At 52.1% G+C, this 72089-nt stretch overlaps 2 non-coding genes across 2 annotated transcripts; both read right to left on the reverse strand.

Annotated features, from left to right (window-relative positions):
* Positions 1 to 26909: 26909 nt before the first annotated feature.
* On the reverse strand, positions 26910 to 26983 carry TRNAN-GUU (transfer RNA asparagine (anticodon GUU)). Its single transcript has one exon. It is a non-coding gene; the product is annotated as a tRNA-Asn (tRNA).
* A 7870-nt stretch (positions 26984 to 34853) lies between these two features.
* On the reverse strand, positions 34854 to 34927 carry TRNAN-GUU (transfer RNA asparagine (anticodon GUU)). The gene has a single exon. It is a non-coding gene; the product is annotated as a tRNA-Asn (tRNA).
* Between the last annotated feature and the right edge of the window lie 37162 nt (positions 34928 to 72089).

Genomic DNA, 72089 nt, shown 5'->3' on the forward strand with positions numbered 1-72089 from the left:
CCGGGTGGGCTCGAACCTCCAACCTTTCGGTTAACAGCCGATCGCGCAAGCCAATTGCGCCACGGAGACAGTCCTGCTCCACTCTCACCACCGTCAAAACATTTATTTAGAGCTATCACCCCAAAGAAAAAAAAGCGCCACACCACCACCGGGAGGGCTCGAAACTTCAACCTTTCGGTTAACAGCCGATCGCGCTAGCCCATTGCGCCAGGGAGACAGTCTTGCTTCACTCTCACCACCATCAGAACATATCTTCAAAGCTATCAGCACAAAGAAAAAAAAAGCGCCGCACCACCACCGGGTGGGCTCGAACCTCCAAACTTTCGGTTAACAGCCGATCGCGCTAGCCAATTGCGCCACGGAGACAGTCCTGCTCCACTCTCACCACCATCAGAACATATCTTCAAAGCTATCAGCGCAAAGAAAAAAGCAACACACCACTCCCGGGAGGGCTCGAAACTCGAACCTCTCGGTTAACAGCCGATCGCGCTAGCCCTTTGCGCCACGGAGACAGTCTTGCTCCGCTCTCACCACCATCAGAACATATATTCAAAGCTATCAGCGCAAAGAAAAAAGCAACACACCACTCCCGGGCGGGCTCGAAACTCCAACCTTTCGGTTAACAGCCGATCGGGCTAGCCCATTGCGCCACGGAGACAAACTTGCTCCCTTCTCACCTCCATCAGAACATATCTTCAAAGCTATCAGCCCAAAGAAAAAAAAGCGCCGCACCACCACCGGGTGGGCTCGAACCTCCAACCTTTCGGTTAACAGCCGATCCCACTAGCCGATTGCGCCACGGAGACAGTCGCGCTCCACTCTCACCACCATCAGAACATATCTTCAGAGCTATCAGCACAAAAAAAAAGCAACAAACCACTCCCGGGAGGGCTCGAACCTCCAACCTTTCGGTTAACAGCCGATCGCGCTAGCCAATTGCGCCACGGAGACAGTCCTGCTCCACTCTCACCACCATCAGAACATATCTTCAAAGCTATCAGCACAAAGAAAAAAAAGCGCCACATCATCACCGGGTGGGCTCGAACCTCCAACCTTTCGGTTAACAGCCGATCGCGCTAGCCAACTGCGCCACGGAGACAGTCGTGCTCCACACTCACCACCATCAGAACATATCTTCAAAGCTATCAGCGCAAAGAAAAAAGGAACACACCACTCCCGGGAGGGCTCGAAACTCCAATCTTTCGGTTAACAGCCGATTGCGCTAGCCAATTGCGCCACGGAGACAGTCCAGCTCTACTCTCACCACCATCAGAACATATCTTCAAATCTATCAGCCCAAAGAAAAAAAAGCGCCGCACCACCACCGGGTGGGCTCGAACCTCCAAATTTTCTGTTAACAGCCGATCACGCTAGCCAATTGCGTCACGGAGACAGTCCTGTTCTACTCTCACCACCACCAGAACATATCTTCAAAGCTATCAGCCCCCAGAAAAAAAGCGCCGCACCACCACCGGGTGGGCTCGAACCTCTAACTTTTCGGTTAACAGCCGATCGCGCTAGCCAATTGCGCCACAGATACAGGCGTGCTCCACTCTCACCACCGTCAGACCATTTCTTCAGAGCTATCGCCCCAAAGAAAAAAAAAGCGCCGCACCACCCCCGGGTGGGCTCGAACCTGCAACCTTTCGGTTAACAGCCGATCACGCTAGCCAATTGCGCCATGGAGACAGTCCTGCTCCACTCTCAGCACCATCAGAACATATCTTCAAAGCTATCAGCACAAAGAAAAAAAGCGCCACACCATCACCGGGTGGGCTCGAACCTCCAACCTTTCGGTTAAAAGCCGATCGCGCTAGCCAACTGCGCCACGGAGACAGTCGTGCTCCACTCTCACCACCATCAAAACATATCTTCAAACCTATCAGCGCAAAGAAAAAAGCAACACACCACTCCCGGGAGGGCTCGAACCTCCAACCTTTCGGTTAACAGCCGAACGCGTAAGCCAATTGCACCACGAAGACAGTCCTGCTCCACTCTCACCACCGTCAAAACATTTATTCAGAGCTATCACCCCAAAGAAAAAAAGCGCCGCACCACCACCGGGAGGGCTCGAAACTCCAACCTTTCGGTTAACAGCCGGTCGCGCTAGCCCATTGCGCCACGGAGACAGTCCTGCTCCACTCTCACCACCATCAGAACATATCTTCAAAGCTATCATCGCAAAGAAAAAAGCAACACACCACTCCCGGGAGGGCTCGAAACTCGAACCTTTCGGTTAACAGCCGATCGCGCTAGCCCTTTGCGCCACGGAGACAGTCCTGCTCCACTTTCACCACCATCACAACATATCTTCAAAGCTATCAGTGCAAAGAAAAAACCAACACACCACTCCCGGGAGGGCTTGAAACTCCAACCTTTCGGTTAACAGCCGATTGCGGTAGCCCATTGCGCCACGGGGACAGTCTTGCTCCACTCTCACCACCATCAGAACATATCTTCAAAGCTATCAGTGCAAAGAAAAAAAAGCGCCGCACCACCACCGGGTGGGCTCGAACCTCCAACCTTTCGGTTAACAGCCGATCGCGCAAGCCAATTGCGCCACGGAGACAGTCCTGCTCCACTCTCACCACCGTCAAAACATTTATTTAGAGCTATCACCCCAAAGAAAAAAAAGCGCCACACCACCACCGGGAGGGCTCGAAACTTCAACCTTTCGGTTAACAGCCGATCGCGCTAGCCCATTGCGCCAGGGAGACAGTCTTGCTTCACTCTCACCACCATCACAACATATCTTCAAAGCTATCAGCACAAAGAAAAAAAAAGCGCCGCACCACCACCGGGTGGGCTCGAACCTCCAAACTTTCGGTTAACAGCCGATCGCGCTAGCCAATTGCGCCACGGAGACAGTCCTGCTTCACTCTCACCACCATCAGAACATATCTTCAAAGCTATCAGCGCAAAGAAAAAAGCAACACACCACTCCCGGGAGGGCTCGAAACTCGAACCTCTCGGTTAACAGCCGATCGCGCTAGCCCTTTGCGCCACGGAGACAGTCTTGCTCCGCTCTCACCACCATCAGAACATATATTCAAAGCTATCAGCGCAAAGAAAAAAGCAACACACCACTCCCGGGCGGGCTCGAAACTCCAACCTTTCGGTTAACAGCCGATCGGGCTAGCCCATTGCGCCACGGAGACAAACTTGCTCCCTTCTCACCTCCATCAGAAAATATCTTCAAAGCTATCATCCCAAAGAAAAAAAAGCGCCGCACCACCACCGGGTGGGCTCGAACCTCCAACCTTTCGGTTAACAGCCGATCCCACTAGCCGATTGCGCCACGGAGACAGTCGCGCTCCACTCTCACCACCATCAGAACATATCTTCAGAGCTATCAGCACAAAAAAAAGCAACAAACCACTCCCGGGAGGGCTCGAACCTCCAACATTTCGGTTAACAGCCGATCGCGCTGGCCAATTGCGCCACGGAGACAGTCCTGCTCCACTCTCACCACCATATGAACATATCTTTCAAGCTATCAGCCCAAAGAAAAAAAAAGCGCCGCACCACTACCAGGTGGGCTCGAACCTCCAACCTTTCGGTTAACGGCCGATCGCGCTAGCCAATTGCGCAACGGAGACAATCATGCTCCACGCTCACCACCATCGGAAAATATCTTCGAAGCTATCAGCGCAAAGAAAAAAGCAACACACCCCACCCGGGAGGGCTCGAACCTCCAACTTTTTGGTTAACAGCCGATCGCACTAGCCAATGGCGCCACGGGGACAGTCCTGCTCCACTCTCACCACCGTCAGAACATATCTCCAAAGCTATCAGCACAAAGAAAAAAAAGCGCCACATCATCACCGGGTGGGCTCGAACCTCCAACCTTTTGGTTAACAGCCGATCGCGCTAGCCAACTGCGCCACAGAGACAGTCGTGCTCCACACTCACCACCATCAGAACATATTTTCAAAGCTATCAGCGCAAAGAAAAAAGGAACACACCACTCCCGGGAGGGCTCGAAACTCCAATCTTTCGGTTAACAGCCGATCGCGCTAGCCAATTGCGCCACGGAGACAGTCCAGCTCTACTCTCACCACCATCAGAACATATCTTCAAATCTATCAGCCCAAAGAAAAAAAAGCGCCGCACCACCACCGGGTGGGCTCGAACCTCATAATTTTCTGTTAACAACCGATCACGCTAGCCAATTGCGTCACGGAGACAGTCCTGCTCTACTCTCACCACCACCAGAACATATCTTCAAAGCTATCAGCCCCCAGAAAAAAAGCGCCGCACCACCACCGGGTGGGCTCGAACCTCTAACTTTTCGGTTAACAGCCGATCGCGCTAGCCAATTGCGCCACAGAGACAGTCGTGCTCCACTCTCACCACCGTCTGACCATTTCTTCAGAGCTATCGCCCCAAAGAAAAAAAAAGCGCCGCATCACCCCCGGGTGGGCTCGAACCTCCAACCTTTCGGTTAACAGCCGATCGCGCTAGCCAATTGCGCCATGGAGACAGTCCTGCTCCACTCTCAGCGCCATCAGAACATATCTTCAAAGCTATCAGCACAAAGAAAAAAAGCGCCACACCATCACCGGGTGGGCTCGAACCTCCAACCTTTCGGTTAAAAGCCGATCGCGCTAGCCAACTGCGCCACGGAGACAGTCGTGCTCCACTCTCACCACCATCAAAACATATCTTCAAAGCTATCAGCGCAAAGAAAAAAGCAACGCACCACTCCCGGGAGGGCTCGAAACTCGAACCTTTCGGTTAACAGCCGATCGCGCTAGCCCTTTGCGCCACGGAGACAGTCTTGCTCCGCTCTCACCACCATCAGAACATATCTTCAAAGCTATTACCACAAAGAAAAAAAGCAACACACCACTCCCGGAAGGGCTCGAAACTCCAACCTTTCGGTTAACAGCCGATCGCGCTAGCCCATTGCGCCACGGAGACAGTCCTGCTCCACTCTCACCACCATCAGAACATATCTTCAAAGCTATCAGCGCAAAGAAAAAAGCAACACACCACTCCCGGGAGGGCTCGAAACTCGAACCTTTCGGTTAACAGCCGATCGCGCTAGCCCTTAGCGCCACGGAGACAGTCTTGCTCCGCTCTCACCACCATCAACACATATCTTCAAAGCTATCAGCCCAAAGAAAAAAAAGCGCCCCACCACCACCGGGTGGGCTCGAAACTCCAACCTTTCGGTTAACAGCCGATCGCGCTAGCCAATTGCGCCATGGAGACAGTCCTGCTCCACTCTCACCACCATCAGAACATATCTTAAAAGCTATTACCACAAAAAAAAAAGCAACACACCACTCCCGGAAGGGCTCGAAACTCCAACCTTTCGGTTAACAGCCGATCGCGCAAGCCATTTGCGCCACGGAGACAGTCCTGCTCCACTTTCACCACCATCACAACATATCTTCAAAGCTATCAGTGCAAAGAAAAAAGCAACACACCACTCCCGGGAGGGCTTGAAACTCCAACCTTTCGGTTAACAGCCGATTGCGGTAGCCCATTGCGCCACGGGGACAGTCTTGCTCCACTCTCACCACCATCAGAACATATCTTCAAAGCTATCAGTGCAAAGAAAAAAAAGCGCCGCACCACCACCGGGAGGGCTCGAAACTTCAACCTTTCGGTTAACAGCCGATCGCGCAAGCCAATTGCGCCACGGAGACAGTCCTGCTCCACTCTCACCACCGTCAAAACATTTATTTAGAGCTATCACCCCAAAGAAAAAAAAGCGCCACACCACCACCGGGAGGGCTCGAAACTTCAACCTTTCGGTTAACAGCCGATCGCGCTAGCCCATTGCGCCAAGGAGACAGTCTTGCTTCACTCTCACCACCATCAGAACATATCTTCAAAGCTATCAGCACAAAGAAAAAAAAAGCGCCGCACCACCACCGGGTGGGCTCGAACCTCCAAACTTTCGGTTAACAGCCGATCGCGCTAGCCAATTGCGCCACGGAGACAGTCCTGCTCCACTCTCACCACCATAAGAACATATCTTCAAAGCTATCAGCGCAAAGAAAAAAGCAACACACCACTCCCGGGAGGGCTCGAAACTCGAACCTCTCGGTTAACAGCCGATCGCGCTAGCCCTTTGCGCCACGGAGACAGTCTTGCTCCGCTCTCACCACCATCAGAACATATATTCAAAGCTATCAGCGCAAAGAAAAAAGCAACACACCACTCCCGGGCGGGCTCGAAACTCCAACCTTTCGGTTAACAGCCGATCGGGCTAGCCCATTGCGCCACGGAGACAAACTTGCTCCCTTCTCACCTCCATCAGAACATATCTTCAAAGCTATCAGCCCAAAGAAAAAAAAGCGCCGCACCACCACCGGGTGGGCTCGAACCTCCAACCTTTCGGTTAACAGCCGATCCCACTAGCCGATTGCGCCACGGAGACAGTCGCGCTCCACTCTCACCACCATCAGAACATATCTTCAGAGCTATCAGCACAAAAAAAAAGCAACAAACCACTCCCGGGAGGGCTCGAACCTCCAACATTTCCGTTAACAGCCGATCGCGCTGGCCAATTGCGCCACGGAGACAGTCCTGCTCCACTCTCACCACCATATGAACATATCTTTCAAGCTATCAGCCCAAAGAAAAAAAAAGCGCCGCACCACTACCAGGTGGGCTCGATCCTCCAACCTTTCGGTTAACAGCCGATCGCGCTAGCCAATTGCGCCACGGAGACAGTCCTGCTCCACTCTCACCACCATCAGAACATATCTTCAAAGCTATCAGCACAAAGAAAAAAAAGCGCCACATCATCACCGGGTGGGCTCGAACCTCCAACCTTTCGGTTAACAGCCGATCGCGCTAGCCAACTGCGCCACGGAGACAGTCGTGCTCCACACTCACCACCATCAGAACATATCTTCAAAGCTATCAGCGCAAAGAAAAAAGGAACACACCACTCCCGGGAGGGCTCGAAACTCCAATCTTTCGGTTAACAGCCGATTGCGCTAGCCAATTGCGCCACGGAGACAGTCCAGCTCTACTCTCACCACCATCAGAACATATCTTCAAATCTATCAGCCCAAAGAAAAAAAAGCGCCGCACCACCACCGGGTGGGCTCGAACCTCCAAATTTTCTGTTAACAGCCGATCACGCTAGCCAATTGCGTCACGGAGACAGTCCTGTTCTACTCTCACCACCACCAGAACATATCTTCAAAGCTATCAGCCCCCAGAAAAAAAGCGCCGCACCACCACCGGGTGGGCTCGAACCTCTAACTTTTCGGTTAACAGCCGATCGCGCTAGCCAATTGCGCCACAGATACAGTCGTGCTCCACTCTCACCACCGTCAGACCATTTCTTCAGAGCTATCGCCCCAAAGAAAAAAAAAAGCGCCGCACCACCCCCGGGTGGGCTCGAACCTCCAACCTTTCGGTTAACAGCCGATCACGCTAGCCAATTGCGCCATGGAGACAGTCCTGCTCCACTCTCAGCACCATCAGAACATATCTTCAAAGCTATCAGCGCAAAGAAAAAAGCAACACACCACTCCCGGGAGGGCTCGAAACTCGAACCTCTCGGTTAACAGCCGATCGCGCTAGCCCTTTGCGCCACGGAGACAGTCTTGCTCCGCTCTCACCACCATCAGAACATATATTCAAAGCTATCAGCGCAAAGAAAAAAGCAACACACCACTCCCGGGCGGGCTCGAAACACCAACCTTTCGGTTAACAGCCGATCGGGCTAGCCCATTGCGCCACGGAGACAAACTTGCTCCCTTCTCACCTCCATCAGAACATATCTTCAAAGCTATCAGCCCAAAGAAAAAAAAGCGCCGCACCACCACCGGGTGGGCTCGAACCTCCAACCTTTCGGTTAACAGCCGATCCCACTAGCCGATTGCGCCACGGAGACAGTCGCGCTCCACTCTCACCACCATCAGAACATATCTTCAGAGCTATCAGCACAAAAAAAAAAGCAACAAACCACTCCCGGGAGGGCTCGAACCTCCAACATTTCCGTTAACAGCCGATCGCGCTGGCCAATTGCGCCACGGAGACAGTCCTGCTCCACTCTCACCACCATATGAACATATCTTTCAAGCTATCAGCCCAAAGAAAAAAAAAGCGCCGCACCACTACCAGGTGGGCTCGATCCTCCAACCTTTCGGTTAACAGCCGATCGGGCTAGCCAATTGCGCCACGGAGACAGTCCTGCTCCACTCTCACCACCATCAGAACATATCTTCAAAGCTATCAGCACAAAGAAAAAAAAGCGCCACATCATCACCGGGTGGGCTCGAACCTCCAACCTTTCGGTTAACAGCCGATCGCGCTAGCCAACTGCGCCACGGAGACAGTCGTGCTCCACACTCACCACCATCAGAACATATCTTCAAAGCTATCAGCGCAAAGAAAAAAGGAACACACCACTCCCGGGAGGGCTCGAAACTCCAATCTTTCGGTTAACAGCCGATTGCGCTAGCCAATTGCGCCACGGAGACAGTCCAGCTCTACTCTCACCACCATCAGAACATATCTTCAAATCTATCAGCCCAAAGAAAAAAAAGCGCCGCACCACCACCGGGTGGGCTCGAACCTCCAAATTTTCTGTTAACAGCCGATCACGCTAGCCAATTGCGTCACGGAGACAGTCCTGTTCTACTCTCACCACCACCAGAACATATCTTCAAAGCTATCAGCCCCCAGAAAAAAAGCGCCGCACCACCACCGGGTGGGCTCGAACCTCTAACTTTTCGGTTAACAGCCGATCGCGCTAGCCAATTGCGCCACAGATACAGTCGTGCTCCACTCTCACCACCGTCAGACCATTTCTTCAGAGCTATCGCCCCAAAGAAAAAAAAAAGCGCCGCACCACCCCCGGGTGGTCTCGAACCTCCAACCTTTCGGTTAACAGCCGATCACGCTAGCCAATTGCGCCATGGAGACAGTCCTGCTCCACTCTCAGCACCATCAGAACATATCTTCAAAGCTATCAGCACAAAGAAAAAAAGCGCCACACCATCACCGGGTGGGCTCGAACCTCCAACCTTTCGGTTAAAAGCCGATCGCGCTAGCCAACTGCGCCACGGAGACAGTCGTGCTCCACTCTCACCACCATCAAAACATATCTTCAAACCTATCAGCGCAAAGAAAAAAGCAACACACCACTCCCGGGAGGGCTCGAACCTCCAACCTTTCGGTTAACAGCCGAACGCGTAAGCCAATTGCACCACGAAGACAGTCCTGCTCCACTCTCACCACCGTCAAAACATTTATTCAGAGCTATCACCCCAAAGAAAAAAAGCGCCGCACCACCACCGGGAGGGCTCGAAACTCCAACCTTTCGGTTAACAGCCGGTCGCGCTAGCCCATTGCGCCACGGAGACAGTCCTGCTCCACTCTCACCACCATCAGAACATATCTTCAAAGCTATCATCGCAAAGAAAAAAGCAACACACCACTCCCGGGAGGGCTCGAAACTCGAACCTTTCGGTTAACAGCCGATCGCGCTAGCCCTTTGCGCCACGGAGACAGTCCTGCTCCACTTTCACCACCATCACAACATATCTTCAAAGCTATCAGTGCAAAGAAAAAACCAACACACCACTCCCGGGAGGGCTTGAAACTCCAACCTTTCGGTTAACAGCCGATTGCGGTAGCCCATTGCGCCACGGGGACAGTCTTGCTCCACTCTCACCACCATCAGAACATATCTTGAAAGCTATCAGTGCAAAGAAAAAAAAGCGCCGCACCACCACCGGTTGGGCTCGAACCTCCAACCTTTCGGTTAACAGCCGATCGCGCAAGCCAATTGCGCCACGGAGACAGTCCTGCTCCACTCTCACCACCGTCAAAACATTTATTTAGAGCTATCACCCCAAAGAAAAAAAAGCGCCACACCACCACCGGGAGGGCTCGAAACTTCAACCTTTCGGTTAACAGCCGATCGCGCTAGCCCATTGCGCCAGGGAGACAGTCTTGCTTCACTCTCACCACCATCACAACATATCTTCAAAGCTATCAGCACAAAGAAAAAAAAAGCGCCGCACCACCACCGGGTGGGCTCGAACCTCCAAACTTTCGGTTAACAGCCGATCGCGCTAGCCAATTGCGCCACGGAGACAGTCCTGCTTCACTCTCACCACCATCAGAACATATCTTCAAAGCTATCAGCGCAAAGAAAAAAGCAACACACCACTCCCGGGAGGGCTCGAAACTCGAACCTCTCGGTTAACAGCCGATCGCGCTAGCCCTTTGCGCCACGGAGACAGTCTTGCTCCGCTCTCACCACCATCAGAACATATATTCAAAGCTATCAGCGCAAAGAAAAAAGCAACACACCACTCCCGGGCGGGCTCGAAACTCCAACCTTTCGGTTAACAGCCGATCGGGCTAGCCCATTGCGCCACGGAGACAAACTTGCTCCCTTCTCACCTCCATCAGAACATATCTTCAAAGCTATCATCCCAAAGAAAAAAAAGCGCCGCACCACCACCGGGTGGGCTCGAACCTCCAACCTTTCGGTTAACAGCCGATCCCACTAGCCGATTGCGCCACGGAGACAGTCGCGCTCCACTCTCACCACCATCAGAACATATCTTCAGAGCTATCAGCACAAAAAAAAGCAACAAACCACTCCCGGGAGGGCTCGAACCTCCAACATTTCGGTTAACAGCCGATCGCGCTGGCCAATTGCGCCACGGAGACAGTCCTGCTCCACTCTCACCACCATATGAACATATCTTTCAAGCTATCAGCCCAAAGAAAAAAAAAGCGCCGCACCACTACCAGGTGGGCTCGAACCTCCAACCTTTCGGTTAACGGCCGATCGCGCTAGCCAATTGCGCAACGGAGACAATCATGCTCACGCTCACCACCATCGGAAAATATCTTCGAAGCTATCAGCGCAAAGAAAAAAGCAACACACCCCACCCGGGAGGGCTCGAACCTCCAACTTTTTGGTTAACAGCCGATCGCACTAGCCAATGGCGCCACGGGGACAGTCCTGCTCCACTCTCACCACCGTCAGAACATATCTCCAAAGCTATCAGCACAAAGAAAAAAAAGCGCCACATCATCACCGGGTGGGCTCGAACCTCCAACCTTTTGGTTAACAGCCGATCGCGCTAGCCAACTGCGCCACAGAGACAGTCGTGCTCCACACTCACCACCATCAGAACATATTTTCAAAGCTATCAGCGCAAAGAAAAAAGGAACACACCACTCCCGGGAGGGCTCGAAACTCCAATCTTTCGGTTAACAGCCGATCGCGCTAGCCAATTGCGCCACGGAGACATTCCAGCTCTACTCTCACCACCATCAGAACATATCTTCAAATCTATCAGCCCAAAGAAAAAAAAGCGCCGCACCACCACCGGGTGGGCTCGAACCTCCAAATTTTCTGTTAACAACCGATCACGCTAGCCAATTGCGTCACGGAGACAGTCCTGCTCTACTCTCACCACCACTAGAACATATCTTCAAAGCTATCAGCCCCCAGAAAAAAAGCGCCGCACCACCACCGGGTGGGCTCGAACCTCTAACTTTTCGGTTAACAGCCGATCGCGCTAGCCAATTGCGCCACAGAGACAGTCGTGCTCCACTCTCACCACCGTCAGACCATTTCTTCAGAGCTATCGCCCCAAAGAAAAAAAAAGCGCCGCATCACCCCCGGGTGGGCTCGAACCTCCAACCTTTCGGTTAACAGCCGATCGCGCTAGCCAATTGCGCCATGGAGACAGTCCTGCTCCACTCTCAGCGCCATCAGAACATATCTTCAAAGCTATCAGCACAAAGAAAAAAAGCGCCACACCATCACCGGGTGGGCTCGAACCTCCAACCTTTCGGTTAAAAGCCGATCGCGCTAGCCAACTGCGCCACGGAGACAGTCGTGCTCCACTCTCACCACCATCAAAACATATCTTCAAAGCTATCAGCGCAAAGAAAAAAGCAACGCACCACTCCCGGGAGGGCTCGAAACTCGAACCTTTCGGTTAACAGCCGATCGCGCTAGCCCTTTGCGCCACGGAGACAGTCTTGCTCCGCTCTCACCACCATCAGAACATATCTTCAAAGCTATTACCACAAAGAAAAAAAGCAACACACCACTCCCGGAAGGGCTCGAAACTCCAACCTTTCGGTTAACAGCCGATCGCGCAAGCCATTTGCGCCACGGAGACAGTCCTGCTCCACTTTCACCACCATCACAACATATCTTCAAAGCTATCAGTGCAAAGAAAAAAGCAACACACCACTCCCGGGAGGGCTTGAAACTCCAACCTTTCGGTTAACAGCCGATTGCGGTAGCCCATTGCGCCACGGGGACAGTCTTGCTCCACTCTCACCACCATCAGAACATATCTTCAAAGCTATCAGTGCAAAGAAAAAAAAGCGTCGCACCACCACCGGGTGGGCTCGAACCTCCAACCTTTCGGTTAACAGCCGATCGCGCAAGCCAATTGCGCCACGGAGACAGTCCTGCTCCACTCTCACCACCGTCAAAACATTTATTTAGAGCTATCACCCCAAAGAAAAAAAAGCGCCACACCACCACCGGGAGGGCTCGAAACTTCAACCTTTCGGTTAACAGCCGATCGCGCTAGCCCATTGCGCCAGAGAGACAGTCTTGCTTCACTCTCACCACCATCAGAACATATCTTCAAAGCTATCAGCACAAAGAAAAAAAAAGCGCCGCACCGCCACCGGGTGGGCTCGAACCTCCAAACTTTCGGTTAACAGCCGATCGCGCTAGCCAATTGCGCCACGGAGACAGTCCTGCTCCACTCTCACCACCATCAGAACATATCTTCCAAGCTATCAGCGCAAAGAAAAAAGCAACACACCACTCCCGGGAGGGCTCGAAACTCGAACCTCTCGGTTAACAGCCGATCGCGCTAGCCCTTTGCGCCACGGAGACAGTCTTGCTCCGCTCTCACCACCATCAGAACATATATTCAAAGCTATCAGCGCAAAGAAAAAAGCAACACACCACTCCCGGGCGGGCTCGAAACTCCAACCTTTCGGTTAACAGCCGATCGGGCTAGCCCATTGCGCCACGGAGACAAACTTGCTCCCTTCTCACCTCCATCAGAACATATCTTCAAAGCTATCAGCCCAAAGAAAAAAAAGCGCCGCACCACCACCGGGTGGGCTCGAACCTCCAACCTTTCGGTTAACAGCCGATCCCACTAGCCGATTGCGCCACGGAGACAGTCGCGCTCCACTCTCACCACCATCAGAACATATCTTCAGAGCTATCAGCACAAAAAAAAGCAACAAACCACTCCCGGGAGGGCTCGAACCTCCAACATTTCGGTTAACAGCCGATCGCGCTGGCCAATTGCGCCACGGAGACAGTCCTGCTCCACTCTCACCACCATATGAACATATCTTTCAAGCTATCAGCCCAAAGAAAAAAAAAGCGCCGCACCACTACCAGGTGGGCTCGAACCTCCAACCTTTCGGTTAACGGCCGATCGCGCTAGCGAATTGCGCAACGGAGACAATCGTGCTCCACGCTCACCACCATCGGAAAATATTATTCTTCGAAGCTATCAGCGCAAAGAAAAAAGCAACACACCCCACCCGGGAGGGCTCGAACCTCCAACTTTTTGGTTAACAGCCGATCGCACTAGCCAATGGCGCCACGGGGACAGTCCTGCTCCACTCTCACCACCGTCAGAACATATCTCCAAAGCTATCAGCACAAAGAAAAAAAAGCGCCACATCATCACCGGGTGGGCTCGAACCTCCAACCTTTTGGTTAACAGCCGATCGCGCTAGCCAACTGCGCCACAGAGACAGTCGTGCTCCACACTCACCACCATCAGAACATATTTTCAAAGCTATCAGCGCAAAGAAAAAAGGAACACACCACTCCCGGGAGGGCTCGAAACTCCAATCTTTCGGTTAACAGCCGATCGCGCTAGCCAATTGCGCCACGGAGACAGTCCAGCTCTACTCTCACCACCATCAGAACATATCTTCAAATCTATCAGCCCAAAGAAAAAAAAGCGCCGCACCACCACCGGGTGGGCTCGAACCTCCAAATTTTCTGTTAACAGCCGATCACGCTAGCCAATTGCGTCACGGAGACAGTCCTGCTCTACTCTCACCACCACCAGAACATATCTTCAAAGCTATCAGCCCCCAGAAAAAAAGCGCCGCACCACCACCGGGTGGGCTCGAACCTCTAACTTTTCGGTTAACAGCCGATCGCGCTAGCCAATTGCGCCACAGAGACAGTCGTGCTCCACTCTCACCACCGTCAGACCATTTGTTCAGAGCTATCGCCCCAAAGAAAAAAAAAGCGCCGCACCACCCCCGGGTGGGCTCGAACCTCCAACCTTTCGGTTAACAGCCGATCGCGCTAGCCAATTGCGCCATGGAGACAGTCCTGCTCCACTCTCAGCACCATCAGAACATATCTTCAAAGCTATCAGCACAAAGAAAAAAAGCGCCACACCATCACCGGGTGGGCTCGAACCTCCAACCTTTCGGTTAAAAGCCGATCGCGCTAGCCAACTGCGCCACGGAGACAGTCGTGCTCCGCTCTCACCACCATCAGAACATATCTTCAAAGCTATCAGCGCAAAGAAAAAAGCAACGCACCACTCCCGGGAGGGCTCGAACCTCCAACCTTTCGGTGAACAGCCGAACGCGTAAGCCAATTGCACCACGAAGACAGTCCTGCTCCACTCTCACCACCGTCAAAACATTTATTCAGAGCTATCACCCCAAAGAAAAAAAGCGCCGCACCACCACCGGGAGGGCTCGAAACTCCAACCTTTCGGTTAACAGCCGATCGCGCTAGCCCATTGCGCCACGGAGACAGTCCTGCTCCACTCTCACCACCATCAGAACATATCTTCAAAGCTATCAGCGCAAAGAAAAAAGCAACACACCACTCCCGGGAGGGCTCGAAACTCGAACCTTTCGGTTAACAGCCGATCGCGCTAGCCCTTTGCGCCACGGAGACAGTCTTGCTCCGCTCTCACCACCATCAGAACATATCTTCAAAGCTATCAGCCCATAGAAAAAAAAGCGCCGCACCACCACCGGGTGGGCTCGAAACTCCAACCTTTCGGTTAACAGCCGATCGCGCTAGCCAATTGCGCCATTGAGACAGTCCTGCTCCACTCTCACCACCATCAGAACATATCTTAAAAGCTATTACCACAAAGAAAAAAAGCAACACACCACTCCCGGAAGGGCTCGAAACTCCAACCTTTCGGTTAACAGCCGATCGCGCAAGCCATTTGCACCACGGAGACAGTCCTGCTCCACTTTCGCCACCATCACAACATATCTTCAAAGCTATCAGTGCAAAGAAAAAAGCAACACACCACTCCCGGGAGGGCTTGAAACTCCAACCTTTCGGTTAACAGCCGATCGCGGTAGCCCATTGCGCCACGGGGACAGTCTTGCTCCACTCTCACCACCGTCAAAACATTTATTTAGAGCTATCACCCCAAAGAAAAAAAAGCGCCGCACCACCACCGGGAGGGCTCGAAACTCCAACCTTTCGGTTAACAGCCGATCGCGCTAACCCATTGCGCCAGGGAGACAGTCTTGCTTCACTCTCACCACCATCAGAACATATCTTCAAAGCTATCAGCACAAAGAAAAAAAAGCGCCGCACCACCACCGGGTGGGCTCGAACCTCCAAACTTTCGGTTAACAGCCGATCGCGCTAGCCAATTGCGCCACGGAGACAGTCCTGCTCCACTCTCACCACCATCAGAACATATCTTCAAAGCTATCAGCGCAAAGAAAAAAGCAACACACCACTCCCGGGAGGGCTCGAAACTCGAACCTCTCGGTTAACAGCCGATCGCGCTAGCCCTTTGCGCCATGGAGACAGTCTTGCTCCGCTCTCACCACCATCAGAACATATATTCAAAGCTATCAGCGCAAAGAAAAAAGCAACACACCACTCCCGGGTGGGCTCGAAACTCCAACCTTTCGGTTAACAGCCGATCGGGCTAGCCCATTGCGCCACGGAGACAAACTTGCTCCCTTCTCACCTCCATCAGAACATATCTTCAAAGCTATCAGCCCAAAGAAAAAAAAGCGCCGCACCTCCACCGGGTGGGCTCGAACCTCCAACCTTTCGGTTAACAGCCGATCCCACTAGCCGATTGCGCCACGGAGACAGTCGCGCTCCACTCTCACCACCATCAGAACATATCTTCAGAGCTATCAGCACAAAGAAAAAGCAACAAACCACTCCCGGGAGGGCTCGAACCTCCAACATTTCGGTTAACAGCCGATCGCGCTGGCCAATTGCGCCACGGAGACAGTCCTGCTCCACTCTCACCACCATATGAACATATCTTTCAAGCTATCAGCCCAAAGAAAAAAAAAGCGCCGCACCACTACCAGGTGGGCTCGAACCTCCAACCTTTCGGTTAACGGCCGATCGCGCTAGCCAATTGCGCAACGGAGACAATCGTGCTCCACGCTCACCACCATCGGAAAATATCTTCGAAGCTATCAGCGCAAAGAAAAAAGCAACACACCCCACCCGGGAGGGCTCGAACCTCCAACTTTTTGGTTAACAGCCGATCGCACTAGCCAATGGCGCCACGGGGACAGTCCTGCTCCACTCTCACCACCGTTAGAACATATCTCCAAAGCTATCAGCACCAAAAAAAGCGCCACATCATCACCGGGTGGGCTCGAACCTCCAACCTTTCGGTTAACAGCCGATCGCGCTAGCCAACTGCGCCACGGAGACAGTCGTGCTCCACACTCACCACCATCAGAACATATCTTCAAAGCTATCAGCGCAAAGAAAAAAGGAACACACCACTCCCGGGAGGGCTCGAAACTCCAATCTTTCGGTTAACAGCCGATCGCGCTAGCCAATTGCGCCACGGAGACAGTCCAGCTCTACTCTCACCACCATCAGAACATATCTTCAAATCTATCAGCCCAAAGAAAAAAAAGCGCCGCACCACCACCGGGTGGGCTCGAACCTCCAAATTTTCTGTTAACAGCCGATCACGCTAGCCAATTGCGTCACGGAGACAGTCCTGCTCTACTCTCACCACCACCAGAACATATCTTCAAAGCTATCAGCCCCCAGAAAAAAAGCGCCGCACCACCACCGGGTGGGCTCGAACCTCTAACTTTTCGGTTAACAGCCGATCGCGCTAGCCAATTGCGCCACAGAGACAGTCGTGCTCCACTCTCACCACCGTCAGACCATTTCTTCAGAGCTATCGCCCCAAAGAAAAAAAAAGCGCCGCACCACCCCCGGGTGGCCTCGAACCTCCAACCTTTCGGTTCACAGCCGATCGCGCTAGCCAATTGCGCCATGGAGACAGTCCTGCTCCACTCTCAGCACCATCAGAGCATATCTTCAAAGCTATCAGCACAAAGAAAAAAAGCGCCACACCATCACCGGGTGGGCTCGAACCTCCAACCTTTCGGTTAAAAGCCGATCGCGCTAGCCAACTGCGCCACGGAGACAGTCGTGCTCCACTCTCACCACCATCAAAACATATCTTCAAAGCTATCAGCGCAAAGAAAAAAGCAACGCACCACTCCCGGGAAGGCTCGAACCTCCAACCTTTCGGTGAACAGCCGAACGCGTAAGCCAATTGCACCACGAAGACAGTCCTGCTCCACTCTCACCACCGTCAAAACATTTATTCAGAGCTATCACCCCAAAGAAAAAAAGCGCCGCACCACCACCGGGAGGGCTCGAAACTCCAACCTTTCGGTTAACAGCCGATCGCGCTAGCCCATTGCGCCACGGAGACAGTCCTGCTCCACTCTCACCACCATCAGAACATATCTTCAAAGCTATCAGCGCAAAGAAAAAAGCAACACACCACTCCCGGGAGGGCTCGAAACTCGAACCTTTCGGTTAACAGCCGATCGCGCTAGCCCTTTGCGCCACGGAGACAGTCTTGCTCCGCTCTCACCACCTTCAGAACATATCTTCAAAGCTATCAGCCCATAGAAAAAAAAGCGCCGCACCACCACCGGGTGGGCTCGAAACTCCAACCTTTCGGTTAACAGCCGATCGCGCTAGCCAATTGCGCCATTGAGACAGTCCTGCTCCACTCTCACCACCATCAGAACATATCTTAAAAGCTATTACCACAAAGAAAAAAAGCAACACACCACTCCCGGAAGGGCTCGAAACTCCAACCTTTCGGTTAACAGCCGATCGCGCAAGCCATTTGCGCCACGGAGACAGTCCTGCTCCACTTTCGCCACCATCACACCATATCTTCAAAGCTATCAGTTCAAAGAAAAAAGCAACACACCACTCCCGGGAGGGCTTGAAACTCCAACCTTTCGGTTAACAGCCGATCGCGGTAGCCCATTGCGCCACGGGGACAGTCTTGCTCCACTCTCACCACCGTCAAAACATTTATTTAGAGCTATCACCCCAAAGAAAAAAAAGCGCCGCACCACCACCGGGAGGGCTCGAAACTCCAACCTTTCGGTTAACAGCCGATCGCGCTAGCCCATTGCGCCAGGGAGACAGTCTTGCTTCACTCTCACCACCATCAGAACATATCTTCAAAGCTATCAGCACAAAGAAAAAAAAGCGCCGCACCACCACTGGGTGGGCTCGAACCTCCAAACTTTCGGTTAACAGCCGATCGCGCTAGCCAATTGCGCCACGGAGACAGTCCTGCTCCACTCTCACCACCATCAGAACATATCTTCAAAGCTATCAGCGCAAAGAAAAAAGCAACACACCACTCCCGGGAGGGCTCGAAACTCGAACCTCTCGGTTAACAGCCGATCGCGCTAGCCCTTTGCGCCATGGAGACAGTCTTGCTCCGCTCTCACCACCATCAGAACATATATTCAAAGTTATCAGCGCAAAGAAAAAAGCAACACACCACTCCCGGGTGGGCTCGAAACTCCAACCTTTCGGTTAACAGCCGATCGGGCTAGCCCATTGCGCCACGGAGACAAACTTGCTCCCTTCTCACCTCCATCAGAACATATCTCCAAAGCTATCAGCCCAAAGAAAAAAAAGCGCCGCACCACCACCGGGTGGGCTCGAACCTCCAACCTTTCGGTTAACAGCCGATCCCACTAGCCGATTGCGCCACGGAGACAGTCGCGCTCCACTCTCACCACCATCAGAACATATCTTCAGAGCTATCAGCACAAAGAAAAAGCAACAAACCACTCCCGGGAGGGCTCGAACCTCCAACATTTCGGTTAACAGCCGATCGCGCTGGCCAATTGCGCCACGGAGACAGTCCTGCTCCACTCTCACCACCATATGAACATATCTTTCAAGCTATCAGCCCAAAGAAAAAAAAAGCGCCGCACCACTACCAGGTGGGCTCGAACCTCCAACCTTTCGGTTAACGGCCGATCGCGCTAGCCAATTGCGCAACGGAGACAATCGTGCTCCACGCTCACCACCATCGGAAAATATCTTCGAAGCTATCAGCGCAAAGAAAAAAGCAACACACCCCACCCGGGAGGGCTCGAACCTCCAACTTTTTGGTTAACAGCCAATCGCACTAGCCAATGGCGCCACGGGGACAGTCCTGCTCCACTCTCACCACCGTCAGAACATATCTCCAAAGCTATCAGCACAAAAAAAAAAGCGCCACATCATCACCGGGTGGGCTCGAACCTCCAACCTTTCGGTTAACAGCCGATCGCGCTAGCCAACTGCGCCACGGAGACAGTCGTGCTCCACACTCACCACCATCAGAACATATCTTCAAAGCTATCAGCGCAAAGAAAAAAGGAACACACCACTCCCGGGAGGGCTCGAAACTCCAATCTTTCGGTTAACAGTCGATCGCGCTAGCCAATTGCGCCACGGAGACAGTCCAGCTCTACTCTCACCACCATCAGAACATATCTTCAAATCTATCAGCCCAAAGAAAAAAAAGCGCCGCACCACCACCGGGTGGGCTCGAACCTCCAAATTTTCTGTTAACAGCCGATCACGCTAGCCAATTGCGTCACGGAGACAGTCCTGCTCTACTCTCACCACCACCAGAACATATCTTCAAAGCTATCAGCCCCCAGAAAAAAAGCGCCGCACCACCACCGGGTGGGCTCGAACCTCTAACTTTTCGGTTAACAGCCGATCGCGCTAGCCAATTGCGCCACAGAGACAGTCGTGCTCCACTCTCACCACCGTCAGACGATTTCTTCAGAGCTATCACCCCAAAGAAAAAAAAAGCGCCGCACCACCCCCGGGTGGGCTCGAACCTCCAACCTTTCGGTTAACAGCCGATCGCGCTAGCCAATTGCGCCATGGAGACCGTCCTGCTCCACTCTCAGCACCATCAGAACATATCTTCAAAGCTATCAGCACAAAGAAAAAAAGCGCCACACCATCACCGGGTGGGCTCGAACCTCCAACCTTTCGGTTAAAAGCCGATCGCGCTAGCCAACTGCGCCACGGAGACAGTCGTGCTCCATTCTCACCACCATCAAAACATATCTTCAAAGCTATCAGCGCAAAGAAAAAAGCAACACACCACTCCCGGGAGGGCTCGAACCTCCAACCTTTCGGTTAACAGCCGAACGCGTAAGCCAATTGCACCACGAAGACAGTCCTGCTCCACTCTCACCACCGCCAAAACATTTATTCAGAGCTATCACCCGAAAGAAAAAAAGCGCCGCACCACCACCGGGAGGGCTCGAAACTCCAACCTTTCGGTTAACAGCCGATCGCGCTAGCCCATTGCGCCACGGAGACAGTCCTGCTCCACTCTCACCACCATCAGAACATATCTTCAAAGCTATCAGCGCAAAGAAAAAAGCAACACACCACTCCCGGGAGGGCTCGAAACTCGAACCTTTCGGTTAACAGCCGATCGCGCTAGCCCTTTGCGCCACGGAGACAGTCTTGCTCCGCTCTCACCACCATCAGAACATATCTTCAAAGCTATCAGCCCAAAGAAAAAAAAGCGCCGGACCACCACCGGGTGGGCTCGAAACTCCAACCTTTCGGTTAACAGCCGATCGCGCTAGCCAATTGCGCCATTGAGACAGTCCTGCTCCACTCTCACCACCATCAGAACATATCTTAAAAGCTATTACCACAAAGAAAAAAAGCAACACACCACTCCCGGAAGGGCTCGAAACTCCAACCTTTCGGTTAACAGCCGATCGCGCAAGCCATTTGCGCCACGGAGACAGTCCTGCTCCACTTTCGCCACCATCACAACATATCTTCAAAGCTATCAGTGCAAAGAAAAAAGCAACACACCACTCCCGGGAGGGCTTGAAACTCCAACATTTCGGTTAACAGCCAATCGCGGTAGCCCATTGCGCCACGGGGACAGTCTTGCTCCACTCTCACCACCATCAGAACATATCTTCAAAGCTATCAGTGCAAAGAAAAAAAAGCGCCGCACCACCACCGGGTGGGCTCGAACCTCCAACCTTTCGGTTAACAGCTGATCGCGCAAGCCAAATGCGCCACGGAGACAGTCCTGCTCCACTCTACCAACCGTCAAAACATTTATTTAGAGCTATCACCCCAAAGAAAAAAAAGCGCCGCACCAACACCGGGAGGGCTCGAAACTCCAACCTTTCGGTTAACAGCCGATCGCGCTAGCCCATTGCGCCACGGAGACAGTCTTGCTTCACTCTCACCACCATCAGAACATATCTTCAAAGCTATCAGCACAAAGAAAAAAAAAGCGCCGCACCACCACCGGGTGGGCTCGAACCTCCAAACTTTCGGTTAACAGCCGATCGCGCTAGCCAATTGCGCCACGGAGACAGTCCTGCTCCACTCTCACCACCATCAGAACATATCTTCACTGCTATCAGCGCAAAGAAAAAAGCAACACACCACTCCCGGGAGGGCTCGAAACTCGAACCTTTCGGTTAACAGCCGATCGCGCTAGCCCTTTGCGCCACGGAGACAGTCTTGCTCCGCTCTCACCACCATCAGAACATATATTCAAAGCTATCAGCGCAAAGAAAAAAGCAACACACCACTCCCGGGCGGGCTCGAAACTCCAACCTTTCGGTTAACAGCCGATCGGGCTAGCCCATTGCGCCACGGAGACAAACTTGCTCCCTTCTCACCTCCATCAGAACATATCTTCAAAGCTATCAGCCCAAAGAAAAAAAAGCGCCGCACCACCACCGGGTGGGCTCGAACCTCCAACCTTTTGGTTAACAGCCGATCACACTAGCCAATTGCGCCACGGAGACAGTCGTGCTCCACTCTTACCACCATCGGAACGTATCTTCAAAGCTACCAGCACAAAGAAAAAAGCAACACACCACTCCCGGGAGGGCTCGAACCTCCAACTTTTCGGTTAACAGCCGATCGCGCTGGCCAATTGCGCCACGGAGACAGTCCTGCTCCACTCTCACCACCATATGAACATATCTTTCAAGCTATCAGCCCAAAGAAAAAAAAGCGCCGCATCACCACCAGGTGGGCTCGAACCTCCAAACTTTCGGTTAACGGCCGATCGCGCTAGCCAATTGCGCAACGGAGACAATCGTGCTCCACGCTCACCACCATCGGAAAATATCTTCGAAGCTATCAGCCCAAAGAAAAAAGCAACACACCCCACCCGGGAGGGCTCGAACCTCCAACTTTTTGGTTAACAGCCGATCGCGCTAGCCAATGGCGCCACGGGGACAGTCCTGCTCCACTCTCACCACCGTCAGAACATTTCTTCAGAGCTATCAGCCCAAAGAAAAAAAAGCGCCGCACCACCACCGGGTGGGCTCGAACCTCCAACCTTTCGATTAACAGCCGCTCGCGCTAGCCAATTGCGCCACAGAGACAGTCGTGCTCCACTCTCACCACCGTCAGACCATTTCTTCAGAGCTATCGCCCCAAAGAAAGTAAAAGCGCCGCACCGCCACCGGGTGGGCTCGAACCTCCAACCTTTCGGTTAACAGCCGATCGCGCTAGCCAATAGCGCCACGGAGACAGTCCTGCTCCACTCTCACCACCATCAGAACATTTCTTCAGAGCTATCAGCCCAAAAAAAAGCGCCGCACCACCACCGGGTGGGCTCGAAACTCCAACCTTTCGGTTAACAGCCGATCGCGCTAGCCAATTGCGCCATGGAGACAGTCCTGCTCCACTCTCACCACCTTCAGAACATATCTTCAAAGCTATTACCACAAAAAAAGCAACACACCACACCCGGGAGGGCTCGAAACTCCAACCTTTCGGTTAACAACCGATCGCGCTAGCCCATTACGCCACGGAGACAGTCTTGCTCCCTTCTCACCACCATCAGAACATATCTTCAAAGCTATCAGCCCAAAGAAAAAAAGCGCCGCACCACCACCGGGTGGGCTCGAACCTCCAACCTTTCGGTTAACAGCCGATCACGCAAGCCAACTGCGCCACGGAGACAGTCCTGCTCCACTCTCACCACTATCAGAACATATCTTCAAAGCTATCAGTGCAAAGAAAAAAAAGCGCCGCACCACCACCGGGGGGTGCTCGAACCTCCAACCTTTCGGTTAACAGCCGATCGCGCAAGCCAATTGCGCCACGAAGACAGTCCTGCTCCACTCTCACCACCATCAGAACATATCTTCAAAGCTATCAGTGCAAAGAAAAAAAGCAACACACCACTCCCGGGAGGGTTCGAAACTCCAACCTTTCGGTTAACAGCCAATCGCGCTAGCCAATTGCGCCACGGAGACAGTCTTGCTCCACTCTCACCACCATCAGAACATATCATCAAAGCTATCACCACAAAGAAAAAAAAGCGCCGCACCACCATCGGGTGGGCTCGAAACTCCAACCTTTCGGTTAACAGCCGATCGCGCTAGCCAATTGCGCCATGGAGACAGTCGTGCTCCACTCTCACCACAATCAGAACATATCTTCAAAGCTATTACCACAAAGAAAAAAGCAACACACCGCTCCTGGGAGGGCTCGAACCTCCAACCTTTCGGTTAACAGCCGATCGCGCAAGCCAATTGCGCCACGGAGACAGTCCTGCTCCACTCTCACCACCATAAGAACATATCTTCAAAGCTATCAGTGCAAAGAAAAAAGCAACACACCACTCCCGGGAGCGCTCGAAACTCCAACCTTTCGGTTAACAACCGATCGCGCTAACCCATTGCGCCACGGGGACAGTCTTGCTCCACTCTCACCACCATCAGAACATATCTTCAAAGCTATCAGCGCAAAGAAAAAAAAGCGCCGCACCACCACCGGGTGGGCTAGAACCTCCAACCTTTCGGTTAACAGCCGATTGCGCTAGCCAATTGCGCCAGGGAGACAGTCCTGCTCCACTCTCACCGCCATCAGAACATATCTCCAAAGCTATCAGCCCAAAGAAAAAAAATTACCGCACCACCACGGGGTGGGCTCGAACCTCCAACCTTTCGTTAAACAGCCAATCGCGCTAGCCAATTGCGCCACGGAGACAGTCCTGCTCCACTCTCACCACCATCCGAACATATCTTCAAAGCTATCAGCACAAAGAAAAAAAAGCGCCGCACCACCACCGGGTGGGCTCGAAACTCAAACCTTTCGGTTAACAGCCGATCGCGCTAGCCAATTGCGCCATGGAGACAGTCCTGCTCCACTCTCACCACCATCAGAACATATCTTCAAAGCTATTACCACAAAGAAAAAAGCAACACACCACCACCGGGTGGGCTCGAACCTCCAACCTTTCGGTTAACAGCCGATCGCGCAAGCCAATTGCGCCAGGGAGACAGTCCTGCTCCACTCTCACCGCCATCAAAACATATCTTCAAAGCTATCAGCCCAAAGAAAAAAAAGCACCGCACCATCACCGGGTGGGCTCGAACCTCCAACCATTCGTTTAACAGCCAATCGCGCTAGCCAATTGCGCCACGGAGACAGTCCTGCTCCACTCTCACCACCATCAGAACATATCTTCAAAGCTATCAGCACAAAGAAAAAAAAGCGCCGCACCACCACCGGGTGGGCTCGAAACTCCAACCTTTCGGTTAACAGCCGATCGCGCTAGCCAATTGCGCCATGGAGATAGTCCTGCTCCACTCTCACCACCATCAGAAGATATCTTCAAAGCGATTACCACAAAGAAAAAAGCAACACACCACTCCTGGGAGGGCTCGAACCTCCAACCTTTTGGTTAATAGCCGATCGCGCAAGCCAATTGTGCCACGGTGACAGTCCTGCTCCACTCTCACCACCATCAGAACATAATTCAATGCTATTACCACAAAGAAAAAAGCAACACACCACTCCTGGGAGGGCTCGACACTCCAACCTTTCGGTTAACAGCCGATCGCGCTAGCCCATTGCGCCACGGATATAGCCTTGCTCAACTCTCAATACCATCAGAACACATCTTCAAAGCTATTAGTGCAAAGAAAAAAAGCGCCGCACCACCACCGGGTGGGCTCGAACCTCCAACCTTTCGGTTAAAAGCCGATCGCGCTAGCCAATCGCGCCACGGAGACAGTCCTGCTCCACTTTCACCACCATCAGAACATATCTTCAAAGCTATTAGTGCAAAGAAAAAAGCAACACACCATTCCCGGGAGGGCTCGAACCTCCAACTTTTTGGTTAACAGCCGATCGCGCTAGCCAATGGCGCCACGGGGACAGTCCTGCTCCACTCTCACCACCGTCAGAACATTTCTTCAGAGCTATGAGCCCAAAGGAAAAAAGCACCGCACCACCACCGGGTGGGCTCGAACCTCCAACCATTCGTTTAACAGCCAATCGCGCTAGCCAATTGCGCCACGGAGACAGTCCTGCTCCACTCTCACCACCATCAGAACATATCTTCAAAGCTATCAGCACAAAAAAAAAAGCGCCGCACCACCACCGGGTGGGCTCGAACCTCCAACCTTTCGGTTAACAGCCGATCGCGCTAGCCAATTGCGCCACGGAGACAGTCCTGCTCCACTCTCACCACCGTCAGAAGATTTCTTCAGAGCTATCAGCCCAAAGAAAAAAAGCGCCGCACCACCACCGGGTGGGCTCGAAACTCCAACCTTTCGGTTAACAGCCGACCGCGCTAGCTTATTGCGCCACGGAGACAGTCTTGCTCCCTTCTCACCACCATCAGAACATATCTTCAAAGCTATCAGCCCAAAGAAAAAAAAGCGCCGCACCACCACCGGGTGGGCTCGAACCTCCAACCTTTCGGTTAACAGCTGATCACGCAAGCCAATTGCGCCACGGAGACAGTCCTGCTCCACTCTCACCACTATCAGAACATATCTTCAAAGCTATCAGTGCAAAGAAAAAAAAGCGCCGCACCACCACCGGGTGGTGCTCGAACCTCCAACCTTTCGGTTAACAGCCGATCGCGCAAGCCAATTGCGCCACGAAGACAGTCATGCTCCACTCTCACCACCATCAGAACATATCTTCAAAGCTATCAGTGCAAAGAAAAAAGCAACACACCACTCCCGGGAGGGTTCGAAACTCCAACCTTTCGGTTAACAGCCAATCGCGCTAGCCAATTGCGCCACGGAGACAGTCCTGCTCCACTCTCACCACCATCAGAACATATTACCAAAGCTATCACCACAAAGAAAAAAAAGCGCCGCACCACCATCGGGTGGGCTCGAAACTCCAAACTTTCGGTTAACAGCCGATCGCGCTAGCCAATTGCGCCATGGAGACAGTCGTGCTCCACTCTCACCACCATCAGAACATATCTTCAAAGCTATTACCACAAAGAAAAAAGCAACACACCACTCCTGGGAGGGCTCGAACCTCCAACCTTTCGGTTAACAGCCGATTGCGCAAGCCAATTGCCCCACGGAGACAGTCCTGCTCCACTCTCACCACCATCAGAACATATCTTCAAAGCTATCAGTGCAAAGAAAAAAGCAACACACCACTCCCGGGAGGGCTCGAAACTCCAACCTTTCGGTTAACAGCCGATCGCGCTAGCCAATTGCGCCACAGAGACAGTCGTGCTCCACTCTCACCACCGTCAGACCATTTCTTCAGAGCTATCGCCCCAAAGAAAGAAAAAGCGCCGCACCGCCACCGGGAGGGCTCGAACCTCCAACCTTTCGGTTAACAGCCGATCGCGCTAGCCAATTGCGCCACGGAGACAGTCCTGCTCCATTCTCACCACCGTCAGAACATTTCTTCAGAGCTATCAGCCCAAAGAAAAAAAAGCGCCGCACCACCACCGGGTGGGCTCGAAACTCCAACCTTTCGGTTAACAGCCGATCGCGCTAACCAATTGCGCCATGGAGACAGTCCTGCTCCACTCTCACCACCATCAGAACATAACTTGAAAGCTATTACCACAAAGAAAAAAGCAACACACCGCTCCCGGGAGGGCTCGAAACTCCAACCTTTCAGTTAACAGCCGATCGCGCTAGCCCATTGCGCCAAGGAGACAGTCTTGCTCCCTTCTCACCACCATCAGAACATATCTTCAAAGCTATCAGCCCAAAGAAAAAAAAGCGCCGCACCACCACCGGGTGGGCTCGAACCTCCAACCTTTCGGTTAACAGCTGATCACGCAAACCAATTGCGCCACGGAGACAGTGCTGCTCCACTCTCACCACTATCAGAACATATCTTCAAAGCTATCAGTGCAAAGAAAAAAAAGCGCCGCACCACCACCGGGTTGTGCTCGAACCTGCAACCTTTCGGTTAACAGCCGATCGCGCAAGCCAATTGCGCCACGAAGACAGTCATGCTCCACTCTCACCACCATCAGAACATATCTTCAAAGCTATCAGTGCAAAGAAAAAAGCAACACACCACTCCCGGGAGGGTTCGAAACTCCAACCTTTCGGTTAACAGCCAATCGCGCTAGCCAATTGCGCCACGGAGACAGTCCTGCTCAACTTTCACCACCATCAGAACATATCATCAAAGCTATCACCACAAAGAAAAAAAAGCGCCACACTACCATCGGGTGGGCTCGAAACTCCAACCTTTCGGTTAACAGCCTATCGCGCTAGCCAATTGCGCCATGGAGACAGTCGTGCTCCACTCTCACCACCATCAGAACATATCTTCAAAGCTATTACCACAAAGAAAAAAGCAACACACCACTCCTGGGAGGGCTCGAACCTCCAACCTTTCGGTTAACAGCCGATTGCGCAAGCCAATTGCGCCACGGAGACAGTCCTGCTCCACTCTCACCACCATCAGAACATATCTTCAAAGCTATCAGTGCAAAGAAAAAAGCAACACACCACTCCCGGGAGGGCTCGAAACTCCAACCTTTCGGTTAACAGCCGATCCCGCTAGCCCTTTCCGCCACGGGGACAGTCGTGCTCCACTCTCACCACCGTCAGACCATTTCTTCAGAGCTATCGCCCCAAAGAAAGAAAAAGCGCCGCACCACCACCGGGTGGGCTCGAACCTCCAACCTTTCGGTTAACAGCCGATCGCGCTAGCCAATTGCGCCACGGAGACAGTCCTGCTCCACTCTCAACACCATCAGAACATATCTTCAAAGCTATCAGTGCAAAGAAAAAAGCAACACACCACTCCCGGGATGGCTCGAAACTCCAACCTTCCGGTTAACAGCCGATCGCGCTGACCCATTGCGCCACGGGGACAGTCTTGCTCCACTCTCACCACCATCAGAACATATCTTCAAAGCTATCAGCGCAAAGAAAAAAAAGCGCCGCACCACCACCGGGTGGGCTCGTACCTCCAACCTTTCGGTTGACAACCGATCGCGCTAGCCAATTGCGCCAGGGAGACAGTCCTGCTCCACTCTCACCGCCATCAGAACATATCTTCAAAGCTATCAGCCCAAAGAAAAAAAAGCACCGCACCACCACCGGGTGGGCTCGAACCTCCAACCTTTCGTTTAACAGCCAATCGCGCTAGCCAATTGCGCCAAGGAGACAGTCCTGCTCCACTCTCACCACCATCAGAACATATCTTCAAAGCTATCAGCACAAAGAAAAAAAAGCGCCGCACCACCACAGGGTGGGCTCGAAACTCCAACCTTTTGGTTAACAGCAGATCCCGCAAGCCAATTGCGCCACGGAGACAGTCCTGCTCCACTCTCACCACCATCAGAACATATCTTCAAAGCTATCAGCACAAAGAAAAAAAAGCGCCGCACCACCCCCGGGTGGGCTCGAAACTCCAACCTTTCGGTTAACAGCCGATCGCGCTAGCCAATTGGGCCATGGAGACAGTCCTGCTCCACTCTCACCACCATCAGAACATAATTCAAAGCTATTACCACAAAGAAAAAAGCAACACACCACTCCTGGGAGGGCTCGTCACTCCAACCTTTCGGTTAACAGCCGATCGCGCTAGCCCATTGCGCCACGGAGATAGCCTTGCTCCACTCTCAACACCATCAGAACATATCTTCAAAGCTATCAGCACAAAGAAAAAAAAAGCGCCGCACCACCACCGGGTGGGCTCGAACCTCCAACCTTTCGGTTAACAGCTGATCGCGCAAGCCAAATGCGCCACGGAGACAGTCCTGCTCCACTCTACCAACCGTCAAAACATTTATTTAGAGCTATCACCCCAAAGAAAAAAAAGCGCCGCACCAACACCGGGAGGGCTCGAAACTCCAACCTTTCGGTTAACAGCCGATCGCGCTAGCCCATTGCGCCACGGAGACAGTCTTGCTTCACTCTCACCACCATCAGAACATATCTTCAAAGCTATCAGCACAAAGAAAAAAAAAGCGCCGCACCACCACCGGGTGGGCTCGAACCTCCAAACTTTCGGTTAACAGCCGATCGCGCTAGCCAATTGCGCCACGGAGACAGTCCTGCTCCACTCTCACCACCATCAGAACATATCTTCACTGCTATCAGCGCAAAGAAAAAAGCAACACACCACTCCCGGGAGGGCTCGAAACTCGAACCTTTCGGTTAACAGCCGATCGCGCTAGCCCTTTGCGCCACGGAGACAGTCTTGCTCCGCTCTCACCACCATCAGAACATATATTCAAAGCTATCAGCGCAAAGAAAAAAGCAACACACCACTCCCGGGCGGGCTCGAAACTCCAACCTTTCGGTTAACAGCCGATCGGGCTAGCCCATTGCGCCACGGAGACAAACTTGCTCCCTTCTCACCTCCATCAGAACATATCTTCAAAGCTATCAGCCCAAAGAAAAAAAAGCGCCGCACCACCACCGGGTGGGCTCGAACCTCCAACCTTTTGGTTAACAGCCGATCACACTAGCCAATTGCGCCACGGAGACAGTCGTGCTCCACTCTTACCACCATCGGAACATATCTTCAAAGCTACCAGCACAAAGAAAAAAGCAACACACCACTCCCGGGAGGGCTCGAACCTCCAACTTTTCGGTTAACAGCCGATCGCGCTGGCCAATTGCGCCACGGAGACAGTCCTGCTCCACTCTCACCACCATATGAACATATCTTTCAAGCTATCAGCCCAAAGAAAAAAAAGCGCCGCATCACCACCAGGTGGGCTCGAACCTCCAAACTTTCGGTTAACGGCCGATCGCGCTAGCCAATTGCGCAACGGAGACAATCGTGCTCCACGCTCACCACCATCGGAAAATATCTTCGAAGCTATCAGCCCAAAGAAAAAAGCAACACACCCCACCCGGGAGGGCTCGAACCTCCAACTTTTTGGTTAACAGCCGATCGCGCTAGCCAATGGCGCCACGGGGACAGTCCTGCTCCACTCTCACCACCGTCAGAACATTTCTTCAGAGCTATCAGCCCAAAGAAAAAAAAGCGCCGCACCACCACCGGGTGGGCTCGAACCTCCAACCTTTCGATTAACAGCCGCTCGCGCTAGCCAATTGCGCCACAGAGACAGTCGTGCTCCACTCTCACCACCGTCAGACCATTTCTTCAGAGCTATCGCCCCAAAGAAAGTAAAAGCGCCGCACCGCCACCGGGTGGGCTCGAACCTCCAACCTTTCGGTTAACAGCCGATCGCGCTAGCCAATAGCGCCACGGAGACAGTCCTGCTCCACTCTCACCACCATCAGAACATTTCTTCAGAGCTATCAGCCCAAAAAAAAGCGCCGCACCACCACCGGGTGGGCTCGAAACTCCAACCTTTCGGTTAACAGCCGATCGCGCTAGCCAATTGCGCCATGGAGACAGTCCTGCTCCACTCTCACCACCTTCAGAACATATCTTCAAAGCTATTACCACAAAAAAAGCAACACACCACACCCGGGAGGGCTCGAAACTCCAACCTTTCGGTTAACAACCGATCGCGCTAGCCCATTACGCCACGGAGACAGTCTTGCTCCCTTCTCACCACCATCAGAACATATCTTCAAAGCTATCAGCCCAAAGAAAAAAAGCGCCGCACCACCACCGGGTGGGCTCGAACCTCCAACCTTTCGGTTAACAGCCGATCACGCAAGCCAACTGCGCCACGGAGACAGTCCTGCTCCACTCTCACCACTATCAGAACATATCTTCAAAGCTATCAGTGCAAAGAAAAAAAAGCGCCGCACCACCACCGGGGGGTGCTCGAACCTCCAACCTTTCGGTTAACAGCCGATCGCGCAAGCCAATTGCGCCACGAAGACAGTCCTGCTCCACTCTCACCACCATCAGAACATATCTTCAAAGCTATCAGTGCAAAGAAAAAAAGCAACACACCACTCCCGGGAGGGTTCGAAACTCCAACCTTTCGGTTAACAGCCAATCGCGCTAGCCAATTGCGCCACGGAGACAGTCTTGCTCCACTCTCACCACCATCAGAACATATCATCAAAGCTATCACCACAAAGAAAAAAAAGCGCCGCACCACCATCGGGTGGGCTCGAAACTCCAACCTTTCGGTTAACAGCCGATCGCGCTAGCCAATTGCGCCATGGAGACAGTCGTGCTCCACTCTCACCACAATCAGAACATATCTTCAAAGCTATTACCACAAAGAAAAAAGCAACACACCGCTCCTGGGAGGGCTCGAACCTCCAACCTTTCGGTTAACAGCCGATCGCGCAAGCCAATTGCGCCACGGAGACAGTCCTGCTCCACTCTCACCACCATAAGAACATATCTTCAAAGCTATCAGTGCAAAGAAAAAAGCAACACACCACTCCCGGGAGCGCTCGAAACTCCAACCTTTCGGTTAACAACCGATCGCGCTAACCCATTGCGCCACGGGGACAGTCTTGCTCCACTCTCACCACCATCAGAACATATCTTCAAAGCTATCAGCGCAAAGAAAAAAAAGCGCCGCACCACCACCGGGTGGGCTAGAACCTCCAACCTTTCGGTTAACAGCCGATTGCGCTAGCCAATTGCGCCAGGGAGACAGTCCTGCTCCACTCTCACCGCCATCAGAACATATCTCCAAAGCTATCAGCCCAAAGAAAAAAAATTACCGCACCACCACGGGGTGGGCTCGAACCTCCAACCTTTCGTTAAACAGCCAATCGCGCTAGCCAATTGCGCCACGGAGACAGTCCTGCTCCACTCTCACCACCATCCGAACATATCTTCAAAGCTATCAGCACAAAGAAAAAAAAGCGCCGCACCACCACCGGGTGGGCTCGAAACTCAAACCTTTCGGTTAACAGCCGATCGCGCTAGCCAATTGCGCCATGGAGACAGTCCTGCTCCACTCTCACCACCATCAGAACATATCTTCAAAGCTATTACCACAAAGAAAAAAGCAACACACCACCACCGGGTGGGCTCGAACCTCCAACCTTTCGGTTAACAGCCGATCGCGCAAGCCAATTGCGCCAGGGAGACAGTCCTGCTCCACTCTCACCGCCATCAAAACATATCTTCAAAGCTATCAGCCCAAAGAAAAAAAAGCACCGCACCATCACCGGGTGGGCTCGAACCTCCAACCATTCGTTTAACAGCCAATCGCGCTAGCCAATTGCGCCACGGAGACAGTCCTGCTCCACTCTCACCACCATCAGAACATATCTTCAAAGCTATCAGCACAAAGAAAAAAAAGCGCCGCACCACCACCGGGTGGGCTCGAAACTCCAACCTTTCGGTTAACAGCCGATCGCGCTAGCCAATTGCGCCATGGAGATAGTCCTGCTCCACTCTCACCACCATCAGAAGATATCTTCAAAGCGATTACCACAAAGAAAAAAGCAACACACCACTCCTGGGAGGGCTCGAACCTCCAACCTTTTGGTTAACAGCCGATCGCGCAAGCCAATTGCGCCACGGAGACAGTCCTGCTCCACTCTCACCACCATCAGAACATAATTCAATGCTATTACCACAAAGAAAAAAGCAACACACCACTCCTGGGAGGGCTCGACACTCCAACCTTTCGGTTAACAGCCGATCGCGCTAGCCCATTGCGCCACGGATATAGCCTTGCTCAACTCTCAATACCATCAGAACACATCTTCAAAGCTATTAGTGCAAAGAAAAAAAGCGCCGCACCACCACCGGGTGGGCTCGAACCTCCAACCTTTCGGTTAAAAGCCGATCGCGCTAGCCAATCGCGCCACGGAGACAGTCCTGCTCCACTTTCACCACCATCAGAACATATCTTCAAAGCTATTAGTGCAAAGAAAAAAGCAACACACCATTCCCGGGAGGGCTCGAACCTCCAACTTTTTGGTTAACAGCCGATCGCGCTAGCCAATGGCGCCACGGGGACAGTCCTGCTCCACTCTCACCACCGTCAGAACATTTCTTCAGAGCTATGAGCCCAAAGGAAAAAAGCACCGCACCACCACCGGGTGGGCTCGAACCTCCAACCATTCGTTTAACAGCCAATCGCGCTAGCCAATTGCGCCACGGAGACAGTCCTGCTCCACTCTCACCACCATCAGAACATATCTTCAAAGCTATCAGCACAAAAAAAAAAGCGCCGCACCACCACCGGGTGGGCTCGAACCTCCAACCTTTCGGTTAACAGCCGATCGCGCTAGCCAATTGCGCCACGGAGACAGTCCTGCTCCACTCTCACCACCGTCAGAAGATTTCTTCAGAGCTATCAGCCCAAAGAAAAAAAGCGCCGCACCACCACCGGGTGGGCTCGAAACTCCAACCTTTCGGTTAACAGCCGACCGCGCTAGCTTATTGCGCCACGGAGACAGTCTTGCTCCCTTCTCACCACCATCAGAACATATCTTCAAAGCTATCAGCCCAAAGAAAAAAAAGCGCCGCACCACCACCGGGTGGGCTCGAACCTCCAACCTTTCGGTTAACAGCTGATCATGCAAGCCAATTGCGCCACGGAGACAGTCCTGCTCCACTCTCACCACTATCAGAACATATCTTCAAAGCTATCAGTGCAAAGAAAAAAAAGCGCCGCACCACCACCGGGTGGTGCTCGAACCTCCAACCTTTCGGTTAACAGCCGATCGCGCAAGCCAATTGCGCCACGAAGACAGTCATGCTCCACTCTCACCACCATCAGAACATATCTTCAAAGCTATCAGTGCAAAGAAAAAAGCAACACACCACTCCCGGGAGGGTTCGAAACTCCAACCTTTCGGTTAACAGCCAATCGCGCTAGCCAATTGCGCCACGGAGACAGTCCTGCTCCACTCTCACCACCATCAGAACATATTATCAAAGCTATCACCACAAAGAAAAAAAAGCGCCGCACCACCATCGGGTGGGCTCGAAACTCCAAACTTTCGGTTAACAGCCGATCGCGCTAGCCAATTGCGCCATGGAGACAGTCGTGCTCCACTCTCACCACCATCAGAACATATCTTCAAAGCTATTACCACAAAGAAAAAAGCAACACACCACTCCTGGGAGGGCTCGAACCTCCAACCTTTCGGTTAACAGCCGATTGCGCAAGCCAATTGCCCCACGGAGACAGTCCTGCTCCACTCTCACCACCATCAGAACATATCTTCAAAGCTATCAGTGCAAAGAAAAAAGCAACACACCACTCCCGGGAGGGCTCGAAACTCCAACCTTTCGGTTAACAGCCGATCGCGCTAGCCAATTGCGCCACAGAGACAGTCGTGCTCCACTCTCACCACCGTCAGACCATTTCTTCAGAGCTATCGCCCCAAAGAAAGAAAAAGCGCCGCACCGCCACCGGGAGGGCTCGAACCTCCAACCTTTCGGTTAACAGCCGATCGCGCTAGCCAATTGCGCCACGGAGACAGTCCTGCTCCATTCTCACCACCGTCAGAACATTTCTTCAGAGCTATCAGCCCAAAGAAAAAAAAGCGCCGCACCACCACCGGGTGGGCTCGAAACTCCAACCTTTCGGTTAACAGCCGATCGCGCTAACCAATTGCGCCATGGAGACAGTCCTGCTCCACTCTCACCACCATCAGAACATAACTTGAAAGCTATTACCACAAAGAAAAAAGCAACACACCGCTCCCGGGAGGGCTCGAAACTCCAACCTTTCAGTTAACAGCCGATCGCGCTAGCCCATTGCGCCAAGGAGACAGTCTTGCTCCCTTCTCACCACCATCGGAACATATCTTCAAAGCTATCAGCCCAAAGAAAAAAAAGCGCCGCACCACCACCGGGTGGGCTCGAACCTCCAACCTTTCGGTTAACAGCTGATCACGCAAACCAATTGCGCCACGGAGACAGTGCTGCTCCACTCTCACCACTATCAGAACATATCTTCAAAGCTATCAGTGCAAAGAAAAAAAAGCGCCGCACCACCACCGGGTTGTGCTCGAACCTGCAACCTTTCGGTTAACAGCCGATCGCGCAAGCCAATTGCGCCACGAAGACAGTCATGCTCCACTCTCACCACCATCAGAACATATCTTCAAAGCTATCAGTGCAAAGAAAAAAGCAACACACCACTCCCGGGAGGGTTCGAAACTCCAACCTTTCGGTTAACAGCCAATCGCGCTAGCCAATTGCGCCACGGAGACAGTCCTGCTCAACTCTCACCACCATCAGAACATATCATCAAAGCTATCACCACAAAGAAAAAAAAGCGCCACACTACCATCGGGTGGGCTCGAAACTCCAACCTTTCGGTTAACAGCCTATCGCGCTAGCCAATTGCGCCATGGAGACAGTCGTGCTCCACTCTCACCACCATCAGAACATATCTTCAAAGCTATTACCACAAAGAAAAAAGCAACACACCACTCCTGGGAGGGCTCGAACCTCCAACCTTTCGGTTAACAGCCGATTGCGCAAGCCAATTGCGCCACGGAGACAGTCCTGCTCCACTCTCACCACCATCAGAACATATCTTCAAAGCTATCAGTGCAAAGAAAAAAGCAACACACCACTCCCGGGAGGGCTCGAAACTCCAACCTTTCGGTTAACAGCCGATCCCGCTAGCCCTTTCCGCCACGGGGACAGTCGTGCTCCACTCTCACCACCGTCAGACCATTTCTTCAGAGCTATCGCCCCAAAGAAAGAAAAAGCGCCGCACCACCACCGGGTGGGCTCGAACCTCCAACCTTTCGGTTAACAGCCGATCGCGCTAGCCAATTGCGCCACGGAGACAGTCCTGCTCCACTCTCAACACCATCAGAACATATCTTCAAAGCTATCAGTGCAAAGAAAAAAGCAACACACCACTCCCGGGATGGCTCGAAACTCCAACCATCCGGTTAACAGCCGATCGCGCTGACCCATTGCGCCACGGGGACAGTCTTGCTCCACTCTCACCACCATCAGAACATATCTTCAAAGCTATCAGCGCAAAGAAAAAAAAGCGCCGCACCACCACCGGGTGGGCTCGTACCTCCAACCTTTCGGTTGACAACCGATCGCGCTAGCCAATTGCGCCAGGGAGACAGTCCTGCTCCACTCTCACCGCCATCAGAACATATCTTCAAAGCTATCAGTGCAAAGAAAAAAGCAACACACCACTCCCGGGAGGGTTCGAAACTCCAACCTTTCGGTTAACAGCCAATCGCGCTAGCCAATTGCGCCACGGAGACAGTCCTGCTCCACTCTCACCACCATCAGAACATATTATCAAAGCTATCACCACAAAGAAAAAAAAGCGCCGCACCACCATCGGGTGGGCTCGAAACTCCAAACTTTCGGTTAACAGCCGATCGCGCTAGCCAATTGCGCCACGGAGACAGTCCTGCTCCACTCTCACCACCATCAGAACATATCTTCAAAGCTATCAGCACAAAGAAAAAAAAGCGCCGCACCACCCCCGGGTGGGCTCGAAACTCCAACCTTTCGGTTAACAGCCGATCGCGCTAGCCAATTGGGCCATGGAGACAGTCCTGCTCCACTCTCACCACCATCAGAACATAATTCAAAGCTATTACCACAAAGAAAAAAGCAACACACCACTCCTGGGAGGGCTCGTCACTCCAACCTTTCGGTTAACAGCCGATCGCGCTAGCCCATTGCGCCACGGAGATAGCCTTGCTCCACTCTCAACACCATCAGAACATATCTTCAAAGCTGTTAGCGAGAAGAAAAAAAGCACCGCACCACCACCGGGTGGGCTCGAACCTCCAACCTTTCGGTTAAAAGCCGATCGCGCTAGCCAATCGCGCCACGGAGACAGTCCTGCTCCACTTTCACCACCATTAGGACATATCTTCAAAGCTATTAGTGCAAAGAAAAAAGCAACACACCATTCCCGGGAGGGCTCGAAACTCCAACCCTTCGGTTTACAGCCGATCGCGCTAGCCCATTGCGCCACGAGGACAGTCTTGCTCCACTCTCACCACCATCAGAACATATCTTCAAAGCTATCAGCACAAAGAAAAATCAAGCGCCGCACCACCACCGGGTGGGCTCGAACCTCCAACCTTTCGGTTAACAGCCGATCGCGCTAGCCAATTGCGCCAGGGAGACAGTCCTGCTCCACTCTCACCACCATCAGAACATATCTTCAAAGCTATCAGCCCAAAGAAAAAAAAGCACCGCACCACCACCGGGGGGGCTCGAACCTCCAACCTTTCGGTTAACAGACGATCGCGCTAGCCAATTGCGCCACGAAGACAGTCCTGCTGCACTCTCACCACCATCAGAACATTTCTTCAAAGCTATTACCGCAAAGAAAAAAGCAACACACCACTCCCGGGAGGGCTCGCAATTCCAACCTTTCGGTTAACAGCCGATCGCGCTAGCCCATTGCGCCACGGAGACAGTCTTGCTCCACTCTCACCACCATCGGTACACATCTTCAAACAATCAACGCAGAGAAAAAAAAAACGCCGCACCACCACCGGGTGGGCTCGAAACTCCAACATTTCGGTTGACAGCCGATCGTGCTTGCCCATTGCGCCACGGGGACAGTCTTGCTACACTCTCACCACCATCAGAACATATCTTCAAAGCTATCAGCGCAAAGAAATAAAAGCGCCGCACCACCACCGGGTGGGCTCGAACCTCCATTCTTTCGGTTAACAGCCGATCGCGCAAGCCAATTGCGCCACGGAGACAGTCCTGCTCCACACTCACCACCATCAGAATATATCTTCAAAGCTATCAGCGCAAAGAAAAAAGGAACACACCACTCCCGGGAGGGCTCGAAACTCCAATCTTTCGGTTAACAGCCGATCGCGCTAGCCAATTGCGCCACGGAGACAGTCCTGCTCTACTCTCACCACCGTCAGACCATTTCTTCAGAGCTATCACCCCAAAGAAAAAAAAGCGCCGCACCACCCCCGAGTGGGCACGAACCTCCAACCTTTCGGTTAACAGCCGATCACGCAAGCCAATTGCGCCACGGAGACAGTCCTGCTCCACTCTCACCACTATCAGAACATATCTTCAAAGCTATCAGTGCAAAGAAAAAAAAAGTGCCGCACCACCACCGGGTGGTGCTCTGACCTCCAACCTTTCGGTTAACAGCCGTCCGCGCAAGCCAATTGCGCCACGAAGACAGTCCTGCTCCACTCTCACCACAATCAGAACATATCTTCAAAGCTATCAGTGCAAAGAAAAAAGCAACACACCACTCCCGGGAGGGTTCGAAACTCCAACCTTTCGGTTAACAGCCAATCGCGCTAGCCAATTGCGCCACGGAGACAGTCCTGCTCCACTCTCACCACCATCACAACATATCATCAAAGCTATCACCACAAAGAAAAAAAAGCGCCGCACCACCATCGGGTGGGCTCGAAACTCCAACCTTTCGGTTAACAGCCGATCGCGCTAGCCAATTGCGCCATGAAGACAGTCGTGCTCCACTCTCACAACCATCAGAACATATCTTCAAAGCTATTACCACAAAGAAAAAAGCAACACACCAATCCTGGGAGGGCTCGAACCTCCAAGCTTTCGGTTAACAGCCGATCGCGCAAGCCAATTGCGCCACGGAGACAGTCCTGCTCCACTCTCACCACCATCAGAACATATCTTCAAAGCTATCAGTGCAAAGAAAAAAGCAACACACCACTCCCGGGAGGGCTGGAAACTCCAACCTTTCGGTTAACAGCCGATCGCGCTAGCCCATTCCGCCACGGGGACAGTCGTGCTCCACTCTCACCACCGTCAGACCATTTCTTCAGAGCTATCGCCCCAAAGAAAGAAAAGCACCGCACCACCACCGGGTGGGCTCGAACTTCCAACCTTTCGGTTAACAGCCGATCGCGCTAGCCAATTGCGCCACGGAGACAGTCCTGCTCCACTCTCACCACCATCAGAACATATCTTCAAAGCTATCAGCGCAAAGAAAAAAGCAACACACCACTCCCGGGATGGCTCGAAACTCCAACCTTTCGGTTAACAGCCGATCGGGCTAACCCATTGCGCCACGGGGACAGTCTTGCTCCACTCTCACCACCATCAGAACATATCTTCAAAGCTATCAGCGCAAAGAAAAAAAAGCGCCGCACCACCACCGGGTGGGCTCGAACCTCCAACCTTTCGGTTAACAGCCGATTGCGCTAGCCAATTGCGCCAGGGAGACAGTCCTGCTCCACTCTCACCGCCATCAGAACATATCTTCAAAGCTATCAGCCCAAAGAAAAAAAAGCACCGCACCACCACCGGGTGGGCTCGAACCTCCAACCTTTCGTTTAACAGCCAATCGCGCAAGCCAATTGCGCCAAGGAGACAGTCCTGCTCCACTCTCACCACCATCAGAACATATCTTCAAAGCTATCAGCACAACAAAAAAAGCGCCGCACCACCACAGGGTGGGCTCGAAACTCCAACCTTTTGGTTAACAGCCATCGCGCAAGCCAATTGCGCCACGGAGACAGTCCTGCTCCACTCTCACCACCATCAGAACATATCTTCAAAGCTATCAGCACAAAGAAAAAAAAGCGCCGCACCACCCCCGGGTGGGCTCGAAACTCCAACCTTTTGGTTAACAGCCGATCGCGCTAGCCAATTGCGCCATGGAGACAGTCCTGCTCCACTCTCACCACCATCAGAAAATAATTCAAAGCTATTACTACAAAGAAAAAAGCAACACACCACTCCTGGGAGGGCTCGAAACTCCAACCTTTCGGTTAACAGCCGATCGCGCTAGCCCATTGAGCCACGGAGATAGCCTTGCTCCACTCTCAACAAGTGGGTCCGGTGGCGGCATGGCGAACTGCCGTTTCAAGCACGTCTGTTTCATCTTGCAGATTGCCGTTATCGCCGGCTGTCCGGATGTTCTGATGCATGGCCCTTCAAGCGACACACTGCGCAGGCTCCTACCACGATTCAGCGGCGATCATACTGACGGCTATGTGCAATCTTCGACGGGGCGGGAATCTGCTGCTGCTGATCGTGTGCAGGATTTTCCGCCTGTTGACGTGATTTCGATCAACCATCTGTACTGTTCACGGCATGGTACAGTGGCGGCGCTGGCAGCGAGGATGCCCAAGGATATAAGAGCGGCAATGTGGAACCATCACTTCAGTGGGTCCGGTGGCGGCATGGCGAACTGCCGTTTCAAGCACGTCTGTTTCATCTTGCAGATTGCCGTTATCGCCGGCTGTCCGGATGTTCTGATGCATGGCCCTTCAAGCGACACACTGCGCAGGCTCCTACCACGATTCAGCGGCGATCATACTGACGGCCATGTGCAATCTTCGACGGGGCGGGAATCTGCTGCTGCTGATCGTGTGCAGGATTTTCCGCCTGTTGACGTGATTTCGATCAACCATCTGTACTGTTCACGGCATGGTACAGTGGCGGCGCTGGCAGCGAGGATGCCCAAGGATATAAGAGCGGCAATGTGGAACCATCACTTCAGTGGGTCGGGTGGCGGCATGGCGAACTGCCGTTTCAAGCACGTCTGTTTCATCTTGCAGGTAACATACAATTACAAATGCTGCAGAAGTGATAACCGCTGTTTGCTGCTGCTACCGGACCCTCTGAACTTTACTGCCGTTGTGACACATCTGGTGCATTGCTTAAGAGTATCATTACTGTTACTTTGTGGCGACATAGAGACCAATCCTGGTCCCAAAGTTGATGAAATGTTGTCGCAACTACTGTCTGGACAAGCCCGTATCAGCCAGGAATTAGCTAGCCTATCTGAAACAGTTGCATCGTTTGAAAATCGTCTAATGAATGTTGAGGCAATGGCGGCGTCTGTGTCAAACATCATACCACGTGTAAGTGAACTGGAGCAGACCGTTGGTACGCTTCAAAAACTAGTTGGTAAGCTTGACCGTCAGAACGATGAGCTAGAAAACAGACTCCGTAAAAACAACCTGATAATTCATGGTTTGCATGAGACACCATCCGAGACGACTAACCATTTGCTTGAGTCTGTATTGGATCTGCTATCAGTTAAACTCGGTGTAAATTGTGACGACATAGAGCGTTGCCACAGGCTTGGAGCAGTAAGAAGAGATAAACCTCGGCCGGTAATCATTGAACTGATGGACTTCAGGTCAAAGATTGCCATCATGAGCAACGCCCGAAAACTTAAAGGAACTAAAGTTTATATAAATGAGGACTACTCTGCTCGGGTTCGACTGGCACGTAAAATGCTGTGGCAGAATTCGCAAAATATGCGCAAGAATGCTAGGAAAGTGAAGCTTAAACACGACACCCTCACAATTGACGGTGTTCGTTACACGTGGGACACTGATAAAAAAGCCATTATCAAGGTTTCTACGCACTCGCTTTCAGCGGGGTCCGACTCTGCGAAATCGGCTTCTGCGCAAGCGCTTGGTATAAACTCAGCTTCATCCGCTTCTGTTTTCGCGAAGGCTGATTGACGTTGTGATCGGAATATAATTGTCCTCAACTTAAATGCGAGGAGTATACTAAACAAAATTGAAGCTCTGAACTGTTTAGTGGAATGCCACAGCCCATCAATTGTCTGCCTTACTGAGACCTGGCTAAATGATACTGTTATTGACAGCGAAATTTCGCCTGCTGGTTATGCGCTTCTTCGGAAAGACAGGCGTGCCGGACGTGGAGGCGGTGTGGCAGTTTTAATTAAATCTAATCTTGAATTTTCTTTATTACCTGACCTTCCGGGTACAGAAACCATTTGGTGCAAAATATACATTAAAGGTATCGTAATAGTTATTGGTGTCCTCTACCGTCCTCCTAACTCCGATGATATTGTCCCTGCTATTAATGATTACCTTGTCAGTAACAAGTTGTACGATTGTAGGTTACTTTTGGCTGGAGATTTCAATCTCCCGCACGTTAACTGGAACTTACTTATCCCAACAGGGCGTGACAGGACACTTTGCGCTTCCCTGATCGATCTGGCGGTTTCTTTTGGGTTAACTCAAGTTGTAGATACCGAAACACGCAAGGACGCAATATTGGACCTTGTATTTGTAAACCAGCAACTCTTATCGCACGGTGTAAAATGCGAAGTCATCGATGGGTTATCTGACCATAAAGCTGTCGAAGTTGCCTTGAACTTAGTGTGTCCACCTCAAAGACCTGAGATAAAAACTGTTTTGAACTTTTCTAACGCTGATGATACTTCCGTATTGGACACTTTAGCTTCATCTTATGATGAATTTGTATATTGCAGTGAATTTTGCAATGTAGATACGCTGCTCCTTAAGTTTTGTGACATTGTGCGTGAATGCCAATCAAAGTACGTGCCTCAAAAGTATATTAAACGGAACCCAAGACACCCATGGTATAATAGAGAAATCATTCAACTCACTCGTCGCGTAAAGCGTTTACGTAAGAATCGTCATTCCCGGTGTAACGACAATGTTTCTTCATTTATACATTGAAAAGTAAATTAGGCACTAAAATGAAAGAGGCTAAAAACTACTACTTCAGCAATACTTTGGCTAGATTTATGAAAAAAAATCCATCCAGGTTCTGGAGATCGATTAGTCCTGTATCGTCTATACCTTCATCATTTATTGTTAATGACCAATCCTGCTCAAATCCCGAAGCTATAGCAAATGCCTTTAATAATTATTTCAAATCTGTTTTTTCCACTGATAACGGCATCAAGCCTTCGTTTTCTGCATGCAGCAATCTGTCTGCTCTTCCTGATCTTGAAGTAAGCTCCTCTGGAGTACATAACCTTATATTAAATCTTGATGTAACGAAAAGCTCTGGCCCAGACGGTATTCACAATGTCTTTCTAAAAAGATATTCAGAGTGGTGTGCTAATTATCTTACTGTAATATTTAAAAAATCATTAATCTCTGCAACAGTTCCCCAGCTGTGGAAATTAGCAAACGTCGTGCCTGTATTTAAGTCTGGAAACAAGCAATTAATACCAAATTACAGGCCAATATCTTTACTTTCTACCAGCTCTAAACTTTTGGAGCATATCATTCATAAATATATTGTAGAATACCTAAATGCACACAATATACTTTCCCGATCACAGCACGGTTTTCGTGCTTGCTATTCTACTGTTACACAGTTGCTTGAATTTACGCACGACGTCGCTTCTTCTCTTAACGACCGAGGACAGATTGACGCCATATTTATTGATTATTCAAAGGCCTTTGACTTGGTTTGCCATGCTAAACTTTTAGTTAAACTTCGCACATTTTTTGGTGACAATAAGCTAGTTGACTAGATAGCAGATTACTTGCGGTCACGCACACAATTTGTTACGTTTAACCATGTGAAATCGTCTGAAGTACAAATCACTTCAGGGGTGCCCCAAGGTTTGGTGCTTGGGCCGCTCTTGTTTATTATCTACATAAATGACGTAGCAGAAATTATCGGTGACACACAAATTAAACTAAGAATGTATGCAGATGACTGCGTTATCTATAACACCATCTCTAGTGTTGAAGATCAGGAAGCCCTGAACAGTGTTTTTTCATTGTTTTGTAATTGGAGTGAAAACTGGCAAATGTCAATTAATTTCAAAAAAACTGTAGCCATGACCTTTTCAAATAAGAAACAGCCTCTTAGTTTTGCATACACTAATAATGGTGTCAGTCTAGCTCGTGTCACGGAGTTTAAATACCTAGGTGTAACTCTGACAACAAACTTAAAATGGCGCACGCACGTCGAAACAATCTGCAACAAGGCTCTTCGAAAACTTTGGTATCTCCGACGCACTTTAAACAACTCGACAAAAGAATGCAAATTGACAGCGTACAAGACCTTGGTCAGGCCCATACTTGAATATGCGTCGGTTGTTTGGTCGCCTCACCATAAACATGACATAGCTATGTTAGAATCTGTTCAGAAGAAAGCAATAAGGTTTATTTTTCGTCGCTATGACCAGCGGTTCTCGCCTACTTCGCATGCGCATGTTTTATCACTGCAGTCTCTAGAACATCGGCGCACTTGCGATCGTATCATCCTCCTGCATAAGACTGTTCACACAGGCTTGGGTGTTCTAGCGCCCATTTCTTTTGTTGCAGCTTCTGCGCGCCGTACCCGACGATTTGATCCCTTAAACATTACGCCCTTTAGAGCTAGTCTCGACTGCTTTAAGTTTTCCTTTTTTCCGTGGACCGTGGATCTATGGAATGAGCTTGATGGGTCTCTGCGCAGACTCGATGCTCTGCAATTCGAAAAAGAGTTGCGTAGTCATGTATTCTGATAATTTGTTTTACTGTTTGAACATTTGTATTCCACTCCTGCAATGTCTCAAAAACTGAGACAGCAGTATTTGTAAATAAAAATAAAATAAAAAAACACCATCAGAACATATCTTCAAAGCTATTAGCGCAAAGAAAAAAAGCGCCGCACCACCACCGGGTGGGCTCGAACCTCCAACCTTTCCGTTAAAAGCCGATCGCGCTAGCCAATCGCGCCACGGAGACAGTCTTGCTCCACTTTCACCACCATCAGAACATATATTCAAAGCTATTAGTGCAAAGAAAAAAGCAACACACCATTCCCGGGAGGGCTCGAAACTCCAACCCTTCGGTTTACAGCCGATCGCGCTAGCCCGTTGCGCCACGAGAACAGTCTTGCTCCACTATCACCTCCATCAGAACATATCTTCAAAGCTGTCAGCACAAAGAAAAAAAAAAGCGCCGCACCACCACCGGGTGGGCTCGAACCTCCAAACTTTCGGTTAACAGCCGATCGCGCTAGCCAATTGCGCCACGAAGACAGTCCTGCTCCACTCTCACCACCATCAGAACATATCTTCAAAGCTATCAGCGCAAGGAAAAAAGCAACACACCACTCCCGGGAGGGCTCGCAATTCCAACCTTTCGGTTAACAGCCGATCGCGCTAGCCCATTGCGCCACGGAGACAGTCTTGCTCCACTCTCACCACCATCGGAAGATATCTTCAAAGCTATCAGCGCAAAGAAAAAAGGAACACACCACTCCCGGGAGGGCTCGAAACTCCAATCTTTCGGTTAACAGCCGATCGCGCTAGCCAATTGCGACACGGAGACAGTCCAGCTCTACTCTCACCACCATCAGAACATATCTTCAAATCTATCAGCCCAAAGAAAAAAAAGCGCCGCACCACCACCGGGTGGGCTCGAACCTCCAAATTTTCTGTTAACAGCCGATCACGCTAGCCAATTGCGTCACGGAGACAGTCCTGCTCTACTCTCACCACCACCAGAACATATCTTCAAAGCTATCAGCCCCCAGAAAAAAAGCGCCGCACCACCACCGGGTGGGCTCGAACGTCTAACTTTTCGGTTAACAGCCGATCGCGCTAGCCAATTGCGCCGAACAGACAGTCGTGCTCCACTCTCACCACCGTCAGACCATTTCTTCAGAGCTATCGCCCCAAAGAAAAAAAAAGCGCCGCACCACCCCCGGGTGGGCTCGAACCTCCTACCTTTTGGTTAACAGCCGATCGCGCTAGCCAATTGCGCCATGAAGACAGTCCTGCTCCACTCTCAGCACCATCAGAACATATCTTCAAAGCTATCAGCACAAAGAAAAAAAGCGCCACACCATCACCGGGTGGGCTCGAACCTCCAACCTTTCGGTTAAAAGCCGATCGCTCTAGCCAACTGCGCCATGGAGACAGTCGTGCTCCACTCTCACCACCATCAAAACATATCTTCAAAGCTATCAGCGCAAAGAAAAAAGCAACACACCACTCCCGGGAGGGCTCGAACCTCCAACCTTTCGGTTAACAGCCGAACGCGTAAGCCAATTGCACCACGAAGACAGTCCTGCTCCACTCTCACCACCGTCAAAACATTTATTCAGAGCTATCACCACAAAGAAAAAAAGCAACACACCACTCCCGGAAGGGCTCGAAACTCCAACCTTTCGGTTAACAGCCGATCGCGCAAGCCATTTGCGCCACGGAGACAGTCCTGCTCCACTTTCACCACCATCACAACATATCTTCAAAGCTATCAGTGCAAAGAAAAAAGCAACACACCACTCCCGGGAGGGCTTGAAACTCCAACCTTTCGGTTAACAGCCGATTGCGGTAGCCCATTGCGCCACGGGGACAGTCTTGCTCCACTCTCACCACCATCAGAACATATCTTCAAAGCTATCAGTGCAAAGAAAAAAAAGCACCGCACCACCACCGGGTGGGCTCGAACCTCCAACCTTTCGGTTAACAGCCGATCGCGCAAGCCAATTGCGCCACGGAGACAGTCCTGCTCCACTCTCACCACCGTCAAAACATTTATTTAGAGCTATCACCCCAAAGAAAAAAAAGGGCCGCACCACCACCGGGAGGGCTCGAAACTCCAACCTTTCAGTTAACAGCCGATCGCGCTAGCCCATTGCGCCAGGGAGACAGTCTTGCTTCACTCTCACCACCATCAGAACATATCTTCAAAGCTATCAGCACAAAGAAAAAAAAAAGCGCCGCACCACCACCGGGTGGGCTCGAACCTCCAAACTTTCGGTTAACAGCCGATCGCGCTAGCCAATTGCGCCACGGAGACAGTCCTGCTCCACTCTCACCACCATCAGAACATATCTTCAAAGCTATCAGCGCAAGGAAAAAAGCAACACACCACTCCCGGGAGGGCTCGAAACTCGAACCTCTCGGTTAACAGCCGATCGCGCTAGCCCTTTGCGCCACGGAGACAGTCTTGCTCCGCTCTCACCACCATCAGAACATATATTCAAAGCTATCAGCGCAAAGAAAAAAGCAACACACCACTCCCGGGCGGGCTCGAAACTCCAACCTTTCGGTTAACAGCCGATCGGGCTAGCCCATTGCGCCACGGAGACAAACTTGCTCCCTTCTCACCTCCATCAGAACATATCTTCAAAGCTATCAGCCCAAAGAAAAAAAAAGCGCCGCACCACCACCGGGTGGGCTCGAACCTCCAACCTTTCGGTTAACAGCCGATCCCACAAGCCGATTGCGCCACGGAGACAGTCGCGCTCCACTCTCACCACCATCAGAACATATCTTCAGAGCTATCAGCACAAAAAAAAGCAACAAAGCACTCCCGGGAGGGCTCGAACCTCCAACAATTCGGTTAACAGCCGATCGCGCTGGCCAATTGCGCCACGGAGACAGTCCTGCTCCACTCTCACCACCATATGAACATATCTTTCAAGCTATCAGCCCAAAGAAAAAAAAGCGCCGCACCACTACCAGGTGGGCTCGAACCTCCAACCTTTCGGTTAACGGCCGATCGCGCTAGCCAATTGCGCAACGGAGACAATCGTGCTCCACGCTCACCACCATCGCAAAATATCTTCGAAGCTATCAGCGCAAAGAAAAAAGCAACACACCCCTCCCGGGAGGGCTCGAACCTCCAACTTTTTGGTTAACAGCCGATCGCACTAGCCAATGGCGCCACGGGGACAGTCCTGCTCCACTCTCACCACCGTCAGAACATATCTCCAAAGCTATCAGCACAAAGAAAAAAAGCGCCACATCATCACCGGGTGGGCTCGAACCTCCAACCTTTCGGTTAACAGCCGATCGCGCTAGCCATCTGCGCCACGGAGACAGTCGTGCTCCACACTCACCACCATCAGAACATATCTTCAAAGCTATCAGCGCAAAGATTAAAGGAACACACCACTCCCGGGAGGGCTCGAAACTCCAATCTTTCGGTTAACAGCCGATCGCGCTAGCCAATTGCGCCACGGAGACAGTCCAGCTCTACTCTCACCACCATCAGAACATATCTTCAAATCTATCAGCCCAAAGAAAAAAAAGCGCCGCACCACCACCGGGTGGGCTCGAACCTCCAAATTTTCTGTTAACAGCCGATCACGCTAGCCAATTGCGTCACGGAGACAGTCCTGCTCTACTCTCACCACCACCAGAACATATCTTCAAAGCTATCAGCCCCCAGAAAAAAAGTGCCGCACCACCACCGGGTGGGCTCGAACCTCTAACTTCTCGGTTAAAAGCCGATCGCGCTAGCCAATTGCGCCACAGAGACAGTCGTGCTCCACTCTCACCACCGTCAGACCATTTCTTCAGAGCTATCGCCCCAAAGAAAAAAAAAGCGCCGCACCACCCCCGGGTGGGCTCGAACCTCCAACCTTTCGGTTAACAGCCGATCGCGCTAGCCAATTGCGCCATGGAGACAGTCCTGCTCCACTCTCAGCACCATCAGAACATATCTTCAAAGCTATCAGCACAAAGAAAAAAAGCGCCACACCATCACCGGGTGGGCTCGAACCTCCAACCTTTCGGTTAAAAGCCTTATCGCGCTAGCCAACTGCGCCACGGAGACAGTCGTGCTCCACTCTCACCACCATCAAAACATATCTTCAAAGCTATCAGCGCAAAGAAAAAAGCAACACACCACTCCCGGGAGGGCTCGAACCTCCAACCTTTCGGTTAACAGCCGAACGCGTAAGCCAATTGCACCACGAAGACAGTCCTGCTCCACTCTACCAACCGTCAAAACATTTATTTAGAGCTATCACCCCAAAGAAAAAAAAGCACCGCACCACCACCGGGAGGGCTCGAAACTCCAACCTTTCGGTTAACAGCCGATCGCGCTAGCCCATTGCGCCACGGAGACAGTCTTGCTTCACTCTCACCACCATCAGAACATATCTTTAAAGCTATCAGCACAAAGAAAAAAAAAGCGCCACACCACCACCGGGTGGGCTCGAACCTCCAAACTTTCGGTTAACAGCCGATCGCGCTAGCCCTTTGCGCCACGGAGACAGTCTTGCTCCGCTCTCACCACCATCAGAACATATATTCAAAGCTATCAGCGCAAAAAAAAAGCAACACACCACTCCCGGGCGGGCTCGAAACTCCAACCTTTCGGTTAACAGCCGATCGGGCTAGCCCATTGCGCCACGGAGACAAACTTGCTCCCTTCTCACCTCCAACAGAACATATCTTCAAAGCTATCAGCCCAAAGAAAAAAAGCGCCGCACCACCACCGGGTGGGCTCGAACCTCCAACCTTTTGGTTAACAGCCGATCACACTAGCCAATTGCGTCACGGAGACAGTCCTGCTCTACTCTCACCACCATCAGAACATATCTTCAAAGCTATTAGCCCAAAGAAAAAAAAGCGCCGCACCACCACCGGGTGGGCTCGAGCCTCCAAATTTTCTGTTAACAGCCGATCACGCTAGCCAATTGCGTCACGGAGACAGTCCTGCTCTACTCTCACCACCATCAGAACATATCTTCAAAGCTATCAGCCCCCAGAAAAAAAGCGCCGCACCACCACTTGGTGGGCTCGAACCTCTAACTTTTCGGTTAACAGCCGATCGCGCTAGCCAATTGCGCCACAGAGACAGTCGTGCTCCTCTCTCAACCACCGTCAGACCATTTCTTCAGAGCTATCACCCCAAGGAAAAAAAAGCGCCGCACCACCCCCGAGTGGGCACGAACCTCCAACCTTTCGGTTAACAGCCGATCACGCAAGCCAATTGCGCCACGGAGACAGTCCTGCTCCACTCTCACCACTATCAGAACATATCTTCAAAGCTATCAGTGCAAAGAAAAAAAAAGTGCCGCACCACCACCGGGTGGTGCTCGAACCTCCAACCTTTCGGTTAACAGCCGTCCGCGCAAGCCAATTGCGCCACGAAGACAGTCCTGCTCCACTCTCACCACAATCAGAACATATCTTCAAAGCTATCAGTGCAAAGAAAAAAGCAACACACCACTCCCGGGAGGGTTCGAAACTCCAACCTTTCGGTTAACAGCCAATCGCGCTAGCCAATTGCGCCACGGAGACAGTCCTGCTCCACTCTCACCACCATCAGAACATATCATCAAAGCTATCACCACAAAGAAAAAAAAGCGCCGCACCACCATCGGGTGGGCTCGAAACTCCAACCTTTCGGTTAACAGCCGATCGCGCTAGCCAATTGCGCCATGAAGACAGTCGTGCTCCACTCTCACAACCATCAGAACATATCTTCAAAGCTATTACCACAAAGAAAAAAGCAACACACCAATCCTGGGAGGGCTCGAACCTCCAACCTTTCGGTTAACAGCCGATCGCGCAAGCCAATTGCGCCACGGAGACAGTCCTGCTCCACTCTCACCACCATCAGAACATATCTTCAAAGCTATCAGTGCAAAGAAAAAGTGCAAACCACCACTCCCGGGATGGCTCGAAACTCCAACCTTTCGGTTAACAGCCGATCGGGCTAACCCATTGCGCCACGGGGACAGTCTTGCTCCACTCTCACCACCATCAGAACATATCTTCAAAGCTATCAGCGCAAAGAAAAAAAAGCGCCGCACCACCACCGGGTGGGCTCGAACCTCCAACCTTTCGGTTAACAGCCGATTGCGCTAGCCAATTGCGCCAGGGAGACAGTCCTGCTCCACTCTCACCGCCATCAGAACATATCTTCAAAGCTATCAGCACAAAGAAAAAAAAGCGCCGCACCACCCCCGGGTGGGCTCGAAACTCCAACCTTTTGGTTAACAGCCGATCGCGCTAGCCAATTGCGCCATGGAGACAGTCCTGCTCCACTCTCACCACCATCAGAAAATAATTCAAAGCTATTACTACAAAGAAAAAAGCAACACACCACTCCTGGGAGGGCTCGAAACTCCAACCTTTCGGTTAACAGCCGATCGCGCTAGCCCATTGAGCCACGGAGATAGCCTTGCTCCACTCTCAACACCATCAGAACATACCTTCAAAGCTATTAGCGCAAAGAAAAAAAGCGCCGCACCGCCACCGCGTGGGCTCGAACCTCCAACCTTTCGGTTAAAAGCCGATCGCGCTAGCCAATCGCGCCACGGAGACAGTCCTGCTCCACTTTCACCACCATCAGAACATATCTTCAAAGCTATTAGTGCAAAGAAAAAAGCAACACACCATTCCCGGGAGGGCTCGAAACTCCAACCCTTCGGTTTACAGCCGATCGCGCTAGCCCGTTGCGCCACGAGGACAGTCTTCCTCCACTATCACCTCCATCAGAACATATCTTCAAAGCTGTCAGCACAAAGAAAAATCAAGCGCCGCACCACCACCGGGTGGGCTCAAACCTCCAACCTTTCGGTTAACAGCCAATCGCGCTAGCCAATTGCGCCAGGGAGACAGTCCTGCTCCACTCTCACCGCCATCAGAACATATCTTCAAAGCTATCAGCCCAAAGAAAAAAAAGCACCGCACCACCACCGGGTGGTTTCGAACCTCCAACCTTTCGGTTAACAGCCGAACGCGTAAGCCAATTGCACCACGAAGACAGTCCTGCTCCACTCTCACCACCGTCAAAACATTTATTCAGAGCTATCACCACAAAGAAAAAAAGCAACACACCACTCCCGGAAGGGCTCGAAACTCCAACCTTTCGGTTAACAGCCGATCGCGCAAGCCATTTGCGCCACGGAGACAGTCCTGCTCCACTTTCACCACCATCACAACATATCTTCAAAGCTATCAGTGCAAAGAAAAAAGCAACACACCACTCCCGGGAGGGCTTGAAACTCCAACCTTTCGGTTAACAGCCGATTGCGGTAGCCCATTGCGCCACGGGGACAGTCTTGCTCCACTCTCACCACCATCAGAACATATCTTCAAAGCTATCAGTGCAAAGAAAAAAAAGCGCCGCACCACCACCGGGTGGGCTCGAACCTCCAACCTTTCGGTTAACAGCCGATCGCGCAAGCCAATTGCGCCACGGAGACAGTCCTGCTCCACTCTCACCACCGTCAAAACATTTATTTAGAGCTATCACCCCAAAGAAAAAAAAGGGCCGCACCACCACCGGGAGGGCTCGAAACTCCAACCTTTCAGTTAACAGCCGATCGCGCTAGCCCATTGCGCTAGGGAGACAGTCTTGCTTCACTCTCACCACCATCAGAACATATCTTCAAAGCTATCAGCACAAAGAAAAAAAAAGCGCCGCACCACCACCGGGTGGGCTCGAACCTCCAAACTTTCGGTTAACAGCCGATCGCGCTAGCCAATTGCGCCACGGAGACAGTCCTGCTCCACTCTCACCACCATCAGAACATATCTTCAAAGCTATCAGCGCAAAGAAAAAAGCAACACACCACTCCCGGGAGGGCTCGAAACTCGAACCTCTCGGTTAACAGCCGATCGCGCTAGCCCTTTGCGCCACGGAGACAGTCTTGCTCCGCTCTCACCACCATCAGAACATATATTCAAAGCTATCAGCGCAAAGAAAAAAGCAACACACCACTCCCGGGCGGGCTCGAAACTCCAACCTTTCGGTTAACAGCCGATCGCGCTAGCCCATTGCGCCACGGAGACAGTCCTGCTCCACTCTCACCACCATCAGAACATATCTTAAAAGCTATTACCACAAAGAAAAAAAGCAACACACCACTCCCGGAAGGGCTCGAAACTCCAACCTTTCGGTTAACAGCCGATCGCGCAAGCCAAATGCGCCACGGAGACAGTCCTGCTCCACTCTACCAACCGTCAAAACATTTATTTAGAGCTATCACCCCAAAGAAAAAAAAGCACCGCACCACCACCGGGAGGGCTCGAAACTCCAACCTTTCGGTTAACAGCCGATCGCGCTAGCCCATTGCGCCACGGAGACAGTCTTGCTTCACTCTCACCACCATCAGAACATATCTTCAAAGCTATCAGCACAAAGAAAAAAAAAGCGCCACACCACCACCGGGTGGGCTCGAACCTCCAAACTTTCGGTTAACAGCCGATCGCGCTAGCCAATTGCGCCACGGAGACAGTCCTGCTCCACTCTCACCACCATCAGAACATATCTTCAAAGCTATCAGCGCAAAAAAAAAGCAACACACCACTCCCGGGAGGGCTCGAAACTCGAACCTTTCGGTTAACAGCCGATCGCGCTAGCCCTTTGCGCCACGGAGACAGTCTTGCTCCGCTCTCACCACCATCAGAACATATATTCAAAGCTATCAGCGCAAAAAAAAAAGCAACACACCACTCCCGGGCGGGCTCGAAACTCCAACCTTTCGGTTAACAGCCGATCGGGCTAGCCCATTGCGCCACGGAGACAAACTTGCTCCCTTCTCACCTCCAACAGAACATATCTTCAAAGCTATCAGCCCAAAGAAAAAAAGCGCCGCACCACCACCGGGTGGGCTCGAACCTCCAACCTTTTGGTTAACAGCCGATCACACTAGCCAATTGCGTCACGGAGACAGTCCTGCTCTACTCTCACCACCATCAGAACATATCTTCAAAGCTATTAGCCCAAAGAAAAAAAAGCGCCGCACCACCACCGGGTGGGCTCGAGCCTCCAAATTTTCTGTTAACAGCCGATCACGCTAGCCAATTGCGTCACGGAGACAGTCCTGCTCTACTCTCACCACCATCAGAACATATCTTCAAAGCTATCAGCCCCCAGAAAAAAAGCGCCGCACCACCACTTGGTGGGCTCGAACCTCTAACTTTTCGATTAACAGCCGATCGCGCTAGCCAATTGCGCCACAGAGACAGTCGTGCTCCTCTCTCAACCACCGTCAGACCATTTCTTCAGAGCTATCACCCCAAGGAAAAAAAAGCGCCGCACCACCCCCGAGTGGGCACGAACCTCCAACCTTTCGGTTAACAGCCGATCACGCAAGCCAATTGCGCCACGGAGACAGTCCTGCTCCACTCTCACCACTATCAGAACATATCTTCAAAGCTATCAGTGCAAAGAAAAAAAAAGTGCCGCACCACCACCGGGTGGTGCTCGAACCTCCAACCTTTCGGTTAACAGCCGTCCGCGCAAGCCAATTGCGCCATGAAGACAGTCGTGCTCCACTCTCACAACCATCAGAACATATCTTCAAAGCTATTACCACAAAGAAAAAAGCAACACACCAATCCTGGGAGGGCTCGAACCTCCAACCTTTCGGTTAACAGCCGATCGCGCAAGCCAATTGCGCCACGGAGACAGTCCTGCTCCACTCTCACCACCATCAGAACATATCTTCAAAGCTATCAGTGCAAAGAAAAAGTGCAAACCACCACTCCCGGGATGGCTCGAAACTCCAACCTTTCGGTTAACAGCCGATCGGGCTAACCCATTGCGCCACGGGGACAGTCTTGCTCCACTCTCACCACCATCAGAACATATCTTCAAAGCTATCAGCGCAAAGAAAAAAAAGCGCCGCACCACCACCGGGTGGGCTCGAACCTCCAACCTTTCGGTTAACAGCCGATTGCGCTAGCCAATTGCGCCAGGGAGACAGTCCTGCTCCACTCTCACCGCCATCAGAACATATCTTCAAAGCTATCAGCACAAAGAAAAAAAAGCGCCGCACCACCCCCGGGTGGGCTCGAAACTCCAACCTTTTGGTTAACAGCCGATCGCGCTAGCCAATTGCGCCATGGAGACAGTCCTGCTCCACTCTCACCACCATCAGAAAATAATTCAAAGCTATTACTACAAAGAAAAAAGCAACACACCACTCCTGGGAGGGCTCGAAACTCCAACCTTTCGGTTAACAGCCGATCGCGCTAGCCCATTGAGCCACGGAGATAGCCTTGCTCCACTCTCAACACCATCAGAACATATCTTCAAAGCTATTAGCGCAAAGAAAAAAAGCGCCGCACCGCCACCGCGTGGGCTCGAACCTCCAACCTTTCGGTTAAAAGCCGATCGCGCTAGCCAATCGCGCCACGGAGACAGTCCTGCTCCACTTTCACCACCATCAGAACATATCTTCAAAGCTATTAGTGCAAAGAAAAAAGCAACACACCATTCCCGGGAGGGCTCGAAACTCCAACCCTTCGGTTTACAGCCGATCGCGCTAGCCCGTTGCGCCACGAGGACAGTCTTCCTCCACTATCACCTCCATCAGAACATATCTTCAAAGCTGTCAGCACAAAGAAAAATCAAGCGCCGCACCACCACCGGGTGGGCTCAAACCTCCAACCTTTTGGTTAACAGCCAATCGCGCTAGCCAATTGCGCCAGGGAGACAGTCCTGCTCCACTCTCACCGCCATCAGAACATATCTTCAAAGCTATCAGCCCAAAGAAAAAAAAGCACCGCACCACCACCGGGTGGTTTCGAACCTCCAACCTTTCGGTTAACAGCCGAACGCGTAAGCCAATTGCACCACGAAGACAGTCCTGCTCCACTCTCACCACCGTCAAAACATTTATTCAGAGCTATCACCACAAAGAAAAAAAGCAACACACCACTCCCGGAAGGGCTCGAAACTCCAACCTTTCGGTTAACAGCCGATCGCGCAAGCCATTTGCGCCACGGAGACAGTCCTGCTCCACTTTCACCACCATCACAACATATCTTCAAAGCTATCAGTGCAAAGAAAAAAGCAACACACCACTCCCGGGAGGGCTTGAAACTCCAACCTTTCGGTTAACAGCCGATTGCGGTAGCCCATTGCGCCACGGGGACAGTCTTGCTCCACTCTCACCACCATCAGAACATATCTTCAAAGCTATCAGTGCAAAGAAAAAAAAGCGCCGCACCACCACCGGGTGGGCTCGAACCTCCAACCTTTCGGTTAACAGCCGATCGCGCAAGCCAATTGCGCCACGGAGACAGTCCTGCTCCCCTCTCACCACCGTCAAAACATTTATTTAGAGCTATCACCCCAAAGAAAAAAAAGGGCCGCACCACCACCGGGAGGGCTCGAAACTCCAACCTTTCAGTTAACAGCCGATCGCGCTAGCCCATTGCGCTAGGGAGACAGTCTTGCTTCACTCTCACCACCATCAGAACATATCTTCAAAGCTATCAGCACAAAGAAAAAAAAAGCGCCGCACCACCACCGGGTGGGCTCGAACCTCCAAACTTTCGGTTAACAGCCGATCGCGCTAGCCAATTGCGCCACGGAGACAGTCCTGCTCCACTCTCACCACCATCAGAACATATCTTCAAAGCTATCAGCGCAAAGAAAAAAGCAACACACCACTCCCGGGAGGGCTCGAAACTCGAACCTCTCGGTTAACAGCCGATCGCGCTAGCCCTTTGCGCCACGGAGACAGTCTTGCTCCGCTCTCACCACCATCAGAACATATATTCAAAGCTATCAGCGCAAAGAAAAAAGCAACACACCACTCCCGGGCGGGCTCGAAACTCCAACCTTTCGGTTAACAGCCGATCGGGCTAGCCCATTGCGCCACGGAGACAAACTTGCTCCCTTCTCACCTCCATCAGAACATATCTTCAAAGCTATCAGCCCAAAGAAAAAAAAGCGCCGCACCACCACCGGGTGGGCTCGAACCTCCAACCTTTCGGTTAACAGCCGATCCCACTAGCCGATTGCGCCACGGAGACAGTCGCGCTCCACTCTCACCACCATCAGAACATATCTTCAGAGCTATCAGCACAAAAAAAAGCAACAAAGCACTCCCGGGAGGGCTCGAACCTCCAACATTTCGGTTAACAGCCGATCGCGCTGGCCAATTGCGCCACGGAGACAGTCCTGCTCCACTCTCACCACCATATGAACATATCTTTCAAGCTATCAGCCCAAAGAAAAAAAAGCGCCGCACCACTACCAGGTGGGCTCGAACCTCCACCCTTTCGGATAACGGCCGATCGCGCTAGCCAATTGCGCAACGGAGACAATCGTGCTCCACGCTCACCACCATCGGAAAATATCTTCGAAGCTATCAGCGCAAAGAAAAAAGCAACACACCCCTCCCGGGAGGGCTCGAACCTCCAACTTTTTGGTTAACAGCCGATCGCACTAGCCAATGGCGCCACGGGGACAGTCCTGCTCCACTCTCACCACCGTCAGAACATATCTCCTAAGCTATCAGCACAAAGAAAAAAAAGCGCCACATCATCACCGGGTGGGCTCGAACCTCCAACCTTTCGGTTAACAGCCGATCGCGCTAGCCAACTGCGCCACGGAGACAGTCGTGCTCCACACTCACCACCATCAGAACATATCTTCAAAGCTATCAGCGCAAAGAAAAAAGGAACACACCACTCCCGGGAGGGCTCGAAACTCCAATCTTTTGGTTAACAGCCGATCGCGCTAGCCAATTGCGCCACGGAGACAGTCGTGCTCCACTCTCACCACCATCAAAACATATCTTCAAAGCTATCAGCGCAAAGAAAAAAGCAACACACCACTCCCGGGAGGGCTCGAACCTCCAACCTTTCGGTTAACAGCCGAACGCGTAAGCCAATTGCACCACGAAGACAGTCCTGCTCCACTCTCACCACCGTCAAAACATTTATTCAGAGCTATCACCCCAAAGAAAAACAGCGCCGCACCACCACCGGGAGGGCTCGAAACTCAAACCTTTCGGTTAACAGCCGATCGCGCTAGCCCATTGCGCCACGGAGACAGTCCTGCTCCACTCTCACCACCATCAGAACATATCTTCAAAGCTATCAGCGCAAAGAAAAAAGCAACACACCACTCCCGGGAGGACTCGAAACTCGAACCTTTCGGTTAACAGCCGATCGCGCTAGCCTTTTGCGCCACGGAGACAGTCTTGCTCCGCTCTCACCACCATCAGAACATATCTTCAAAGCTATCAGCGCAAAGAAAAAAGCAACACACCACTCCCGGGAGGGCTCGAAACTCGAACCTTTCGGTTAACAGCCGATCGCGCTAGCCCTTTGCGCCACGGAGACAGTCTTGCTCCGCTCTCACCACCATCAGAACATATATTCAAAGCTATCAGCGCAAAAAAAAAGCAACACACCACTCCCGGGCGGGCTCGAAACTCCAACCTTTCGGTTAACAGCCGATCGGGCTAGCCCATTGCGCCACGGAGACAAACTTGCTCCCTTCTCACCTCCATCAGAACATATATTCAAAGCTATCAGCCCAAAGAAAAAAAGCGCCGCACCACCACCGGGTGGGCTCGAACCTCCAACCTTTTGGTTAACAGCCGATCACACTAGCCAATTGCGCCACGGAGACAGTCGCGCTCCACTCTTACCACCATCGGAACATATTTTCAAAGCTATCAGCACAAAGAAAAAAGCAACACACCACTCCCGGGAGGGCTCGAACCTCCAACTTTTCGGTTAACAGCCGATCGCGCTGGCCAATGGCGCCACGGAGACAGTCCTGCTCCACTCTCACCACCATCAGAACATTTCTTCAGAGCTATCAGCCCAAAAAAAAGCGCCGCACCACCACCGGGTGGGCTCGAAACTCCAACCTTTCGGTTAACAGCCGATCGCGCTAGCCCATTGCGCCACGGAGACAGCCTTGCTCCCTTCTCACCACCATCAGAACATATCTTCAAAGCTATCAGCCCAAAGAAAAAAAAGCGCCGCACCACCACCGGGGGGTGCTCGAACCTCCAACCTTTCGGTTAACAGCCGATCGCGCAAGCCAATTGCGCCACGAAGACAGTCCTGCCCCACTCTCACCACCATCAGAACATATCTTCAAAGCTATCAGTGCAAAGAAAAAAAGCAACACACCACTCCCGGGAGGGCTCGAAACTCCAACCTTTCGGTTAACAGCCAATCGCGCTAGCCAATTGCGCCACGGAGACTGTCTTGCTCCACCCTCACCACCATCAGAACATATCATCAAAGCTATCACCAAAAAGAAAAAAAGCGCCGCACCACCATCGGGTGGGCTCGAAACTCCAACCTTTCGGTTAACAGCCGATCGCGCAAGCCATTTGCGCCACGGAGACAGTCCTGCTCCACTTTCACCACCATCACAACATATCTTCAAAGCTGTCAGTGCAAAGAAAAAAGCAACACACCACTCCCGGGAGGGCTTGAAACTCCAACCTTTCGGTTAACAGCCGATTGCGGTAGCCCATTGCGCCACGGGGACAGTCTTGCTCCACTCTCACCACCATCAGAACATATCTTCAAAGCTATCAGTGCAAAGAAAAAAAAGCGCCGCACCACCATCGGGTGGGCTCGAAACTCCAACCTTTCGGTTAACAGCCGATCGCGCTAGCCAATTGCGCCATGGAGACAGTCCTGCTTTACTCTCGCCACCATATGAACATATCTTTCAAGCTATCAGCCCAAAGAAAAAAAAAGCGCCGCACCACTACCAGGTGGGCTCGAACCTCCAACCTTTCGGTTAACGGCCGATCGCGCTAGCCAATTGCGCAACGGAGACAATCGTGCTCCACGCTCACCACCATCGGAAAATATCTTCGAAGCTATCAGCGCAAAGAAAAAAGCGATACACCCCACCCGGGAGGGCTCGAACCTCCAATTTTTTGGTTAACAGCCGATCGCACTAGCCAATGGCGCCACGGGGACAGTCGTGCTCCACACTCACCACCATCAGAACATATCTTCAAAGCTATCAGCGCAAAGAAAAAAGGAACACACTACTCCCGGGAGGGCTCGAAACTCCAATCTTTCGGTTAACAGCCGATCGCGCTAGCCAATTGCGCCACGGAGACAGTCCAGCTCTACTCTCACCACCATCAGAACATATCTTCAAATCTATCAGCCCAAAGAAAAAAATGCGCCGCACCACCACCGGGTGGGCTCGAACCTCCAAATTTTCTGTTAACAGCCGATCACGCTGGCCAATTGCGTCACGGAGACAGTCCTGCTCTACTCTCACCACCACCAGAACATATCTTCAAAGCTATCAGCCCCCAGAAAAAAAGCGCCGCACCACCACCGGGTGGGCTCGAACCTCTAACTTTTCGGTTAACAGCCGATCGCGCTAGCCAATTGCGCCACAGAGACAGTCGTGCTCCACTCTCACCACCGTCAGACCATTTCTTCAGAGCTATCGCCCCAAAGAAAAAAAAAGCGCCGCACCACCCCCGGGTGGGCTCGAACCTCCAACCTTTCGGTTAACAGCCGATCGCGCTAGCCAATTGCGCCATGGAGACAATCCTGCTCCACTCTCAGCACCATCAGAACATATCTTCAAAGCTATCAGCACAAAGAAAAAAAGCGCCACACCATCACCGGGTGGGCTCGAACCTCCAACCTTTCGGTTAAAAGCCGATCGCGCTAGCCAACTGCGCCACGGAGACAGTCGTGCTCCACTCTCACCACCATCAAAACATATCTTCAAAGCTATCAGCGCAAAGAAAAAAGCAACACACCACTCCCGGGAGGGCTCGAAACTCGAACCTTTCGGTTAACAGCCGATCGCGCTAGCCCTTTGCGCCACGGAGACAGTCTTGCTCCGCTCTCACCACCATCAGAACATATCTTCAAAGCTATCAGCCCAAAGAAAAAAAAGCGCCGCACCACCACCGGGTGGGCTCGAAACTCCAACCTTTCGGTTAACAGCCGATCGCGCTAGCCAATTGCGCCATTAAGACAGTCGTGCTCCACTCTCACCACCATCAGAACATATCTTAAAAGCTATTACCACAAAAAAAAAGCAACACACCACTCCCGGAAGGGCTCGAAACTCCAACCTTTCGGTTAACAGCCGATCGCGCAAGCCATTTGCGCCACGGAGACAGTCCTGCTCCACTTTCGCCACCATCACAACATATCTTCAAAGCTATCAGTGCAAAGAAAAAAGCAACACACCACTCCCGGGAGGGCTTGAAACTCCAACCTTTCGGTTAACAGCCGATCGCGGTAGCCCATTGCGCCACGGGGACAGTCTTGCTCCACTCTCACCACCATCAGAACATATCTTCAAAGCTATCAGTGCAAAGAAAAAAAAGCGCCGCACCACCACCGGGTGGGCTCGAACCTCCAACTTTTCGGTTAACAGCCGATCGCGCAAGCCAAATGCGCCACGGAGACAGTCCTGCTCCACTCTACCAACCGTCAAAACATTTATTTAGAGCTATCACCCCAAAGAAAAAAAAGCGCCGCACCACCACCGGGAGGGCTCGAAACTCCAACCTTTCGGTTAACAGCCGATCGCGCTAGCCCATTGCGCCACGGAGACAGTCTTGCTTCACTCTCACCACCATCAGAACATATCTTCAAAGCTATCAGCACAAAGAAACAAAAAGCGCCGCACCACCACCGGGTGGGCTCGAACCTCCAAACTTTCGGTTAACAGCCGATCGCGCTAGCCAATTGCGCCACGGAGACAGTCCTGCTCCACTCTCACCACCATCAGAACATATCTTCAAAGCTATCAGCGCAAAGAAAAAAGCAACACAGCACTCCCGGGAGGGCTCGAAACTCGAACCCTTCGGTTAACAGCCGATCGCGCTAGCCCTTTGCGCCACGGAGACAGTCTTGCTCCGCTCTCACCACCATCAGAACATATATTCAAAGCTATCAGCGCAAAGAAAAAAGCAACACACCACTCCCGGGCGGGCTCGAAACTCCAACCTTTCGGTTAACAGCCGATCGGGCTAGCCCATTGCGCCACGGAGACAAACTTGCTCCCTTCTCACCTCCATCAGAACATATCTTCAAAGCTATCAGCCCAAAGAAAAAAAAGCGCCGCACCACCACCGGGTGGGCTCGAACCTCCAACCTTTTGGTTAACAGCCGATCACACTAGCCAATTGCGCCACGGAGACAGTCGCGCTCCACTCTTACCACCATCGGAACATATCTTCAAAGCTATCAGCACAAAGAAAAAAGCAACACACCACTCCCGGGAGGGCTCGAACCTCCAACTTTTCAGTTAACAGCCGATCGCGCTGGCCAATTGCGCCACGGAGACAGTCCTGCTCCACTCTCACCACCATATGAACATATCTTTCAAGCTATCAGCCCAAAGAAAAAAAAAGCGCCGCATCACCACCAGGTGGGCTCGAACCTCCAACCTTTCGGTTAACGGCCGATCGCGCTAGCCAATTGCGCAACGGAGACAATCGTGCTCCACGCTCACCACCATCGGAAAATATCTTCGAAGCTATCAGCGCAAAGAACAAAGCAACACACCCCACCCGGGAGGGCTCGAACCTCCAACTAACTTTTTGGTTAACAGCCGATCGCGCTAGCCAATGGCGCCACGGGGACAGTCCTGCTCCACTCTCACCACCGTCAGAACATTTCTTCAGAGCTATCAGCCCAAAGAAAAAAAAGCGCCGCACCACCACCGGGTGGGCTCGAAACTCCAACCTTTCGGTTAACAGCCGATCGCGCTAGCCAATTGCGCCATGGAGACAGTCGTGCTCCACTCTCACCACAATCAGAACATATCTTCAAAGCTATTACCACAAAGAAAAAAGCAACACACTGCTCCTGGGAGGGCTCGAACCTCCAACCTTTCGGTTAACAGCCGATCACGCAAGCCAATTGCGCCACGGAGACAGTCCTGCTCCACTCTCACCACCATCAGAACATATCTTCAAAGCTATCAGTGCAAAGAAAAAAGCAACACAACACTCCCGGGAGCGCTCGAAACTCCAACCTTTCGGTTAACAGCCGATCGCGCTAGCCCATTCCGCCACGGGGACAGTCGTGCTCCACTCTCACCACCGTCAGACCATTTCTTCAGAACTATCGCCCCAAAGAAAGAAAAAGCGCCGCACCACCACCGGGTGGGCTCGAACCTGCAACCTTTCGGTTAACAGCCGATCGCGCTAGCCAATTGCGCCACAGAGACAGTCGTGCTCCACTCTCACCACCGTCAGACCATTTCTTCAGAGCTATCGCCCCAAAGAAAAAAAAAGCGCCGCACCACCCCCGGGTGGGCTCGAACCTCCAACCTTTCGGTTAACAGCCGATCGCGCTAGCCAATTGCGCCATGGAGACAATCCTGCTCCACTCTCAGCACCATCAGAACATATCTTCAAAGCTATCAGCACAAAGAAAAAAAGCGCCACACCATCACCGGGTGGGCTCGAACCTCCAACCTTTCGGTTAAAAGCCGATCGCGCTAGCCAACTGCGCCACGGAGACAGTCGTGCTCCACTCTCACCACCATCAAAACATATCTTCAAAGCTATCAGCGCAAAGAAAAAAGCAACACACCACTCCCGGGAGGGCTCGAAACTCGAACCTTTCGGTTAACAGCCGATCGCGCTAGCCCTTTACGCCACGGAGACAGTCTTGCTCCGCTCTCACCACCATCAGAACATATCTTCAAAGCTATCAGCCCAAAGAAAAAAAAGCGCCGCACCACCACCGGGTGGGCTCGAAACTCCAAACTTTCGGTTAACAGCCGATCGCGCTAGCCAATTGCGCCATTGAGACAGTCGTGCTCCACTCTCACCACCATCAGAACATATCTTAAAAGCTATTACCACAAAGAAAAAAAGCAACACACCACTCCCGGAAGGGCTCGAAACTCCAACCTTTCGGTTAACAGCCGATCGCGCAAGCCATTTGCGCCACGGAGACAGTCCTGCTCCACTTTCGCCACCATCACAACATATCTTCAAAGCTATCAGTGCAAAGAAAAAAGCAACACACCATTCCCGGGAGGGCTTGAAACTCCAACCTTTCGGTTAACAGCCGATCGCGGTAGCCCATTGCGCCACAGGGACAGTCTTGCTCCACTCTCACCACCATCAGAACATATCTTCAAAGCTATCAGTGCAAAGAAAAAAAAGCGCCACACCACCACCGGGTGGGCTCGAACCTCCAACCTTTCGGTTAACAGCCGATCGCGCAAGCCAAATGCGCCACGGAGACAGTGCTGCTCCACTCTACCAACCGTCAAAACATTTATTTAGAGCTATCACCCCAAAGAAAAAAAAGCGCCGCACCACCACCGGGAGGGCTCGAAACTCCAACCTTTCGGTTAACAGCCGATCGCGCTAGCCCATTGCGCCACGGAGACAGTCTTGCTTCACTCTCACCACCATCAGAACATATCTTCAAAGCTATCAGCACAAAGAAAAAAAAGCGCCGCACCACCACCGGTTGGGCTCGAACCTCCAAACTTTCGGTTAACAGCCGATCACGCTAGCCAATTGCGCCACGGAGACAGTCCAGCTCCACTCTCACCACCATCAGAACATACCTTCAAAGCTATCAGCGCAAAGAAAAAAGCAACACACCACTCCCGGGAGGGCTCGAAACTCGAACCTTTCGGTTAACAGCCGATCGCGCTAGCCCTTTGCGCCACGGAGACGGTCTCGCTCCGCTCTCACCACCATCAGAACATATATTCAAAGCTATCAGCGCAAAGAAAAAAGCAACACACCACTCCCGGGCGGGCTCGAAACTCCAACCTTTTGGTTAACAGCCGATCGGGCTAGCCCATTGCGCCACGGAGACAAACTTGCTCCCTTCTCACCTCCATCAGAACATATCTTCAAAGCTATCAGCCCAAAGAAAAAAAAGCGCCGCACCACCACCGGGTGGGCTCGAACCTCCAACCTTTTGGTTAACAGCCGATCACACTAGCCAATTGCGCCACGGAGACAGTCGCGCTCCACTCTTACCACCATCGGAACATATCTTCAAAGCTATCAGCACAAAGAAAAAAGCAACACACCACTCCCGGGAGGGCTCGAACCTCCAACTTTTCGGTTAACAGCCGATCGCGCTTCCAATTGCGCCAAGGAGACAGTCCTGCTCCACTCTCACCACCATATGAACATATCTTTCAAGCTATCAGCCCAAAGAAAAAAAAGCGCCGCATCACCACCAGGTGGGCTCGAACCTCCAACCTTTCGGTTAACGGCCGATCGCGCTAGCCAATTGCGCAACGGAGACAATCGTGCTCCACGCTCACCACCATCGGAAAATATCTTCGAAGCTATCAGCGCAAAGAAAAAAGCAACACACCCCACCCGGGAGGGCTCGAACCTCCAACTTTTTGGTTAACAGCCGATCGCGCTAGCCAATGGCGCCACGGGGACAGTCGTGCTCCACTCTCACCACCGTCAGAACATTTCTTCAGAGCTATCGCCCCAAAGAAAGTAAAAGCGCCGCACCGCCACGGGGTGGGCTCGAACCTCCAACCTTTCGGTTAACAGCCGATCGCGCTAGCCAATAGCGCCACGGAGACAGTCCTGCTCCACGCTCACCACCATCAGAACATTTCTTCAGAGCTATCAGCCCAAAAAAAGCGCCGCACCACCACCGGGTGGGCTCGAAACTCCAACCTTTCGGTTAACAGCCGATCGCGCTAGCCAATTGCGCCATGGAGACAGTCCTGCTCCACTCTCACCACCTTCAGAACATATCTTCAAAGCTATTACCACAAAAAAAGCAACACACCACACCCGGGAGGGCTCGAAACTCCAACCTTTCGGTTAACAGCCGATCGCGCTAGCCCATTGCGCCACGGAGACAGTCTTGCTCCCTTCTCACCACCATCAGAACATATCTTCAAAGCTATCAGCCCAAAGAAAAAAAAGCGCTGCACCACCACCGGGTGGGCTCGAACCTCCAACCTTTCGGTTAACAGCCGATCACGCAAGCCAATTGCGCCACGGAGACAGTCTTGCTCCCTTCTCACCACCATCAGAACATATCTTCAAAGCTATCAGCCCAAAGAAAAAAAAGCGCCGCACCACCACCGGGTGGGCTCGAACCTCCAACCTTTCGGTTAACAGCCGATCACGCAAGCCAATTGCGCCACGAAGACAGTCCTGCTCCACTCTCACCACCATCAGAACATATCTTCAAAGCTATCAGTGCAAAGAAAAAAAGCAACACACCACTCCCGGGAGGGTTCGAAACTCCAACCTTTCGGTTAACAGCCAATCGCGCTAGCCAATGGCGCCACGGAGACTGTCTTGCTCCACTCTCACCACCATCAGAACATATCATCAAAGCTATCACCACAAAGAAAAAAAAGCGCCGCACCACCATCGGGTGGGCTCGAAACTCCAACCTTTCGGTTAACAGCCGATCGCGCTAGCCAATTGCGCCATGGAGACAGTCGTGCTCCACTCTCACCACAATCAGAACATATCTTCAAAGCTATTACCACAAAGAAAAAAGCAACACACCGCTCCTGGGAGGGCTCAAACCTCCAACCTTTCGGTTAACAGCCGATCGCGCAAGCCAATTGCGCCACGGAGACAGTCCTGCTCCACTCTCACCACCATCAGAACATATCTTCAAAGCTATCAGTGCAAAGAAAAAAGCAACACACCACTCCCGGGAGCGCTCGAAACTCCAACCTTTCGGTTAACAGCCAATCGCGCTAGCCCATTCCGCCACTGGGACAGTCGTGCTCCACTCTCACCACCGTCAGACCATTTCTTCAGAGCTATCGCCCCAAAGAAAGAAAAAGCGCCGCACCACCACCGGGTGGGCTCGAACCTCCAACCTTTCGGTTAACAGCCGATCGCGCTAGCCAATTGCGCCATGGAGACAGTCCTGCTCCACTCTCACCACCATCAGAACATATCTTCAAAGCTATCAGTGCAAAGAAAAAAGCAACACACCACTCCCGGGAGGGCTCGAAACTCCAACCTTTCGGTTAACAGCCGATCGCGCTAACCCATTGCGCCACGTGGACAGTCTTGCTCCACTCTCACCACCATCAGAACATATCTTCAAAGCTATCAGCGCAAAGAAAAAAAAGCGCCGCACAACCACCGGGTGGGCTCGAACCTCCAACCTTTCGGTTAACAGCCGATTGCGCTAGCCAATTGCGCCAGGGAGACAGTCCTGCTCCACTCTCACCGCCATCAGAACATATCTTCAAAGCTATCAGCCCAAAGAAAAAAAAGCACCGCACCACCACCGGGTGGGCTCGAACCTCCAACCTTTCGTTTAACAGCCAATCGCGCTAGCCAATTGCGCCACGGAGACAGTCCTGCTCCACTCTCACCACCATCCGAACATATCTTCAAAGCTATCAGCACAAAGAAAAAAAAGCGCCGCACCACCACCGGGTGGGCTCGAAACTCAAACCTTTCGGATAACAGCCGATCGCGCTAGCCAATTGCGCCATGGAGACAGTCCTGCTCCACTCTCACCACCATCAGAACATATCTTCAAAGCTATTACCACAAAGAAAAAAGCAACACACCACCACCGGGTGGGCTCGAACCTCCAACCTTTCGGTTAACAGCCGATCGCGCTAGCCAATTGCGCCAGGGAGACAGTCCTGCTCCACTCTCACCGCCATCAGAACATATCTTCAAAGCTATCAGCGCAAAGAAAAAAGCAACACACCACTCCCGGGAGGGCTCGAACCTCCAACCTTTCGGTTAACAGCCGAACGCGTAAGCCAATTGCACCACGAAGACAGTCCTGCTCCACTCTCACCACCGTCAAAACATTTATTCAGAGCTATCACCCCAAAGAAAAAAAGCGCCGCACCACCACCGGGAGGGCTCGAAACTCCAACCTTTCGGTTAACAGCCGATCGCGCTAGCCCATTGCGCCACGGAGACAGTCCTGCTCCACTCTCACCACCATCAGAACATATCTTCAAAGCTATCAGCGCAAAGAAAAAAGCAACACACCACTCCCGGGAGGGCTCGAAACTCGAACCTTTCGGTTAACAGCCGATCGCGCTAGCCCTTTGCGCCACGGAGACAGTCTTGCTCCGCTCTCACCACCATCAGAACATATCTTCAAAGCTATCAGCCCAAAGAAAAAAAAGCGCCGCACCACCACCGGGTGGGCTCGAAACTCCAACCTTTCGGTTAACAGCCGATCGCGCTAGCCAATTGCGCCACGGAGACAGTCGTGCTCCACTCTCACCACCATCAAAACATATCTTCAAAGCTATCAGCGCAAAGAAAAAAGCAACACACCACTCCCGGGAGGGCTCGAAACTCGAACCTTTCGGTTAACAGCCGATCGCGCTAGCCCTTTACGCCACGGAGACAGTCTTGCTCCGCTCTCACCACCATCAGAACATATCTTCAAAGCTATCAGCCCAAAGAAAAAAAAGCGCCGCACCACCACCGGGTGGGCTCGAAACTCCAAACTTTCGGTTAACAGCCGATCGCGCTAGCCAATTGCGCCATTGAGACAGTCGTGCTCCACTCTCACCACCATCAGAACATATCTTAAAAGCTATTACCACAAAGAAAAAAAGCAACACACCACTCCCGGAAGGGCTCGAAACTCCAACTTTTCGGTTAACAGCCGATCGCGCAAGCCATTTGCGCCACGGAGACAGTCCTGCTCCACTTTCGCCACCATCACAACATATCTTCAAAGCTATCAGTGCAAAGAAAAAAGCAACACACCATTCCCGGGAGGGCTTGAAACTCCAACCTTTCGGTTAACAGCCGATCGCGGTAGCCCATTGCGCCACAGGGACAGTCTTGCTCCACTCTCACCACCATCAGAACATATCTTCAAAGCTATCAGTGCAAAGAAAAAAAAGCGCCACACCACCACCGGGTGGGCTCGAACCTCCAACCTTTCGGTTAACAGCCGATCGCGCAAGCCAAATGCGCCACGGAGACAGTGCTGCTCCACTCTACCAACCGTCAAAACATTTATTTAGAGCTATCACCCCAAAGAAAAAAAAGCGCCGCACCACCACCGGGAGGGCTCGAAACTCCAACCTTTCGGTTAACAGCCGATCGCGCTAGCCCATTGCGCCACGGAGACAGTCTTGCTTCACTCTCACCACCATCAGAACATATCTTCAAAGCTATCAGCACAAAGAAAAAAAAAGCGCCGCACCACCACCGGTTGGGCTCGAACCTCCAAACTTTCGGTTAACAGCCGATCACGCTAGCCAATTGCGCCACGGAGACAGTCCAGCTCCACTCTCACCACCATCAGAACATACCTTCAAAGCTATCAGCGCAAAGAAAAAAGCAACACACCACTCCCGGGAGGGCTCGAAACTCGAACCTTTCGGTTAACAGCCGATCGCGCTAGCCCTTTGCGCCACGGAGACGGTCTCGCTCCGCTCTCACCACCATCAGAACATATATTCAAAGCTATCAGCGCAAAGAAAAAAGCAACACACCACTCCCGGGCGGGCTCGAAACTCCAACCTTTCGGTTAACAGCCGATCGGGCTAGCCCATTGCGCCACGGAGACAAACTTGCTCCCTTCTCACCTCCATCAGAACATATCTTCAAAGCTATCAGCCCAAAGAAAAAAAAGCGCCGCACCACCACCGGGTGGGCTCGAACCTCCAACCTTTTGGTTAACAGCCGATCACACTAGCCAATTGCGCCACGGAGACAGTCGCGCTCCACTCTTACCACCATCGGAACATATCTTCAAAGCTATCAGCACAAAGAAAAAAGCAACACACCACTCCCGGGAGGGCTCGAACCTCCAACTTTTCGGTTAACAGCCGATCGCGCTTCCAATTGCGCCAAGGAGACAGTCCTGCTCCACTCTCACCACCATATGAACATATCTTTCAAGCTATCAGCCCAAAGAAAAAAAAGCGCCGCATCACCACCAGGTGGGCTCGAACCTCCAACCTTTCGGTTAACGGCCGATCGCGCTAGCCAATTGCGCAACGGAGACAATCGTGCTCCACGCTCACCACCATCGGAAAATATCTTCGAAGCTATCAGCGCAAAGAAAAAAGCAACACACCCCACCCGGGAGGGCTCGAACCTCCAACTTTTTGGTTAACAGCCGATCGCGCTAGCCAATGGCGCCACGGGGACAGTCGTGCTCCACTCTCACCACCGTCAGAACATTTCTTCAGAGCTATCGCCCCAAAGAAAGTAAAAGCGCCGCACCGCCACCGGGTGGGCTCGAACCTCCAACCTTTCGGTTAACAGCCGATCGCGCTAGCCAATAGCGCCACGGAGACAGTCCTGCTCCACGCTCACCACCATCAGAACATTTCTTCAGAGCTATCAGCCCAAAAAAAGCGCCGCACCACCACCGGGTGGGCTCGAAACTCCAACCTTTCGGTTAACAGCCGATCGCGCTAGCCAATTGCGCCATGGAGACAGTCCTGCTCCACTCTCACCACCTTCAGAACATATCTTCAAAGCTATTACCACAAAAAAAGCAACACACCACACCCGGGAGGGCTCGAAACTCCAACCTTTCGGTTAACAGCCGATCGCGCTAGCCCATTGCGCCACGGAGACAGTCTTGCTCCCTTCTCACCACCATCAGAACATATCTTCAAAGCTATCAGCCCAAAGAAAAAAAAGCGCTGCACCACCACCGGGTGGGCTCGAACCTCCAACCTTTCGGTTAACAGCCGATCACGCAAGCCAATTGCGCCACGGAGACAGTCTTGCTCCCTTCTCACCACCATCAGAACATATCTTCAAAGCTATCAGCCCAAAGAAAAAAAAGCGCCGCACCACCACCGGGTGGGCTCGAACCTCCAACCTTTCGGTTAACAGCCGATCACGCAAGCCAATTGCGCCACGAAGACAGTCCTGCTCCACTCTCACCAGCATCAGAACATATCTTCAAAGCTATCAGTGCAAAGAAAAAAAGCAACACACCACTCCCGGGAGGGTTCGAAACTCCAACCTTTCGGTTAACAGCCAATCGCGCTAGCCAATGGCGCCACGGAGACTGTCTTGCTCCACTCTCACCACCATCAGAACATATCATCAAAGCTATCACCACAAAGAAAAAAAAGCGCCGCACCACCATCGGGTGGGCTCGAAACTCCAACCTTTCGGTTAACAGCCGATCGCGCTAGCCAATTGCGCCATGGAGACAGTCGTGCTCCACTCTCACCACAATCAGAACATATCTTCAAAGCTATTACCACAAAGAAAAAAGCAACACACCGCTCCTGGGAGGGCTCAAACCTCCAACCTTTCGGTTAACAGCCGATCGCGCAAGCCAATTGCGCCACGGAGACAGTCCTGCTCCACTCTCACCACCATCAGAACATATCTTCAAAGCTATCAGTGCAAAGAAAAAAGCAACACACCACTCCCGGGAGCGCTCGAAACTCCAACCTTTCGGTTAACAGCCAATCGCGCTAGCCCATTCCGCCACTGGGACAGTCGTGCTCCACTCTCACCACCGTCAGACCATTTCTTCAGAGCTATCGCCCCAAAGAAAGAAAAAGCGCCGCACCACCACCGGGTGGGCTCGAACCTCCAACCTTTCGGTTAACAGCCGATCGCGCTAGCCAATTGCGCCATGGAGACAGTCCTGCTCCACTCTCACCACCATCAGAACATATCTTCAAAGCTATCAGTGCAAAGAAAACAGCAACACACCACTCCCGGGAGGGCTCGAAACTCCAACCTTTCGGTTAACAGCCGATCGCGCTAACCCATTGCGCCACGTGGACAGTCTTGCTCCACTCTCACCACCATCAGAACATATCTTCAAAGCTATCAGCGCAAAGAAAAAAAAGCGCCGCACAACCACCGGGTGGGCTCGAACCTCCAACCTTTCGGTTAACAGCCGATTGCGCTAGCCAATTGCGCCAGGGAGACAGTCCTGCTCCACTCTCACCGCCAACAGAACATATCTTCAAAGCTATCAGCCCAAAGAAAAAAAAGCACCGCACCACCACCGGGTGGGCTCGAACCTCCAACCTTTCGTTTAACAGCCAATCGCGCTAGCCAATTGCGCCACGGAGACAGTCCTGCTCCACTCTCACCACCATCCGAACATATCTTCAAAGCTATCAGCACAAAGAAAAAAAGCGCCGCACCACCACCGGGTGGGCTCGAAACTCAAACCTTTCGGATAACAGCCGATCGCGCTAGCCAATTGCGCCATGGAGACAGTCCTGCTCCACTCTCACCACCATCAGAACATATCTTCAAAGCTATTACCACAAAGAAAAAAGCAACACACCACCACCGGGTGGGCTCGAACCTCCAACCTTTCGGTTAACAGCCGATCGCGCTAGCCAATTGCGCCAGGGAGACAGTCCTGCTCCACTCTCACCGCCATCAGAACATATCTTCAAAGCTATCAGCGCAAAGAAAAAAGCAACACACCACTCCCGGGAGGGCTCGAACCTCCAACCTTTCGGTTAACAGCCGAACGCGT

Source organism: Rhipicephalus microplus, unplaced genomic scaffold (genome assembly GCF_043290135.1).
Source record: "Rhipicephalus microplus isolate Deutch F79 unplaced genomic scaffold, USDA_Rmic scaffold_127, whole genome shotgun sequence".
Classification (NCBI taxonomy): domain Eukaryota; kingdom Metazoa; phylum Arthropoda; class Arachnida; order Ixodida; family Ixodidae; genus Rhipicephalus; species Rhipicephalus microplus.